Raw genomic sequence first — 71,546 nt, forward strand, 5'->3', positions numbered from 1 at the left:
CGTGCTTTATATGTAAGCAGCGAGACAGCCTTATCAGAAAGGCCACAAGCACAGAAGCCTGCAGCAGAACCCAATTTAGCAGACGTCTGCTCTATGCGTTTGTCCACTGAGGACTTTTCGTTTCCATCCTCGTGCTTTTGCAGAACCACCGAGCATGTGGAAAATGCTGGCCTTGCCCACTGCGGTGTTATGTCAGCTAATAAATACTTCAGAAAACGTAGCGTTCACTCACTGGAATATTACTTACTTACAAGTATCACTTCAGAATATGTTGGAGTTACCTGGCATCAGAAAACACTGGAATCACCCACTACAGCATCCCTTAAGGTAGTAAATATTACTTTAAAACACATTGGACTCATTCACTTACAATATTATTTGAGGCTTGTTGTCTTGACTACTGTCGACTGAGAGAATATATACATTTTTCCAGGTACTCGATGGAAACTTGCGGACTCTCTTGCCTTCTGATGTCCCACTCCAAACTCCAGAACTCCTCCCACCATGAATAGGTAGGCGCGCTGTCTAATGACATCTCTAAAATCCTGCTAAATTAATGGAAACCCATTGCCCAGACATCCTTTTTGGTATATCAGATACTGAGGGGAGACTTAGGTTCCTGACCCAGAACACTTAGTAAATGAATGTGGTGTCGTTTTTCTTTAGAAGGCTAACTAGGCTCTCTTGACCTCGCCAACACCCCATTTAGCACCAGAGAAAGCCCCATTAATGGTAAGAACCCGTGAGTTCCTGCTCTCAAGCTTGTGCTCCATCTGATCCTCCACAACTGTTTCTTGGATTCGTCCCTGTACGTAGAACACACAGCCCAGGAGGACATGGGTCCCCTTTCACATTTTCAGGCCTTGTTAGGGAAGTGTCTCTTCCCTCTTCCTCTCTGTCTTTCCACTCCTAAGTCACAGAAATGAAGTCTGTACAAACTTCACAGGTGACAAGCCCATCGTGGTTACCCTCTGAGCCTGGCATGTGCCTTTCTGATTGGTTCACCTGGTGTCATGTACCAGCCTTGGTATCCCTCCGCCTGAAACTTGGCCCTTCATCCACACATGCATCTGGGATGCCCTCCACATCTGGATCTGACACACTTCACACAAGCTCAAATTCCAAATGAGGGATCCGCTCAATATAAAGGAGAGAGAGAATATCGTATCAAAGCTTGAACCACTAACTTATGACATGATCTTAAGCCAGACGCGTTAAAGACACAGGGACAAAGCACATTATCAACAAAGACTTCTGCAGTCGACAGACTGATTTGCAACAAACAAACAAACAAACAAACAAACAAACAAACAAAACACACCGCCATCATCACACTGTTTGCCAGCTGCTGTTTCCTAAGCGGCAGTCCTGACTGCTTAGGTCAGGCTGAAAAGCTGACCAAACTTGTGTTTCTATTAACGAGGCACAGACAGCACTTCATACAGCATGAGGAGGCTTCCACTGCCTTTGAGGGTTTTCTTGTCTTCAGCTTTAAAGATATTTATTTATGTATTTAATGCATGTGAGTACACTGTTGCTGTCCTCAGACACACCAGTAGAGGGCATCAGATCCCATTACGAATGGTTGTGAGCCACCGTGTTGTTGCTTCACTACTGTGGAGCCTTGGAATGTCCCATGTTAAGTCAGACCACTCTACTGGAGTCATAAGTCTCCAAAGCTCTTGTCTGTTTCAGTCAGAGCAGCTGAGAGATGATGGGTCTGAATGAGACTTTAAAACTATTCCATCCTGTTCTAACCTTCAGACGGTGGACTCATGGACAAACACGTGGTTCTTGCTTTGTGCGACAATATCGTTACTCAGCCATAGCTAACTGCTGAGCCATCAGCAGCAGGTGCATCTCTCTGGTAGCTTGCACCGTTGGCTTGAAATGTACTGGAGGATGTCAGCAAACCTGCAGAAGGAACTCTGTAGTCTTCGGGAGAAATTTGCTTGTAGGGGTGTCAAGAGAGCGTTAGGAGAAGTGCCAAAGCCCAGGTTATAGTCAACAGAGGTGTGAGTGCAGTGGGTCCCTTGAAATAAAAACAAGAGGGCGCAGAGATCAGGCTCAGGGTCACTGAAGACCACCGAGCTTCCGGTACAAAGGTAGGACTTCCTGGTAGCAGCCAGAGGAAGCCTACTTGGGTTCCTGACACAAGAAAATGGAGGTAAAGGGAAGGGTGGACCACAAGAAAAACTCAATGGGCTGCAGCCTCAGGGGTCCTGCTCTGAAACAGTCTGGAGTGGACATACTTCAACTCCTTAACTGGAAAGTCAGCTAACCTGGGCCAGTGGATACCACCATTTCCATTTGTCTCTTAAAAAGTTGATATTTCATCTTGAGGAGATTAAGGAACAACACAATTGTCCCAAATTGAACAGCACTAGAAGCCATAAAAAATACCTCCCCCCCCCCCCCCCCAGGCACTGAGTTCTCTTCTTTTGAGCCCATACGGTGTGTGGTACAACACAGAGAAATAATTTTTAGCATATGAGGAGGATTTTCCTAGCGTCTCCCACAATCTAGTGTTTGAAAACAACCCTTGCCCTCACCGAATATATGAATGGCTAAACTATTGGTTTGCCTGAGATACAAAGCCCCCCGAAAGAAAATTGATTTCATTTTCTTTCTCTCTCGAAAGTCGACGAATCAGAGCGCACGTCCACCTTGCTGAACTGGAACTCCAAATGTGTGCTTAGGGGAAGTAGAGCTGACAGCCCAGAGACTTGAAGGTCCCATTAGCAGTCACCCACGCCCATTACCTTGTCTCTCTGGATTTCCTTCCATGACATGGCTCCAACACTCTTTGCAAAGAGAACTGACGGACGGAGTCTGAAATTTGCATGCAGATCCTTCTTGATAGTCAAAATGCTTCAAGATGTGCCTGGGAGGCCTGGGTGGTAGATGTACAGGGTACCGAGAGCCCGGGGAGTTTGGCCTCTTTTTGTTCCTCACTGTGGTGTGGTACCTGAAGGCAGCCCTGATGTCAGTGACCCCTCCCTCCTCTGAAGCAAGGTTCCCAACAAAGGCTGATGGAGCATTTGGATGCTGAGACTCTGGTGAGTGGAGTTAGGTAGAGTGTATAGCACACTGGGCTTGTCTGTCTTGTCCTGTGACTCACAGACGTCATCTCATGACTAAGAAAGAGAATAGTGGAGAGGCATTTGTTCATGGGTCATTTTGCCTTGTCACAGTCACACAGTGAGCTTGTCACCTCATCCTTTAGCATAGACTCTTTTTTTTTTTTAATGCAAGGTGAAGGTGTCAGAGGTTCAATGAATTTGGCTGTAAATTTTTTATTTCTCATCTGGAGTGGAAATTTCATGTTCCTTTCGAGCCCATGTGCCTGCGCCTGCGAAGGCTAGAAGGCCGCTCTGGATTCCTTGGAGCTGAAGTTCTGAGCTTGCAACATGGATGTTGGTTGTTGCACTCTGGTCCTCCTTGAAAGCAGTAAGGACTCTTAACTGGCTGAGCAGTCCCTCAAATGCAGTCTTTATCACTTATCATGCAGTGCAGATTTTTGCATTATATCTGCATATGTGAAATTACAAGTTATAGATAGATCCATTCAGATTGTGTGTTATTGTATGAGCTACTTTTCCGTTGCTGTGATAAAATAGCATGACCAATCACAACTTAAGGAAGAAAGGGTTTGTACTAGCTTACGGTTCCAGAGGGAAGGAGTCCAAAAAGGCAGGGAAATTATAGTGGCAGCTGCAGAAAGCAGAAAGATCACGTTTCATTCACATACAGGGTGGGGGGTGGGGAGAAAGAGAGAGGAAGAGAGGGAGAGAGATAGAGAAAGAGAGAGGAGGAGGAAGAGAGAGGGAGAGATAGAGAAAGAGAGGAGGAGAGAGAGAGGAAGAGAGGGAGAGGAAGAAAGAGTAAGAGAGAGGGAGAGACAGACAGAGAGAGAGAGAGGAGGAGTAGGAGAGGGAGAGGGAGAGAGAGAGAGAGAGAGAAAGAGAGAGAGAGGAAGAGAGGGAGAGAGGAAGGAAGAGAGGAAGAGAGGGAGAGGCAGACAGAGAAAGAGAAAGGAAGCGAGAGAGATAGGAGGGAGGAGGAAGGGAGGAAGGGAGGGGAAGAGAGAGAGAGAGAGAGAGAGAGAGAGAGAGAGAGAGAGAGAGAGAGAGAGAGAGAGAGATCTTGTCCAGTAAAGCAACTGGCAAGGACACAGCCGATAGCAACACCTAGAACTTATGCTCTAAAGATAACACTGCCCAAATGGTGAAGAATCCATCCTACCCTCTTACAGAGACCTGGCAAATAAGCCTGAAAATCTGCACATTCCACCATAAGCCAAAAGATCTCCAAGAAATGCAGAGCCAGGGCTTCCTGCTTCCCTGTCAGTGGCTCTCGTTCTGGGCATCTCATGAAGAACTGGTGTTGATTGGATGAAGCTACTCCAGCTAATCTGTTTGGTCTGTAAAGCCTCTATCCCTGAGTCTGTCTGGTCGTTCAGGCATACACACCACCAAGTGCCCATGTGCTTGGACAAGTCACCCAAGTGGAATTGCCCCATGAACTTGAAAGGAAATTTGTCAGGTCTCTTCCTTCTCTAGTCAAGACCACAGGTTTCCCTACTGTCAGGACAAGGCCACCACCTTGGAGCAGCAGGTCCGGTCTTTCCATGTGGAAAGTCAACCTGATCTGTTACCCACTCTACTCCCTGGAACATACTTGCTTCTGTGGCAGTGATTTGTCTCATGGCTGCGACAAAGTATCTGACAGGAAACAAACTTAAGAAAGGATTTCTGTCACCACTACTTAGGATACCAAACTACTGATGGTGTGGACTCCATCTCTTGATACACAGATACAGTGGCTTGAATGAGAAAAAAATCCCACACAGGCTACTGTGCCTGGACACTTGGTTCCCAGTTGTTGGCACTGTTTGGGGAAGTTAAGGTAGAGTCTTGCTGGGGTCTCTCTCTGTCTCTCTCTATGTGTGTGTTGTGTCTGTCTGTCTGTCTCCCTCCCTTCCTCTCCCTCCCTCTTCCTCTTTCTCTCTCTGTTTTCCCCCTTTCTCTCACTCTCTTTTTTGCTCTGTCCTCACTCCCTCTCCCTTTCTTCCTCTCTCTCTGTCTCTCTCTGTCTCTCTCTGTCTCTCTGTCTCTCTGTCTCTCTCTCTTCTCTCTCCTCTCACTCTCTCTTCCTCTCTCTATCCTTCTCCCCCTCTCCCTTTTTCTTCTCACCCCCCTCCCCATGAATATGAAGGCCAGTGGAAAGTCTTGAGTGTTGAAGGCCAATGACTACCCATGTGTTTTGAGACAAGGTCTTTCAATGACTCAGAGCTTGCCCAGTAGGTTATGGTCACTGAGCCCCAGGGACCCATGTTTGCCTTCCAGGGCTAGGGTTACAAGTACACACAACCACAAGCAGGTTGTTGGTTTTTCATGTGGGGCTCTTATTCAGCTCCTCATGCCTGCAAAACAGGTGCCAACTTCTCTATCTCCCCAGCCTTCTAGACGTTATTTTGATGAATTAACCAATAACTTAGGTTCTCAATGTGTCGAAACCTCTGGTTGGGCTGAAAAACAATCTCCGGAATGTTGCAAAGAATTGATACTGTGGCCTAAGACAACATTTTGAGACTCAAATCTCTGTATAGGGAGCTGACTTTGATTGAAGTGAGGTAGGTCTCACTGTCAAGCAGGGGAGGGGCTAATGATCAGAAGCTTTTTGCCTGTCTTAGAGACTCTCCCTTGAAGTGGGAATTTCTGGTGTCTTTGGAGACTCAGTTGTGTCATGTGATGTTTTTCTGGAAGCGGTCTTGTGAGGGGATGTTCTGCTGAAGCAGACACGTGAGGGGATGCTTCGCTGAAGCGGGCAGTTGTGCTCTCCTGGAAGTTGTCTGGTGGGAGGGTATTGGTCCACGTTCTCTTGGGATGTGAAATTCAGGGAGTTTGATTTTACTTATCCCACACTGTGGTACCTAGACACCATTGCTGGGGTGGGAAAGCGTAGTCTGAGATGTGAGAGAGCAGAAGCTGGTATTCCCTGGCTTTTGGGCCCCCAGTTGTTGCTGGAGAGCAGTGGGTGAAACTCTGGCGTTGGTTCACCCTGCTGATCTTCACTGACAATGCTATTGCACTGGTTTGCCTCCCTTTCTTCACTGATCTTGGCTTGTTGTGGCTTCCTAGAGACAAGTACACCAAAGTACTTCTGGTGGGGAGTCGCACGGTTTCTTCTGGATCGAGTTGCTGCTGCTGATTCCAGTGAAGATTGGAATTGCCCCAAAGAACTACTTCTAAACAGGTCCACATCACCCTTGTCCTTTTAGCCATCTCATCCCCTACCTTCGGTTGGTAGGCTGTAAGGGAAGTTGAAGCATTGAAGAGCCATAATTAAATTAGGTTTTGAAGAATCTAAGCTTACACTCTCTTTCCTAAAACAGGTGTGCAGAGCCTTCTAACATTTGTGAGTAGCATTCTTTGTGTCTGTCTCTGGTGTAAGTGCAGGTTATTTCTTAGGACCAAAATGATAACAATGGCAATGAAAACATCTGTCTGTCTGTCTGTCTGTCTGTCTGTCTGTCTGTCATCTGTCGATCTATGTTTTGGTTTGTGTTTATGTGTTTTGAATGAGGATTGTCCTTCATAGGCTTGGGTGTTTGAGCACGTGGTTCCCAGTAGGTGGCGCTGTTTGGGAAGGTTTAGGTAGTGCAGCCTTCTGCAGGACGCATGCCACTGGGGTCAGGCTTTAAAATTATGTAATCTCTCCCTGTTTCTAATTCATGATATACGTGCCCAGCTTCCTGTTGCCAGGCCTGCCCACTGTGACGGACTCATCCCTCTAGAACTGAAAGCCAAAATGTACCTTTTCTCCCATAAGTTGCTTCTGGTCATGGTGTTTTACTACAGCAACAGAAAACTAATAATGTATGTGTATGTGTGCGCACTGCTTGTGTGTCCACATGTGAAGGCCAGAGTTTGACTTTGGGTGTCTTCTCTCATTGGTTTCCATCTTATTTTGTCTTAAATACAGTCTTTCCACTAACCCGGGGGCTTCTTTCTAGTTTAAGCTAGACCAGTCAGCCAGCAAGGCCCTGGGGCCTCTTGTCTCTTCTCCTTTGACCTCAGTGCTGGGGTTCTAGGCATGTATTAGTTCACCCTTTACTTTACTTGAGTGTCGGGGATTTGAACTCAGAACCTAATGCTTTCACAGCAAGTCTCTTTCAGTGGACCCCTAATGATGGAAATTTAACTGAGAAAAAAAATATCCAGTTTTGTACCCTCAGAACTTGGTGGACATGAGAGTAACTATAAATACTGGATAGAGCTCTTTCCACTTTTCAAATAGCAAGCCCTTGGGAGATCCCCTTTGCAAGTGCTGAGTAGTACGGATCTCTTGAGTAGACAAGATAAAGCTGCCACCATGGCTCATCTGGGGGTATAGTACGGCTCTCATTTTCCTGCATTATTTACTGGATTTGGCTTAAAGGAGTTTATTATGTTAGTGTTTCCTTAGGTTCCTTATCCACCAGAAAATCCACAAGGGAGTAATGCCCCTGTGGTGGTTTGAATTTACTTGGCCCAGGGAGGGGTACTATTAGGGGGTGTAGCCTTTTGGAGGAGGTGTGCCACTGTGAGGGTGGGCTTTGAGACACTCCCCTCCTAACTGAGTGGGAGCCAGTCTTCTAGCAGCCTTCGGATGAAGATGTAGAACTTCAGCTCCTCCTGCACCATGACTGCCTGGACACTGCCATGCTTCTGCCTTGACGATAATGGGCTGAACTTCTCTGAACCTGTAAGCCAGCCCCAATTAAATGTTGACCTTTATAAGATTTGTCTTGGTCATGGTTCATAGCAGTAAAACCCTCACTAAGACAGATGTTGGCACCAGGGACTGGGGTAATGCTCTGATAGGCCTGAGCACGGTTTCGTTTGGAGAAATGTGGATTTGGGGACTTTGCAAAGCAGCAGAATGCTTTAAGTGGGTCTTAATGGGCCATACTGGTAGAAGTATGGAAGACAGTGTTCCTGAGTGTGTTTTGAACTGTGGGTCTAGCTCAAGAGGTTTCAGAGGAGAAAACCTAGAGATGTGTGTGGCCTAAAGATTGTTTCTGTGATATTTTGGTGAAGAATGTGACTGCGTTTTTCAGTTGTCAGAAGAGCCTGTCTGAGGAAAAGGAGAAGAGATTAGGATTTAATTACTTTGACAGAGGAAGCCTCAAAACAGCCTGGTATAAAGTCTGTTGTGCGGTCACTAAAGTTCACTCTTGTGAAGAGCATTTTAATGAAAAGTAGGAAGCCTAGAAAGGAAAAAAATGAAAAATGTTCGAGGAGTAAAGGGGCATCAGGAAGTGGAATGAAGCTAAATCCTGTGCTCAAGGAAATTAAATGGAATTAAGGAAGTGGTGACCACGGGGCAAGATCCCACCCAGCTGGACTTACGCTTTTGCAATTGAAGAAGGGATAGTCATATCTAAGAATTGTTATGACTTGGCCATTGTTTTCATTTGGTCTTTTAATCTGGAATGAGCTACAATCCAGAGATGGAGGGCACACCTGTGATCCAGATCTTGAAGCTGGAAGACACAGGCTTTCGATCCAGATCTCAAAGGATCGAGGCCATGAAAAGCTTAGGCCCAGGCAAGGTCGTACACACCTTGAATCCCAGGACACTGAGGCAAGCAGATCTCTGAGTTCAAGGTCAAATCTACAGAGCAAGATCCAGGACAGCCAAGCTTAGGCAGTGAAGGAGTTGGGAAACAGAAAGCTGATGATAATGTAATAGAACAGGGGGGCCACGTTCCAGCCCCAGCAAGCAGCAGAACTTGGCAGCTTCGGCCATGTGGCTCTGGCTTTAGAGTCAAGAATAGAAGGGACGACTGGGACAATTGATGCTGGTTAGCTGGAGCTAAGAAATTAGCAGTGATTAAGAAGAGACCAGCATCACTGAGGTGAAATTTTCTAAGGAGTGTATTCTGACAGCACAAAGAAGCTGTGTTCCAGAAATAAACAAGGTTGTGCCTCCGGCTGCAGCTGGACTTGGTAATGTGTAGGAGTCGCACGGATGATACTGGTTTGAAGGCATGAAGGGGTCATAGACAGCAGCTGAGAGAGGCCAGGGAAGTCAACTGGGGAAGGTGCAGCTTCAGTTGCCTAAGACTGAAGGGGTCATGAAGAGAAGTTGAGGCTTGGCACCATAAAGAGAGCCTATGAGAGGCTATCGGTGGAGCCTGTTGCAGTGGAAGACCCCAGAGTATTGGAGATGCTGGTACCATGCGATGATCACCAAGAACAGCAGCAGCACTGGAGTGGGTCGATCCGAGCTAAGAGTGCTACCGAGGGCAGAGCTGGACATGTGACCCGAGCCCTTTGGAGAAGACCAGATGATCGCGTGTGGATTCCAGACATTGGAACAAGAAGCCGTAAATTCAAAGTTGCCTTGGGGACCCCAAGGCGTTAAGAGATGCCAGAGCCGTGGGATACCTGCTGAAGAAAGAAAGATGCTAACACGGAATGGAACCAGCCAGGAGAAAGAATTGTGCTGCAGTTAACAAAGCAGGAAGAAGTTGGCCATCAGACATGGAGACACAGAGTTTGGAGTTTGCCCAGCTGGTCTTTGCTCTTGCTTTGGTTCAATACTTCCTGTCTGTGACATTTGGGATGGCAATGACATATCCTGTGATGCTGTGGGTAGGTGATCTGCTTTTCGATTTTGGTTTAATGAGGCATTACAGTCGAGAGATCGCATGAATCTCAGAAGAGACTTTGAACTTTGGACCTTTAATATTGTTGAGACTTATAGACTATGGGATTTTTGGAGTTGGACTAAATGTAGTCTGCATCATGCCATGCCTAGGTATGGCCCCCACAGACTCATGTGTTTGAACAATCCTATGGGGGTCCAGGGAGTGGAATGTGGTGATTTGAATATGTTTGGCTCAGGGAGTGGCACTATTTGGAGGTGTGGCCTTGGAGGAAGTGTGTCACGGTGGGCTGTGAGACCTTCCTCCTAGCTGCCTGGAAACGGTCTACTCCTGCCTTCCTTTGGATGAAGATGTAGAACTCTCAGCTCCTCCAGCACCGTGCCTGCCTGGACACTGCTGTGCTCCCACCTTGATGATAATGGACTGAGCCTCTGAACCTGTAAGCCAGCCCCGATTAAACGCTGTTCTTTATAAAAGGTGCCTAGGACACGATGTCTCCATAGCAGTAAAACCCTAACTACGACACCCTTATCCGTACAATAGTTCAACCCCGACCCCACTCACACCCGCCTTTCATAAGTGAAGGGACCAATCACAGCAGTCCCTCATGCAAATGAGAGTTGTCTGTGTTTGTTCCTGTCATAGCCCTTCTGCTAAGACAGAGGGGATGTGCTCATCTCCGGCCTCAGCATAAAGAGCTGCAAGGTGTCTTAGAGTTCCCCATGGGATGACATAGTTCTGCACAACGTTTTAGAACGGACGTGGGCTGGCACAGTATGTTCCAGAGCCAGAGTGTGTCAGCCGCAAGCAGCTATGGTTGGTATGCAGCTTCCTCAAGGTATACAGGGAACATTCGAAGCAGCCTGTGCTGGCATGAGGCTCATATGGCTGGGTGTTTGGCTGATATTCCTTCACTCAAGGGAGTTGGAGTGCCAGAAAGGACCTCAGGTTATCAACTAGGGAGCGAAATTGTCCCATCTCTCATCTTCGTTTAATTTTTAAAAAATCATTAAGAGAGATGTTTTCAATAAAGACCCACAACTAACGTCAATAGTGATTCAAGAGAGGCTGTGTGCTGGCTTTTTCATTAAACACGTACACATCAGGCCAAGTTCAGATCTCCAGCACCCACGTAAGAGGTTGGGCTGATGGCGTGATTGCCACCCCGGTGCAGAGGGCACAGTCACAAGCAGGTCTGTGGAGCTGGCTGGCCCACTAGTCTAGGTGGATAGGTGAGTTCTGCCTTCAGAGAGACCCTATCTCAAAAAATAGACGGAGCTGTGTGTGGTGGCTCATACCTTTAACCCCTGCACTAAGGAGGCAGAGGCAGGCAGATCTTTGGGAGTTCCGTGTCAACCTGGTCTACACAGTGAGTTCCAGGACAGCTTGGTCTACAGAGTGAGTTCCAGCATAGCCAAGGCTATGTAGAATCCTTTTCTCAAAACAAACAAACAAACAAACAAACAAACAAACCAAAAAACCAAAAAAGATGGAGAAGCTATTAAAAAAAAAACAACCAACATTGACTTCTGCATGCACACACGTATAGAATATACATCCTCCCACATGTGAACACATATGCACACATGCACACACATGCACATTCTTCCCCACTTGAAGAGTTATGCACACATGCACACACATACACACATATTCACATTCTCCCACACCTGAGCATATGTGCACAGATACATGTACATACACGTGCGCACGTGCACACACACACACACACCTCCTGCCTCAGTATCCCTGGGAGAGGTAGGTCCTTCTAATCTGTCTCAGAAATTTAGATTCTTTAAAACATTACTTATATTTTGGTATAGGTTCTTCCTTATAGTCTTAAGTGTGTTATGTTGGTTAGTTTTTCTGTTCGGAAACTAAATTGTGCTGACTTTTTGTTTTATACATTTTGTGAGGCAGGCTCTGCTGTCTTTATTTTACAGAGGGGGAAACTGAGACCCTGGGTGGGTAGCTCACACAGCTTACAACCTTTAAAGATGAGGCCTACTAGGAGGAAGTAGGTCGCTAGGGGGCGGGACTTGATGTTTGTAGCATAGCCCTACTTCCTGCCCTACCTGGATGTAGCCAATAGCATTGCTTTACTGAGGCTGTGATGAAATCCCATGACCAGAGGCAACTTGGGGAAGGGGACCTTTTTAGCTCAGCTCATGGTTTCGGAAGGCTCCAGTCCATGCTGGTGGGCACACCATGGCATCGAGGAGCCTGGCAGGAAGCTGGCAAGGGCATTCCGTCAGCATACTGGAAACAGAGACAGGGAGCTGGAAGTGGGGCCAGGATGTAAACCTTAAAGCCACACCCAGCGACTTACTTCCTTCGGCAAATGTCCATCTCCTAAAGGTTCCATAACCTTCCCTGAAGAGTGCCAGCAATTGAAGATCGAGTGTTCAGGTATGCGTGCGGGGCATTTTTCATTCAAACCATCACAGAAGCAGAGCCACAACTTTCCCCCCACCATGGATGGTGTTCCCCATACCTCTCCACCATGATTAGAGGGTTGTATCCTCTCCAACCGTGAGTCCCAATAAATCCTTCCTCCTTTAAATTGTTTGTATGGGGCATTTGGTCAGAGCAGCGAGAAAACTTATTAATATAAATACACTGTGTCTCGGATCGTGTCCTGGTTCTTGCTGGCTCCTGCTTCTCGTGAAACACCGGGCGGGTTAGAGATGAGGGGGCGGATGGATTGAGCATCGCAATCTCCCTCCGCCCACTTGTTTCCGCATCAGTTTCAATGGCCTCACTTTCTAGGATACAGGATCTGTGTCTGAGAGTAGACTTCAGTGGAGACCAGCTCTGATACTTCAGTGGCCTCCCGTTCATAAAGCTGCCTCGAAGTCAGAGATCTCACCAGGGAGAGAACACGGGCATGCGCCTTTGGACATTCCGACTGTGTGTTACTGCTGCATATCTCACAGCTCACAGATCCTTGCCATCTTCCTTCCCGCTGTGAGCTCACAGTTCTAGTTGTCTAGTCCCATGTTCTGTACTCTCCCTACTGGAGAAGGGAAGACAGACTCTCTGTCTTTTGTGGAATATAGCAGCAATTCTGACTAGGGCACTGGCCGAAAAGCCTAGTCCCCTATAAACTTTTTACAGTTCAGGAAAGTAAACACGTGGTTGAGGTCTTTGCATAGGCAGTGGCCGATAGTTCAGCTTGCTTTATGGGAATTTGAAAAAAAAAATGCTGGTAGCGCTAATACCTTTGGGAGCCATTTAAGGGGGCGTGATCCGGAATCCTCAGGGAGAGCTCCGTAACTTAGGAGGTTAAAAAGAGGAATTCTGTAGGAGCTGACTTCTCATTCTTGCTCAGAATCTGTCTGACTGGGTGATGTCATCATGCTTCCCCAGTTCAGGAATTCAGTTCCTATGTCGGCAGTCACAGAGTTTCCTAGCAACAAGGGCTTTTCCAAGTGAGGAGATAAGGGCCTGCATTGTATTAGGGTCGGGGAATCGATGTACTATTCCATTGAGCATCTCTCCAAGGCTCTACCGTGTGCTGTCAGGTGAGGAGAAAGCTGGATAACCACTTGATGGATGTGTACAAACGAACATGGTTGTGAGTGAGAGGGGTTCAGGGTCCCTTCCTAAGGTTTGCCGGCTAGCAGAGACCGTGGGAAGAGAGGGAATGACTGGGGTTCCCAGTTAGAGCCCTGGTGTGTGGAGAAGAAACAGGAACACCCACAACCATCTAGTAGGCGAATTCACAGCCAGTGCCGAGCCTCTGCAGTTCCCAAGTGAAGGTGTGGCTAGCAGATGGTGAGGAAGAGTTAGTCAGGGCTACGTGTGAACAGCCTTGGGACAGACGTGTAGAGATCAGAGTCCAGTCATTGGATGGGAGTGCCTGCTACAGATGAAGATGAGCTCAATCCTGGGGGTAGGAGAAGCAGGAAAGGGTGTGAAAGACACGGGTGGATTTCCATCATAGTTGCAGTCGCAAGGAAGGTACCTGGACTCTGAGAGTGACTGGAGAGGTCACAGTTGGGGTCCTGTGGGAGGCATTCATTGCAGCCTTACTGCTCCCCACAGTAAGGGATAGCTACACAGGGACACACAGACAGCAAAGGTCAGCATTCACGACCTTCTTGACAAACCAATTGTTGTTGTCACTAGAAGGTCACAGTATTGATAGGCTGAGGCTTCTTTGGCAAAGCAAAGTATGGGCCTGAGTGTAGGTTTCAGAGTAAACTGCTATACCTGTCAGGCGGTTGGAATACTTTTGGCATTGTGGGATCTTGAGAGGGAGTTCATTTCATTTTTATTTTTATATACTGTAGGTTGGCTTGCTGCTTATTGCACAGTTTTTGTTAGTTTTGATATCTGAAAAAACAATTCTCTAAAAAAATATATAATATATTAAGATTTATTTATTTTTTATGTGAATACACTGGTGCTCTCTTCAGACACACCAGAAGAGGGCATTGAATTCCATTACAGATGGTTGTGAGCCACCATGCAGTTGCTGGGAATTGAACTCAGGACCTCTGGAAGAGCAGTCGGTGCTCTAACCACTGAGCAATCTCTCCAGCCCCTGTTTATTGTATGGTTGTTTATTGCGTGTGTGTGCACACGTGTGCCCTGGTGTGTCTGTGAAGGCCAGAGGATAACTTGGGGGACTCAGTCCTTACCGTCAATCATATGGATCTCGGGGACTGAACTCAGGTTGTCAGGCTTGGCGGCAAGTACCCATGACTGCTGAGTCATCTTGCTGCCCCCTGAACCCCCAAGAGTTGTTGTTGCTTTTTAAATTTAAGGATTCACCATGAGTAACCCTAGCCATGTTTGCCTGGTGCTTACTTTACACCAGGCTCTGCTCCGAGTACTTTCCACGGATGAGGTGATGTCTTTCTCAGGGGAACTCAGACCTTGGAAGGAAGCTCAAGAAGGCTGGCAGGTGCCTGTGTTTGCAGAGCTGCTGTGTGGTACCTGGGGGCTGAGGCCAAGCCACCTGCTTTCGGAGTCTGTACTCTTAATCATTGTGGGACTCTGTGGCTTCCCTGGGACGCTGAAGCACAGAGGGGAGAAGACACTTGAGTTTTTAGAGCTGGTAGAAAGGGTTGCCTAACACCTACCTACATTTAGTGAATGAATATGAATGAATGAATGAACAAAAGGAGAAAGCTCTCCTTTGTCTCCAGGAGATGAAACAACTTGAATGTTTCGAAGGACAAAGCTGCTTCTTCACACTGAAGGTTGATGAATTGATAATAGGACGTCGGTGATCGGGTAGAGGTTGGAATGTTGCAAGTCCCTACCCAATTATCCTGAGTCATCTTTAGCTCTTACTAGACTCGGATAGCCTTCCTCTGTACCTGGCCCAACAGGGTTGTGGGCATTTGGGATGTACAAACAGAACACTAGTTTTGTTGTTGTTTCCTTTGAAAGGTATTAACTTAGCAGAGCACTAACTTCCACCAACCCAGAAGTTAGTGTCATCAGACACTAGCAGAGGTTTGCCCTACTTGGCTGTAAAGTGCGTCTCCTATGTGACTTAAGACTTTCTGTCCTATTACTACAAGAACGTCACAGTTCTGTGTCCATGTAGGAACACCGGGCGAGTGGGCTAACCTAGGTCTCTGTCCCCAGACCATGGTCACTTTTACTTGACTTTAGAATAATGATTTATTAACCTCTTTGAGGGGAGACCTCTGTTTGGCGGTTGTCATTATGAAGGGACTTGAGAGGCTTCCCCCAGTCTTGAAAGCAGGTGGCTTGACTTCCTCCTCACCTCTAGGAGATGCCGAAGAAGGAGGCGGCTCCTTTGGGAGATGCTATCTGCTGAGAAACCTGCCCTGTCTTCGAGATCCCCGGGAGCATGGAGGGTAGCCCAGGCTATCCTAACTCTTCTCCAGCGGCTATAATGGATATTTGTGGTGTTCAACGAGAACTACAGCCCCCAGGATCCACACTTTCCCGTGGCCCCTCCCACACTGACTCTGGGATTGGATGCTTAGTTTTCTTTAGCCAATGGGATGTCAGCCAGCCTGAAACTCGCAGGCCCTTGGTAAGTGCTTCCAGGATAGGCTTGTCTTAGAACCTGCCCATCAAGCTTGATGCCTAGATAATGTGGGGCACCGGAAGGAGGCGCTGAAGGAGTCTATTTTGGACATTTCTCCCGTTTCAACGGAACTCTCAAATGGAGGGCAGCCACCAAATGATCCCAGCTAAGCCACTCAGCGGAGTCCAATCTATTCACAGTTTCACGAGAAAGAAGAACCCATCTCTGTTTTGAGTCAATACATTCTGGGTGGCTTACTTGGCAGACACAAGTCTGGAACAGGATGGCCACGGTGAAAATCCAGGCTGAGCATCCAGGCTGAGCCAGACGTGAGGGCCTTCTCTGTTACTCTCCACAGTCTTGCCTTGGCCCAGGGTGTTTCAGTGAGCACAAAGCTCTCTCTTTTGACAAGGATGACGGGCCAGTGAACGTGGAGGAGCTTCCTGTGTGTTCAATGCTGGGGTTACAGGCACAAGCCTTCCGATGGGGACAGCAGGCTGGGGACCTTGAGCCCCTGAGCATCCTGTCCCTGGAGACCGGTTGCAACCTGGAGTGATGCAGGTGTGAACCAATGGCCAGCTACATACAACGTAAATGAGAGGTTACCTCCCACGGTTCCTCTATGATGCTAAGACCTTGACCTGAGAGCTGAATCTGGTGGCCTGCAGTGGGGAGTGGGGGCATGGGGGTGGGGGATAGGGTGGGGTGGGGCCTCAGGGGCCTGGGCATCCTCCTTTAAACAGTCACCTCCTGAAATTACTTCTAAGTGAGGAGTAATCTTGTCTCAAAACAATGTAGAAGGAGAGGACTGACACCCGAGGTTGTCCTCTGACATGAAAACCCACAGAGAGAGAGAGAGAGAGAGAGAGAGAGAGAGAGAGAGAGAGAGAGAGAGAGATTTAAAATAAAAACTCAGTATCCATTCTTTGCATCCCATCTATGAAGAGGTGAAGCACATCTTGTGCGTTTGTCTTATAAGCTCTGTCAGTACTCCGTCAACCAGGGTCTCTGCAGATCCTACATTCTCTCAGATCTAACACCCGGCTCTCTCCTGGCTTGTCGTGGGTGATCTGACTGGTGGCGTCTGCGTTTCCGGGAGAGCAAATGGAACAGGGAGAAGCTGGGACACAGAGAGTGGAGGATGCAAAAGGCACCACAGTCATGCCCCAGGGTCAGAATCCTGCCCCTTTTTCACAGCCCTCAGTCTCCCACAGGAATCCCTAGAGCAAAGAATTGCTTTCCGGGAGGGCTGCGTGCAGGGGCCCTGGCCTGTTTCCTCTTGGGCCACCATAAGGAGTCTGCACGCCCTTCTTAGAGTCTTACTTGTGTTTCTATCACGTTGGGCTTGGCACGGAGAGAGATGCATGAAGCTAACCTCCGGCTGCTTGGGGTAGAATTCAGTGGGCTGAGCTGTCAAAACATTTCAGGGCTGCGTGACCGCGTGCTGTCTGTCTTAGGGTGGCTTTAAGGAAAGGAAAGACCTTGGGGCTCAGCATTCTCTTAGCTGGTTAGTGCTGATGTCTTGGGGGAGGAGACTTGAACCCGGGGAGGAAAAAGCAGACAGGGAGAAAGAACAGTGTCAGCTGGGCCGTGGTAGCTGTCAGGAGGGAGGAATCCCTCACGTGGGTAATCCACGAGGCCCTGAGAGCAAAGAAAGATAGCACCACAGAGAAGAGTGTGGTGCAGTGCGGATGGAGCACTGATGTGGAAGGTGTCTGACCATCCCCGTCTCCTCAGGGCTGCCCTGGTGCATATGGACCTGATCCTGGTGGAGTGAAAGCTTGCATCGCTCTGGGTAAAAGTTACCGTGCTAGGTGGTGGAATCTTGGTTGTTGCAGATTCCGAAAGAAAGGAGAGCAAGAAACTGGCCCTTCAAATGTGACTTAAGAGCAGCGGTGCTAATGGGCAATGCGTCTCCCCACAGCAGGACAGGATGAGGCCGATTCAGAAATGAGGCTCCAGCAGCTGATGCCTGGGGCAGGGTGGCAGTTGGAGAGTGTGTGTGTGTGTGTGTGTGTGTGTGTGTGTGTGTGTGTGTGTGTAGGGGGACTCGGGCAGAGGGATAAGCATCTAGTGGGCTGAGCTGTCAAAACATTTCAGGGCTGTGCAGACCATGTGCTTCTGCAGAGAAAATTCCATAATTATGCTATGAAATGTGCTGTATTTTTTTTTCTACAAACCCCGAACTTCAGACCCACATAAAAGCCCCCAAAGTCATTTGACATGCACAGGCGAGCAGACAAGCTGTCTGACCTCTCATTGCAGAAGCTTCACAGGCATTCGATTTCGTATTTCATCGATTCCCCCCGAGTCCCTGAGGAATAAACGGAATAAGAGGCAGAGTCCACATGGCAGAAGAGACTGGTCAGGGGCCAGTGGATGAGAGTGTGGCGATTCAAATGGATTCGGGAGCCTTCGGTTCCTGTCCACTGTCTGGGCTCGCCCTGGGCTCCACACTGTGGGCTCAACCCTGAGATTTCCTTCTCCTTCGTGACGAGGCTTTGGCCATGTGAAACTGTGACCCTAATATCATTTCTTCTCCTCCCTCTTCCTCCGCTTCCTCCTCTTCCTCCTCTTCCTCCTCTTCCTCCTCTTCCTCCTCCTCTTTCTCCTCCATTTCCTCCTCCTCCTTAAATGAGTCTTTGTGGTTGGGTACATTTCTTTTTATTAAATAAATAAACAGTAACAATAAATAAATGAACAAACAAATAATTTTATGTGTAAGTGTTTTGCCTACATGTTTGTCTGTGTACACATGCTTGTCTGGTGCCCTTGGAGGTCAGAAGAGGGCACGGGATCCCCTAGAACTGGAGTCCTAGGTGCTTATGAGCTGATATGCAGGTGCTGGGAATCAAACCCTGGCCTTCTGGAAGGGAAGTCTTAACCTCTGAGCTGTCTCTTTAGTCTCTTACCCTGACATTTTCATACAGCAGAACTGTTCTGGTTTCCCTGAAGACTGACTGCCCATGAGTGGGGCTGGGGGATGGGAGGGTAGTAGTAAGTTCCAGAAGGAATTCTTGGGTAGCGTTGGGGTGAAGGAGCTCATGGGGTAAGGTCAGAGCATTCTAAGGCAGTGTGATGGTTTGAATAAAAATGGCTTCCACGGTCCACAGGGAGTGGCACTGTTAGGAGGTGTGGCCTTGTAGTGGAGGATGGGTTTTGAGGTTTCAGAACCTCAAGCCAGGCCTGATTGCTCACAGCCACTTCCTGCTGCCTGTGGATCCAGATGTAGAACTCTCAGCTTCTCTTCCAGCTCTATGTCTGCCTGCATGCCGCCATGCTTCCCACCATGACAATGGATTAAGCCTAGGGTTTTGTTGCTGTGAAGAGACACCATGACCATGACAACTCGTATAAAGAAAAGCATTTAGTTGAGGCTGGCTTACAGTTAAGAGGTTTAATTCATTATTGCCATGATGGTGGGAAGTGTGGTGGCTCGCAGGCAGACTTGGTGCTGGAGAAGCCAAGAGCTCTACATTTTGACCTGAAGGCAGCCAGCAGACTGTCTTCTGCAGGCGGGCATGGAAAAAACTCTGGTTTCACACAGGGTGGAGCTTAAGCATAGGAAAACTCAGAGCCCACCCTCACAGAGACACACTTCCTCCAACAAGGCCACACCTACTCCAAATAAGGCCACACCTTCTAATTAGTGCCCCTCCCTGTGGGCCAAGCATTCAAACGCATGACTCTATGGAGGCCAAACCTATTCAAACCACCAGGGATCTACCAGCGGATTAAGATCTTTTGTGAACTGCCAGCCAATGGTTGGTTAAGATACAGTGCCCCCACAGGAGCCGGAAAACCTCCTAGGACAATTTCACAGACATCATCCGCTTGAAATTGGGGATGATGAACCCCAAGGGTCTTCCTCCCTTGGTCTGGCTCTAGGGTGTGATGCCGGCAATGAGCACTTCTGAAGGATTGCTAGGTGGGTGGGTTTTCACTGTATTGTTTAGGCACCTGCCCCTCTCTTTAAGCCTTCTGACAGCCTGTGAATGCCTGATATAAAACCAAAACCTGATCCAAAACCAAGGGCAGGCAGGGTCTCCAGTCCTGCCAGTTGTCTGAGGGAGGGTCAGATCTGCCCAGACATCCTCCTGTTTGTGAGTCAGTCCTGATCCCTGGCTGTGGGGATGCAGCTGGTGTGAAAGACTGAGGGGGTCCCAACCCTGGTAATGAGATCAACCAGACGCTTGCCAGAGCGTGAGGCAGAGCAAGCTGGTGAGTCAAGGAAGGGCTGTGGCCTCTGAGGGAAGGCAGAGCTTTTAGGACTGAGGGAGGACATTTGTTGGGTGCATTAGGAGGCTTCTATCGTGTTCAAAAATGAATCTGGCACTGACCGGAAAGAGGCAGACTGTGTAGACATATGACTATAGTCCATTCTCTAATGACACACAATCTGGACAGGGGATGGGTCCGTAAAGTGCTTGCCAGGCAAGCCTAAGGGCCTGACTCTGGTCCCCAGAATGCATGGAAGGATGCTGGCAATCAGACATTGGAGTCTCCCTTTGGAACAACTTGAAGAATTAGGCAGAGTTAGCACAGTAATTGGTTACAGGTAAAAGCCGGAGCCAGGAGCGTGGAAACCATTTGTTTTCCTAAGCAGGTGAAGCACCTCAGATACAACTCCCACCTCGGTCAGCACACCTCTCCCTGGCCCTGGCAACGTCGCTGTACCTGTGGAGTCTCCTCCAGCAGGGGCTTCAGGCTGCAGTTAACAGGCATCATTTTGTCAAGGCTGAGCTCTGTTCTTGCCCCCAGCACTGTCTTAAATCACAGACTGCTTATGTCACCGGCAGCAAATGCACCTCTCCCAGTGCATTTTAGAAGAATTCAAATCATCATTGTGTCTTTTAAGGGGAAACCCTTTCTGTCTAGAGGGGGCGGGGAGGGCTATTCATCGCTGAGACACTGAGCAAAGGTTTCTGGAGAACTGGCTTACAAGCCTTCTCAAAGTCTTAGGTTCAAGGAGCCATCCTCCCATTGTCCCAGGTAAAGGCTTCTGTGGAGCCTCAACGTGCACCAGCCTTTAACGTCCAGGCCATTTGAAGTGACCCAAAGGGAGATCCACTGAGGAACAACTCAGGCTAGAAGTTCTGTTCCAAATGGACACCTCCAGGTTCCTGTTGCTCTGAGGGTTTTGGGGTGCAGACTGAGGACGAAGACGACCTCGAAGACGATCCATTTCCCAGCCTTCATTGTCTCAAAGTCAGAGCAAGGGGATTCTTGAATGGAGCAGCAGCAAAGGATGGAGAGAAGCGCCATAGGAAGGAGCCTGTGGTTGCCCTGGTGATTAGGGCCTGTCCCCCACCCCCACCCCCAACACCCTCACCTCTGCCAGGGTGCTGACAGTTGCTCCAAGGACAGCTGATGGATGTGGTGCAAAGTCAGAGTAGGATCAACTGTCCCGGGTGGCTCAGAAGGGGTGCCCAGCTTGCAGGACTTGAAGTACAAGCAAGTCCTCACCCTCCATGGGGCAGAGGAAAAGCAGAGGTAAGCTTGCCCCTGTGTCTGCCTCATAATCCTGGTCCTTTGGTCTCGATGGGTTGGGGCCCAGGCAGAGCAGAGGCTGAAACAAAGGCCAGATTTGTGTGGCCTCTGTATTGTGCTTCCTCCCTCCCTCCCTTCCTCTGTTGTTTGTACTTTGTAGGGTAGGTCCCTGTAGTAGCTGATTCCTGGCTGTCAGCTTGAACTGCAATCCAGAATTGGAAGGCTCACCTGTGATCCTGAGTATCTGACCTGGACCTTGGCATGGAGATCTTGAGGCATAGTGGCTATGAAACCCAGGAGACTGAGGCAAGGAGATCTCTGAGTTCATATTGGACAAAGCAAGTCCCAGGTCCAGGCGTGGTAGCACACACCTTTAATCTGGGCCACACTTTCTACATAAGGACGTTGGAAGAAGGAAGACTCTTCTTTGCCTGCTTGCCTTGTGGGACTGAGCAACTGCCAGATCCTTGGACTTTCACTCACAGCTGCCCATTAGTTACTGCAGACGAAGCAGAGTTACCGTGATCCGAGAAACTCCATGAGGACTAAGAGAACGACTTCTATGCGTGTTCGTTGAACAGGAAGCAAAGATATCCGAACGGAAAGTTTTAAACAAATACCATCCACCTGACTTTGACCCATCGAAGATCCCGAAACTCAAGCTACCCCAGGACTGGCAGTATGTGGTGCGGCTGATTGCCCCCTTCAACATGAGGTGTAAGACATGTGGAGAATACATCTACAAGGGGAAGAAGTTCAATGCACGAAAGGAAATAGTGCGGGATGAGGCACACCTGAGCCTGCCGATCTTCCCATTCTACAGCAAGAGCACGTGCTGATTGGCCGAGATCACCTTCAAGACAGACCCAGAGAACACGGACTATACCGTGGAGCACGGAGCCAGCCACTCGCAACTTCCAGGCCGCGAAGCTTCTGGAGGAGGAGGAGAAGCGTGTGCAGAAGGAGCGAGAGAGTGAGGAACTGAACACCCCCCACGAAGGTCCTAGAGAACCGTACAAAGGGCTCTAAACTGGAGATGGACGTGCTGGAAGGCCTGAACCAGCAGCAGATGCCCGTGGACTTCCGAGGCCATGCTGTTGCAACACCGCCTGTCTCAGGAGCAGTGGCAACAGCAGCAAGAGGAAGATGGGCGTGAGACAGTGGCCTTACTGTAAGAGGGTCGCCATCGAAGGCTTCTGGAGCACCCGGACCCAGAGGATGAGGCTCCACCTTCCCGACCATAGGCAGCTGCCAGACCCAACACAACAGCCATCCTTGATGAGGTACCAAAGACCAAGAGGAAGGCGGAGGCTGTGTGCAACAAGGCACAGTTGGCAGGCTTGGTTGTACCGAAGAAGGTAAAGACGTAAGCCAATGGGGGCTCAGAGCAGGTCCCGGAGCCCACCGCTGGTGCCCATGAGAGCAGGAAGGCGGCCAGACCTACACCCAGCCCTACGCCTCCTCCCGGAGCCAGCTGGGTGTATGTGGGGACAGCCAGGACAGTGACGGCTGAGCATCAGTGATGCCCACCATGGCATCATAGACCCAAGTAATGAGGAGGAGGTGGAATCAAACACCTTCAGCAAAGGCCTCTGGACCAATTCCACCATGGGTCCTGGCAGGGTGTGGAGAAGCAATGTCCCAGGCACCTCAGGACAGACAGCCTGGTCCACTCTTTCAGCTCTTGAGTTTCGTGGAGCTTCTTGGCCTTAATCTTCCTGCCACAGATTTGAACACTGTCTGACCTGGGAAAGGGGATAATGGATTGAACTTCTGAACCTGTAAGGCAGCCCCAGTTAAATGTTATCCTTATAAAAGTTGCCTTGTGGTTGGGGACTTAGCTCAGTGGTAGAGCGCTTGCCTAGCAGACACAAGGCCCTGGGTTCGGTCCCCAGCTCCGAGAAAAAGAAAAAGAAAAAAAAAAAAAGAGTTGCCTTGGTCATGGTGTCTGTTCACAGCAGTAAAACCCTAAGACAGCTGCCCCACTCCGCCAAAAAACAAACAAACAAACAAACAAACAAAACAAAAAAAACAACAGAAAAAACAAACCCACAGTCTCACATTGTAGTTGTAGTTGGTGTAAAACTCACTATAGCTTAGGTTGTCTTTGTACTTACAGCAATCCTCTTGCCTCAGCCTCCTGGGTGCTGGGATTATAGATATGAGTCAGTCCTGGTTTGCCCAATTTCTCTTCGGCAAGTTTTCAACCTTCCCTGGCTGGACTGTGGTGGAATGAGATCTGGTGGCCCAGTGGCTTGCTGAGCTCTTGGCTTACCTCCAAGCCTCAGACTCACACCTAGATGTTTGTGTCAAGGAGGACCTTCCTTTCCAGCAATCCCTACATGCTTTCCAAGGGCCAGGGGTGGGGGGAGCCTCTGTCTCCGGTGTCCTTCCTCCCCAGGACTGTCCATATTCAGGCACCTTACCCGCCTTTCTCCTGCCTCCTGCAATCCCAGAGTACCTCTGCGCCATCTTAGAAGTAAGCATCTTGGGGAGGCTGGCCCGACCAGCAGGGTGAATATCCTTGCTCCAGTTTCTTGTGTATGCTTCTAAGAATTTAATACACAGCTATATAAAAATATAAATATACTTTTAAATTTCCTCTGGCTTTTGAAAATAGGACACTAGAGTAATATATTTTTTCTGTTTATTAATAATGTACCATTAAAAAAAAAAACAGTGCTATAAAACGTCACACTTACATTTGTAATCCAGCAACTCTTGCTATTTGAAATAATGCTGCAGTAGATTATCCTGAACTGAGAAGGTGAGCCTGACTCCATGACAGGCTTCAAATTGGCAGTTAAGAAGAGTTAACTGGGCAATTCCTGACAAGTCCAGGCCCCAGAAGCTGCCCTGCCACTTGGCCTGAGGCAAGGACAATGGGTCAGCAGCAGTTTCCAGGCCTCCCCAGTAGCAGTTTCCAGACCTCCCCAGCGACAGTTTCTAGACCTCCCCAGCAACAGTTTCTAGACCTCCCCAGCAACAGTTTCTAGACCTCCCCAGCAACAGTTTCCAGACCTCCCCAGCAAGTTTCCAGCCCCCACCCTACCCCTGTGATGGAATGACCATAGAGATGTACCCAATAGTTTCACATAGAGGTCATCTACCCAGGAATTCCTTAATGTGCTCTAAATCAGCACTGCAAACTCACTTGGGTGTGTCTCTATCTTGGTAATGGGGAGGCCCCAGCGTGCTGGACTTCCGAAGAATAAACCACTCTCTTCGTTCACATGTATTTGATCCTGGGCTGTCATTCTTTGGTAGGTCATGGACCCTTACAAACATGTGCCATTTGGAATGAGGAGGTCCCAGTTACTGAGTCAAATGGTAACTCTGCTCATAACTTAGATTTTATTTTTATTTATTTATTTATTTATTTATTTATTTATTTATTTATTTTTTGGTGCTTTCTTCAGTTTTTCCCAATGTTGTCAGTGACTAGAAGCACCCTCAAGGACAAGCAGATAGACAGGAAGCAAAGGAAGGAAGGAGTCCCACTTCCTCCCCTGCCTCCTGTCTCACAGCCTCTGTTGTCGCCCCCTACAGGCAGAGCACAACAGAAGCCCATGGCAAAGCTTAGGTTTGTCTAGAAGGGTCCAAATAGAAGAGGGGAGGGTGGGGAGATTGGTCAGTAGGCAAAAGCGTTTGCTGGACAAGTGAAGAAATGCCATTCATGCCTATTTCACAGATAGGAAGACCTGAGGTGTCAGTGGCTTACCTGGGTTACCTGAATATTGAGTTTTACCTTAGTCTTTTTGCCATACTGTTGATTTTAATAGCAGTTTTTTTCTTGAATACCCCTCTTCATTATATCTTGTTTTCTCATTTGCCAACATAAGATACCCTACATTATAATATATTCTTTTACGATATACTTTTGATGACTTGCCAATTAATTTTCTCTCTGTGTTTCCAAAGGAGCAGTATATATTTAGGATAATGCCCCCCCCCCCCATTACAGTAAACTATTTTTCTAGAATTTCTTGCTTGAGGGTCTGGGCAGATGGTCTTATCAGTAAAGTACTTGTCTTGTAACCTCAAGAACCAAGTTCAACTTCATAAAACATGGTAGCACAGATTAGTAATCACTAGGAAGACAAAGACTGGCAGATGCCTGGACTTCCTGGGCAGCCTGGCTAGCCAAGAATTAGCAATTCCCGGGCTTTGTGAGATCTCGTCTCAAATATAAAGTTGATTGGAGCCAAGGCGATGGCTCAGTGGGTGAAGTGTTGTGTAAGTATGGGGACCTGGGCTTGAATCTCCAGAGCCCATGTGAAACCTGTCTAGAAGCTCAGGGCTCCTATGCAGAGATAGGAGGCAGAGACAAGGGAATCTGAGAAAGCACGAGGATCAGCTAGCCTGGTGTGCATTACAGCAAACCAGAGAGAAGCCCTGTCTCAGACAAAGTGGGAGAGAGGACTGAGACCTGAGACTGTCCTGTCTTCCACACGTGCAGAATGACAATGCACATCCAAATTCAAACACACGCACGCATGCACGCATGCACGCACGCACTGGCAGAGTTTCGAGCTGGTAGCAATTCCTTCCTTCTCCTGCCCATCATGGGACCCATGTCTCATCAGATCATCATGGATGCTAGTTTTGTTATTTAAAATATCCTGGCTGACTCGCCTCCCCCAATCTGTGAAAGGCTGGACTTTGCCCCGCAGAAATTTTGTGTGTCAGAGTCCCTAAGTCTGTGGTCCTAAGACCTGTTTGCTGTTGTTTAGAATCTCTCTTTGAATCTCTTTTGTATTGGTAATGAAACCAGTACTGACAGCCAACGCCCCTTCTGGCGTCGACCGGAGACCCCAACGCTCCACACCATCAGGTGCCGGTGAGCGAAAGTCTCCCTAAATATGGCTGCCATATTCCTTGGGTTCTTTTTTACATTGTTTTCCTCTAATGTAAGACAAAATAAATTACTGTTTTAGGGGTGTAGATCCACACAAGATCCTTTTCTACGGCAAAGGAGAAGAAAATAAAAGAGAAAAGAAGGAAATGGTCTAATCCCCTTATAAACTTTAAAGGACTGCTCAAGTGAGGGAGAACAGAGAGGCCAGCCTCTGAGAAGAATCCCTCCCTCCTCCCCCTCCTCCCTCCCTCCCCCGGCAGTCACTCAAATTTTTCTCCTCAGGACCTGGAATGTAGCTTAAGGGGTGGGGGTGGGGGTGGGGATGGAATCAGAGAAAAAGCAGAAAACTTTAGAAGCAAGCGGCTTCTAAAGGAATCCAGACCAGGGAATGCTGAACTCCGTCGCCCTAGGCAGTCCAGATGTGGGTAGCTACAGCAATGGGTGTCCCAGGGGCCCTGACTTCATGCCTCAGACTCCTGCTGTTGGCATCACAGACAACAAAGCCGGTAGCGGGTTTGTTGGCCCATGTGGTGGTGTTAACATTTGCCAGCTGGGAAGTAGGCGGTCTGGTGGCATGTGGGGGACAGGTTTCCCTGACTTCTCCATGGACTGCTTGGTTCATCAGTGACTCACGTGACTCTGGACTTTTACCAGAGGCCTACGGGGGTCAGTGGCCTAGGCAGTGAGCACCAGGAGGCCATATGGCAGAGTAGGGATGAGCGTACCCTCGGAGGCCCTGCCCTAACACTGAGCCAACCATCTGGAAGCAACCCAGCTATCTGCCAGTAGCTTCTAGGAAAGGGTGTTGACAAGACATTCCTTCTAGTACTATCCTTGGCTCAACAGACAACAAAGCACAGTGGTCAAAAAAAAAAAAAAAAAAAAACCTTCAGGCCACATCACATACTATTCAGACCTCCAGCAAATTATTTAAGCATTCAAAAAAAAATCTCACTTTCCTCCCTTGTAAAATCAGTATGTTTCCTAAGTCATTGCAGATGGTGGTCATCTTGGTTAATGGTGATTTCTTTCTCCAGTTTGGACTGTAACTCAGTGGTATAGCGTTTATCATTCATGGGCTGGTCCCTGGGTTCAATTCCCCAGCACGCACAAAGCAAGTTAATACGATACTTGGATCAGGGGACGTTGGTATGGTTCAGTCAATAAGGTACAGGCCTTGTAAGCTTGGACACCTGAGTGTACATTCCCAGCACTCAGGCAGAGAGGCAGGCACGGTGCCACGCACCAGACATGGTACAATCTGCTGGTAAGCTGGGCTTGCCAAATTCCTCAACTCAGTGGGAAATCCTGTGTCAAAAAATATGGGGATAGGGGAAAGGCTGAGGAAGATAAAGAGATCAACCTTTGACCTCTGCATGCATGCACACAGACACAAACACAGCCATGTACCGTGTACCATGCACCATACACACCCATGTACCACATGTGCCAGGCACACCATCATAAAATACAGATTGGATTTCTTTTCAACGTTACCCTTCTTGGCTTTCTCTGAGAGAAAATAAATACTGTCTTTGTCAGCATATCTATCCAGCGGTTGTCTTCAAAACATCGCTGCATATCCACAATCCCAACATTTCTCTGGACCTGTGCTATTTTCTCTCTGATCTAAGCCCCCATCAACTGGTGCCTATGAGTTTCTGTCTCCTTGGTCTCCTGCATCCTGCTACTTGCACAGCAACCAGATATCCTCGGTTATATTAACTATAATGTTAGGTCCCCTTCATCACATGCTCCAAGGACATCATCACCTCAGCCTGTGAGGAGTGAGCCATCTGTGTGAGTGAGCCATCCTCTCCCCAGGTCAAACCTTCTTAGGACATTAGCCCAAGTCGACTTCCCAATGACTGTACAAGAGGCTTTGGGTCAACCTCTCAGCTAATATTGAACCTTCAAAATTGGTAAGTGCTCCCGGGGAAAATTATTACAAAACACTCAACAAATAAACAGATTTTGTTTTTGGTGTCTTACCTGACAATTACCTCCAAATACAGATTTGTAACCAATGCTTCAGTGTAACCAAGGCCTTGATGGTAGCAGGTCTAACAAACCAGGCTTAACCGCCTGTCCCAGTGCGCCATGCTAACAAGGAAATGCATCGTTAACTCATACGTGATCAACTCGCTTGGAAGAAGAATAAAGAAAGGCAATCTAATAATCTTGAATTCATCCTTAGTGGTGATGTGAGTTTTAAGTGGGGGAATAATTGGGACCAGGGCAAGAGGTATTAAGTGGTCCTTGTCAAGCTGTGGTCCCATCCTTTATGGTCTTAGCCATAGTAATGTAGGGTGAATTATTACTTTACTCATATTGTCCTTCTGAGGGAACCAATGTGGTTCCTGCAAGATGATCTGTTCCACGGTGTAGCCACTCACCATATATGATTGCTCTCATTCGAGGCAGGGTGGTTTGTCCTGCAGGATTTGATGCTTCTGGACTCTAATGTAACTACAAGTGTGAGGTAGTGACTTATTTTTGTGCCTTCAGCCTTGAAGGGAGATGAGGCAGGTGAGGTGGACAGACACTCCTTGGAGATAACCATGCAGAACCAAGCAGAGGGTTGTGCCAAAGTCAAGGAGATTGCACAGAGGAAAGGCTCTTTTGGACAAGTGACATTGTCCTAGAGTTTGTTACGAGAGTGGCTTTGAATGTCAAAAGTAGGTAGCAGTTAAAAAGACATCGGAGGCTGTGTTCCAGATGTTCCAGGAGTCTTGGATAGTCTGCATGAGGCTTGATGAGGAACTTAGTGGGAAATCATGAACATGTTCTTGGAAGCAGATAAAGGGAATCCTGGAGTGCATCGGTAGAAAGTTTAGCCTTAGGCTCACCTGAAGTTCTATGGAAAGACAGAGTCCCCAAAGAGCTACCTGAGCTTGCGAGCTGAACGCGCTCAGAGCTACCCCCGGCTCTTCATTCCTATACCAGAATGCACCAGGAGGGACACAAGGCCAAGGAAAAACCATTAAACAAACAAAGAAGCCGAACTTGCTGATTTAGGCATTTCTCTACATCTGCAGATGCCAGATGACGGTGACATGACAATGACATTAAGCTCTTGCTAGGAAGAGGTGCTTCAAAATGAAACTGAGGGTGTGCAAACCAGAGAAAGACCCAATGGAGAGACTTGGAGAGCTATTCAGTTGGACAAAAGGTGATGAAATGTTTGAGAGTGAGTCTCGTGGGTCTCACAACCATACAACAGGGTGCCTGAGAAGTGTTGCTTAGTGTCCCTCATTGCAGAAGCCCAAGACAGATGAAGATTTATCTCAAGGACATCTGGGCATAGCTTTTGTCTAGTGGACAAGATGACAATGACACTCCTAGGAAAACCACACGGTCCTAAAGATGACAATATGACACAGATACTTTTAGCTTGAGCTGAAAGGGACAGAGACAGGACAGAATGATCAAGAAGTAAAACAAAACAGAGCAGGACTCATAGTCTCACAGCCTGACAGAAATGACATCGTTCTATGGAGACATTTGTGTCTCTCAGTCTATCAGTCTATAAAAGAGTAGAACCCCAAAGAAATGGAAATTTTCCCCAGGAATCTTACACAGACATTTTCCAGAAGTCTCAGAAAGGTCTTTCATACAGTTCTAATGACTGTCAGACTGTCTCACATGAGGGGACTGAACCTCAGAAAATAATGGATCAATGGTGGGAGAGACCACACCTGACCAGGACTGCTTGGGGGTGCATAACCAGAGGACAGACTCTGAAAACCAGCCTCAAAGATGTCCCCTTATTCATAGCCCCCTCACTGAGAAATGACAAGATGTTCTATTTACCTCTCACGCAAGCTGCAGGACCTCTGACTGAAGCAGAGACACGTGCTTAGTCTCTGTGATGGACGTGTCACCTGTTCTTGTCATTTCAAACTCCAGACTCCCTGTGAGGGGAAATGAGGCTATGGGTTTCAGTCTTCTTCCCCTTCCCATTCCTCACTGGGAACCTTGTCGTCACAGATCTGCCTCTAAGAAACGCAACTGAAAACATCCATTAACTATAAAGTGGTGCTTTTTTTTTTTAAAGTATGTTTATTGGTTGATTTTGATCTCATTTTGGTGTACTGTGTTCACATTATTCCTCCCCCCGCAACTCTTCCCCATGCCTCCTTTCGAATTCACAGTCTCTTTTCTTTTTGTTATTATTGTTGCATCTGTAAATAGAACTGTCTGGGTCCATTTAGTGATAGTTTTATATCCATGATTTAGGACTGATCACTTAATGTTGAATAACCAACTAAGGGGCTTATCCCTTAGACAGAGCAATTCTCCCTCTCTTAACAGTCATAACTGTGTGTGTCTCTTCATCCAGGGGTAGACACTAGTTCCATGCTCACTGTCATGTCAACTGCTGGTCTCATTGTTATAATATTGTTTAGGCAACCATATGGAGATCTCATGGTTGCAGCGTCCCTGTTATATATAGAGAGACAGTCTCACCGCAGATGCCCTGGCTCTCTGCTTCTTACCATCTTCCCACCGTCTCTCCTATAATGTGTCCTGAGCCTTAGGTGCACAGTTTGTGTTGTAGATGGATCAGCTGGAACCGGGTACCCCATGCTCAGTTGCTCTCTGCAATTTTGCTGTAATGACCTCTGTCTGCTGCAGAAAGAAGTTTCTTTGGTTCCACTCAGTGGACCGGATCGGGCACAGAATGAGCCCCTCAGTTAGCCTGGATGTGGTCCGTGTGGGAGAAAGTCAGGTGTGATTAACCAGGATGGCTGACATGGGCTGTGATTCCTTGCCCTTCCTAAGACACGCTCGTTTCAGGCTGGCCAAGACAGATCATATGCCTTTATTTCAACTCAGGAGTTCATAGCTGAGGGAACACACATGGCTTCCACTTATCCTTTTGTGGGACTGAGTAAAGGTCACCGAATTTCTCGGCTCATGGTCCGTTTCTACCCCAGCCTGGGCAAGCCCTTCTCTCTCTCTGATTCCTCCCCTCCTCTTCTCTCTGCTGCGCTTTCAGTTGGAACCGATTCTTGTGTGTCAGACGAACACATCCTTCAGTTGATTGAACTCTTGTAAAGTCTGACGTGCTTTCTGTATATGCGCCTTGAATTCACGTACATTGAAATCTGCTATCATGTCCGTTCTGTTTCATATTTTTATGCAGTGCTGTGTTTTGAGAGACAGCCACGTGATTCCATGAGCCCGTAGCCCATTGCTCCCTGGTGGGGTGCGATATCTTTACTATAATGCAGTTTTAATGGAATAGGTCGGTCAACGTTATTTCTTTATAGTTTATCCTCTCCTTTCTTCAAAGCATTCTGTCTCTGCTCTGAGAGCACAGTGGCATCTGTCTCCACTGCGCTCTCAAAGATGTCAAGTTGTCATTTACTAGTGTTTAATGTATTGAAGTTGGTGGTTTTGTTTTCAAGGAGGGGGGATATGAGGGGCAAGGATCTTATGTTATTTTTACCCCAGCACAGACAAACAAATACATCAACCCTGGGAGGCATGCTCTGTTCTAGGCTCGTCGTGCGGTCCCTCTGGTCTTGTTGCTCCCTCATTGTGACTGTACTGTGTCGCTCTAATTTGACAGTTTGGATGTTTAGTGGGAAATGCCCCTCCTCCTTGACCCCTTTCCTCAGACGATCTTGGCCTTTTGTTCTTGCATCTAAATTTTAGAGTCAGCTTATTCTAAAATTCATCTCTGAATCAGAGTGGGGCTGAGATGAGACATCTAATAAGAATATAGTGCATCGATGGGAAAATACTGACACCTCTACACCATGGATATCCAAGCACTTGTATTCCAGTTAATTGGGCCTGATAAGTTAATCATGTCTCTTTGTATCTCCCTCTATCTGATTGTAATGTTATCTACAGAGGACTCAGAACTCTGGCAGATTTATGTCTAGGATGTGTGTTGTTTGTTCTGTAAGTGGCATTTAAGAACTGAACTGTGCAGCTCCTGGTGTATAAAAAGGGAGTTGCCTCTTATTCTTTGAAATCCGTTGCATTAATGGTAAAACGTGACTAATTTGGATTATTTGGGGCTTTCAGTAGAAAGCCAAAACCATTTGCAAATAATGAAAAACAGTGTTTCTGCTTAACCCTGACCCCGTATTTCTCTTCTTGACCATGGGAGATGAACAGGGTAGCAGTGACCAGCCATGGGAGCTGTGTATCCACAGGTTTTGGGTTCCAAGGACGACATCTACTTCAGAGCAGCTTCTAGACACTCTATCAGAATCAGGGACATTCTCGTTCTGCAAATACCTTTTGCCTTCTCAATTTAGAATGTTTAAAATCTTGTCACTTTTTTGCCTTTTTTTAAAATTTTGAACCTATCTGTTGTTGTTGTTTGACAGTTCTGTATATTTGTTTGACAAGTTTTGGTCATCTCCCTTCTCCCATGCCTGGCCCTGACTCCCTCTCTTATCCCCATCTCCCCTTGGGCATCTTTCTTCTCAAGCCTCTCTCTTGCTTTCCTATGGTTTTGTGTGTGGTCCACTGAGTTCACTATGAGTGACTTGTGTAAGCTTGGATGGGAGATTACAGCCTGAAGCAAAGGGCAGCTTGTCTCTGGCTATACCACTGAAGAACAACTTGCCACCCCAACCCCACCCCAGCAACATTTAATTGCCAGTAGTCCCTCTGAGAGAGCTGGGGCCTACCCTGGTGGACTTTAAGTAATCTGTTGCTTTGAGAAGCAATGAAACGACCGTAATGGGTTTTCTTCTCTATTTGGTTAATAGGATCATGTGACTAAGAGTTTCCCACTTGATAGGAATGTGTTGTGTTTTTAAGGTTGTTGCTAATGAGAAATCTGTGATAGTTTGAATCGAAATGGCCCCCCATAGACTCATGGGTGTGAATGTTTTACCCATAGGGAGTGTCTTAGTTAAGGTCTTATTGCTGTGAACAGACACCATGACCACTGTAAGTTTTATAAAGGACAATAATTAACTGGGGCTGGCTTACAGGATCAGAGGTTCAGTCCATTATCATCAAGGCGGGAGCATGGCAGCATCCAGGCAGGCATGGTGTAGGAGGAGCTGAGTTCTACATCTTCACCTGAAGGAAGCCAGGAACAGACTGAGCACCCTCAGGCAGCTAGGAGGAGGGTCTCCAAGCCCATCCCACAGTGACACACTTCCTCCAACAAGGCCACACCTTCTAAGAGTGCCACTCCCTGGGCCAAGCGTATGCAAACCGTCATGACTGTGTCTGCCTGGACGCTGCCAGGCTTCCCGTTATGTTGATAATGGACTGAACCCCTGAAACTGTAAGCCAGCCCCAATGAAATGCTTTTCTCTATAAGAGTTGTTGTGGTCATGGTGTCTCTTCACAGCAGTAGAAACCATGAGACAGTATACATTGTTGTTCAGACTCTAGGATTTATGCTTAGCAATGAGGCCGGCCTAGACTTCTCTCCCTTGGGCTGTCCTATTCAACTTCGGTGCCTGTCTGGCTTTTCATTGTTTTCCTATTGCTGTGCAGGCACCGAGATCAAGGTGTCAGGCAGTAGCTAAGAGTTCACATTTCCATCCACAAGCGGAAGGCAGAGAGAGAGAGAAAGAGAGAGAGAGAGAGAGAGAGAGAGAGAGAACTTCTGCAATCTCAAAGCCCATCCCTAGTGACACATCTCCTCTGGCTGGGGACTAAGTGATCAAATATATGAATATATGTTGTTGGACCCTCCTGGACTCTGTCAGTGTTTGCTCCCTGCTGAGCCTTGCTGATGGCGTGTGAAAGCCTTTGTTCCCCTGAAGGAACATCCTGGCCTTCCTGTCCCACCACAGGGTGTGCTAACACCTGAACACTAGATCTTTTGATCTTCATTCTCCCTGCTGAGAATGTAAATTTGTTTCTCCATTGTGCTTCTACTCAGTGGTTGGGGTATATATTCTGTGTACCCAGTAAAAGCTTTGGCATTCATTTTCTTGAAACATGAGTGACCCGAATCTGTGTGTTTCTTTTGAAATCTCACAGGCCTGCGCCCTGTTCTCAGTGTCCTGACGATGCAGGCATCGTCACATGTGATCATTTTCATTCAAACCACCTCAGTGACTTCTTTTGTCTCCTTGGAGAGAAGCAAATACTCCCTTTTCACCCCATTTCTTGGTTTATACTAGAATTCTCAACTGTTTAACACCCCCCCCTGTGTGTGTGTGTGTGTGTGTGTGTCTTCCCCCATCCCATGTAGCCCAGGCTATCCTCAATCTCTTTATGTCACTGAGGATGGCCCTCTGTGTCTATCTCCTGGATGCTGGGATCATTGGCACTTGCCACCATGTCCGCTGCTCTAAAGCCCTCCTGCCCCCGGGTGGTGGGGTTTCCTGTTAATATCTGACCCATGCTATAGCTTAGTAATTGTGTCATGCTCTGTGCTTGTGGAACTTGTGGAAGCCGTGCTTTCCTTAGAATCTACCATTTTCATTTCTCTCTGATCTGAAGTGTGTCACTATAAGGTTGTCCATGACATCATTCTCTGCTCTGTCTCGACTGTGGACATTCCCCTTTCTTCCCTACCTTCTCCATGGCTCTCACAGCTTTCCCTATACAAAGGACTAGCTTTTCTCTCTAAGTCTAGTAACTAATGTCTGCCTTTCGTCTCATTATTTCCTTCCTTCTCCTTTTTTTGGGCTTACTATTTTTCAACTTAAAATAATTTAACTACTGCTTCAATCTCCCAAGTGCTGGGACACGTTGAGTGTGTCGCGGAGCATAGCTTCTTTTTTAACTTTTTTTTTTTTCATAGTGTACTTACTGATGTTTGTGTAACCAACCAAAATGGGAATTTTAACATGTGCACACACGCACATGTGAAGATCAGGAGCTGACACTGACTGTTTCCCTCAGCCATGTTTCACTTTTCACCTTGTCTTTTGAGACAGGGTCTCTTTCTGAACCTGTCATTCACTGATTGGCTCATTGCTGGCTAGCTAGCAGGCTTCTGGAACCCGCATGCAACCCCGCCCCCACCATGTTGCAGTCACAGGACCATGTGACCATGCCATCCTTCTGTGTAAGTTCTGAGGATCCAAACACTGTCGTGTGCTTTACCGTCCGAGCCCTCTCCTCTGACCTCTAGCTTTTTAAGCTGAATGGCTGTCCCATTTGTTTCAATAATTTCTCATTTTCTGAAGTAAACATGCAAAGCCCTCCAGACCCTCCAATTGCCTCTCAGCTGTCCCCCACGAGGTCTGACCTAGAGCTGCCTGTCTGGACACACTCATCTCCTCTCTGTTCCAAATCACTTGGCACACATCTCCCTACCGAACTGTGGAAGAAGCATTGCCTGCACTTGGGGGAACTCATGCTGCGCTCCCTTTAAATAGTGCTGGCGATGTTTTGCTGTGGTTGGACCAGTTCACACCCTCTCCGGCAACCCTCGTCTGCTCACACCTGAGCAAGACCAGGTAAGCCTGGAAGGCAATGGTATATCTCCCAGCTCCTTTCACTCTTCAAGATGAACAGGAGAGAGTGCCCAAGCCCCAGACCCACCACACAGCCAACTGCCAGCCTGTGTCAGGGTGTGTGAAGACGGGGAAGGAAGAACGGTCTCTGCTATGCCTGCGGCTGCTACTGAAGAACTTCGAGTCCTCTGCAACAAACCGGGTGTCCTCCCCTAGCCTTGATCGTGGAGGACAGGGACAGAGCTAGCTGGGCCTCTAGGCCTCTTTCCCTTGTCTTGTGATCCCCAAACCCTGAAGCGCTCTCTGTCTCTCCCATCCCACAGTGCCCCTCAGATATTAATGATCCTAAACTATGGCCCCTTATGTTCCCACCCTCCCAACCTGCTCAGGCTCGTCCGCCCGATGACAACACAGATGTGCATGCCACTTGAGGCCCCACTAGCAGGGGACCGTAGCATGACCGGGTGGCCCTTAGGGGCAGCTTCTTGGAAGATATTTTAAAGACAGAGCCCACACCCAGAGCTCAGCGTCTTGTGATCTTAATTTGTGGCTTTGTCTGATGGGACCTGCTTCCCTTTGCAGTGACCTCGGGCTGTTTATTTGGGGAGAGGATATTCCCGGCCTTTCATGTCTGAGTGATTTCCTCCTGCGAGTTAGTTGCCTGTGAGGTCTTCAGTAGACCCCGGCTCCAAGCAGGAGGGGCGGGCTCTTTTGGGAAGCAAGCCCGCCCAAGGGATAAGGAGTCCCACGGGTTCTGTCTTGAAGCTGTCCATGGGGACCGTCTCAGCCATGGCGGTGGGCAACCTCTCTGGATCTGGTTGAGAGCCTCAGCAGATCTCTTTGGACTTGGGCTAATAAGATTTTTTTTTCCTTTCAAAGGAACTTTCCATTGTTTGTTTAAAAAGTGAAATGAGCAATTTTTCCAACCGCAGGGGCAACGCTGGAAGAGGTTGTAATTTCTAGGATCCAAGTCAGAACTTAAAAACCCGAAGAAGAAAACGGAGGGGGAAAGCCTTCCAATTAAAACAGGTCTCTTTATTTCCCCCTCCGGGCTCTCTTTGGTCAGTCTTCATGGAGGGGCATCAGCAGGATCTTTCTGGTTTTTTCCTTCTGCCCCAACCTCTAATGAGCGAATTCTTCCATTCTTCGTTAACAATAATGAGATACCTACAGCTAATTAGACACCAGAGGCTGCGTAGGATACGGAGATGCAGGTAAAAGTTTCAGGGCTGCCCAATCTAGTCCATATCTACTGTGCCACCCACTGACCACCAACAAGCCCTCGAACACAGCATGGCGCCTGCCCCAGGAACACGCAGCCCAGCCGAGAGACAGCCAGGGAATCACTACCCCTTACAACCTGCTAAGGGAGAGAGAGGGTCGGACGGGGTGCACAGTCAACCCCCGGAACTGTTGCGGAACAGCTGTTTGCCTGCCTTCCTTCCTCCCGGAATCAAACGGCGGGTACACAAGGTAGGGTACTACGGTGAGGAAGATGGAACCCTTGTTCTGGGGACCGTGGACGTTGGCAGGAGTCTCTTGCAAGTCTGGATGCAGGATGACAGACTAAGAATTGTGGGGTGACCTTGTCACAGGCTCTAAAGGAGCAGGGGGAAAAAAGGATTTCAGACTAGAAGCGCCCTCTGAAATAAAATCCCAGGAGAAGATTCCACGAAGCCTGGGGCAGCCCTGGGGCAGAGCGCTTTGAGATGGAGGAGAGTCATCTGTGTGGTAAAGAGGGCAACTTGGGAGGGGGACGAGGTCACCAGTCACTGTTCAGATCTCAGAGACGGTGCCGCCTAAGCACTCTGGTTCATTACCAGTCCTGATTCTACCTGCCAGAGCTTGCAACCCTTGGCTGGAAGGTTTATGAGAGCTGGCTTATTCTCTGGTGTCTTGGCGCTTTCCTTCATGTTCCTGATTGGAACCAGGGAGGCTGTAAGTGCAAACGCTTTTTTTTTCTTTCCTTTTTTTTTGTACCTTGGAGTAAATTATACCTGCGTTCCTGGAGAAGGCTGTGGTGAAAGTGTCTCTTGTTTCCAGTGGCTGTACTCTCCCCTCAGGAGACCCGAATTCCAAGCCGACACTATTATAAAGTTGATGAATGTGTGCCAATCCAATCTGCAATCACCCTTCTCTCTCCTCTCCTTTCTGCAGGGGGAAAGGAAGCTGGAGTTTTTAATAAGGTAATAGCGCCTCTTTTATATTTTCCTTTCATAAATTATAAGAATTGAGAGCAGAATGCGGCAGCAGCTTGGCACGGCGGGAAGGTCGTTGAGCTGGACCGGAGTGTAAATTGGTGCAAGCACTTTCAGAGAGCAAATTGGCAATGTCTAGTAAAGCTGCAGCCTAGCGGCTCCCGTTCCCCCGGCCAGCTTGCCAGAGATGCTAGAAGACACAGCAGTGTTGTCAAAGACAGCATATGCTGGGGGGTGGGTGGGCGGAATGAACTTATTGATGGGGAAACAGGGAGGCTGTGTCCCCCAAACCCTTCAGGGCTGTGACAGTCAAAACCGTGGAAAGAAAAGCAGCCACCGGTAAAGAGAAATGAATCATGACATCTGAGACGTCGCAGTGAATGAACCAACCTTGCACTTACTACCAGGGCACAGCCTCAAGAGTGCAATAGCAACTTGCTGGACCTGGATGGCACAATGGTATTTACGTCCAGTTTGAAAAGCCATGAGATGACTCCACACACTGTTTCTGGATGCACACATGCACTGTAACCGTGCAAAGCTATGAGGAGGGCTCAGTGGGTAAAGGTGATTGCTTTTAAGCCTGATGCAAGTTTAAACCCAGGACTCACATGGTGGAAGGGGAGAAACCCACTTTCAAGAGCTGTCCTCTGATCTCTACACTCATACGTGTACACATGTGTGCACACATGCGTGTGTGTGTGCGCGTGCACACACACACACACACACTAAAAATATAAATAAAATATGTAGACAAATATGGGTGGTGTTGGAGAGATGTGGCTAGGAGCCCCTGCTCGCTCCCCCAGAAGTGCATAGCTTGGATTTCAGCACCCACCCCACACTCACAGCTGCTGGTAACTCAAGCTCAGGGAGATCTACTGCCCTCTTCTGGTCTCCATGGTCATCTGCACACACACACACACACACACACACACACACACACACACACACAAACACACATTTTTTAAGAATGCTTTTTTATGTAGAGATACCAAACTCGCAGTGGCAGTCCTCCCAAAGGTTATGCAGAGACATTCACAGAGGCCTGGGAGATTTGGGGAATATCCAACTGGGTCTCATATTTTATTTAACAGAAGTATGAACAGTGCCTCACAAACTGAGAAGCAAAATATAGCAGCTGATATCTGCAAAATGCTGGAGTCTGTTTGAGCCCAGCATGCTGGCCCAGGACAAGTCTGCAATCCCAGCCCTGGGGAGTGAAAGTTGCAGAGGCAGGAGTTTACCTTGGTACACTGTACATTTGGGGCTAGCCTGGGCTCTATGAGAGCCTGCCTCAAACAAACGCGTGAACATACCAGGCTAAAAAGCAGAGTGTGGATTATTATTATGTTTTCCAGTGTTCAGGGTCCCTGGTTGTGCTTCAGCCCTGTCACCGTGTGACTTTGTGCACGTCATACTCGATTTGTTTCTCGGTTTCCTTCTCTTCGAGATGCGAGATTTGCATCTCAGGGTGACTATGAATGCAACCCAAAGGATGAATATGTACATGGCAAGGTCACGTACCTCTGGTCACCCAGGGTCACTCTGTGGTTGGGAGAGCTAGAAAGTAGCTTTGAGGTGACAGAGAAGGAAGCTTGGGGGTGTTACAGAATATTTGATCACACTGTGAACCCTGAGATTGTGTTATTTACTGGAAAACCCGTTTGTTTCCCCACTTCAGTTATAGTGCGGTTCAGTCTAAGCACACACCTTTAATCCAAGAGCTTCCTGCTTGAATGTTGTAAACAGGATTAAATAAAGTCAACCGTAGGCCAGAGCAAGCCACCAGTTGACAGGGAAAGAACATAGGATTATTAAGAAAAACCATAGAGAGTAAGAGAGGGTCGGGAGGATGGAGAGAGAGACACACAGGAAGTAGAAAGGCGGGACAGTCAGAAGGAGTTTTTTTTTGAGACAGTGTGTGAGAGGGTCATTGCTGCTGGGACATCAGCTGAAGAGGAAGTCAGCCAGGTGCTTTCTCTGCTCCTCTGACCGAGCAGGTTTTTCACCCCAGCATCTTGTTCCCACGTCTTCATTGGTAAAATCAAACGAGTGAAATTTTGTTTAAAAACACGGGGATGAGGGGTTGGGGATTTAGCTCAGTGGTAGAGCGCTTGCCTAGCAAGCGCAAGGCCCTGGGTTCGGTCCCCAGCTCCGAAAAAAAAGAAAAAACAAAAACAAAAAAAACCCCACGGGGATGACGATGTTATAAACTTTCTGAAGACATGTGCAACGAGGTTGGGGAAAGGCACAAAAGAATAGAACACCCTGGCAAAGGGGCCTGCCTGTCATCCCTCTCAAGTCTGCAAAACAGGTCTCCGTGGAGCATGGGGGTGCGCGGCTCTCTCCTTCTGTGTATCGGACCATCGACAGTTTGCTCACTGATGAGGACATTCGAAAGAGAGTCTGTAGTTTTCTGAAGGAGGGGCTTCATGATAACCGGGGTGATGGTGCCTGTGAATGAGCCATCTGCTGAGCCAAGGCATTCTGGTTTTGTCCTCAATAAAGTCCTCTGCGTCCTCTTCCTTCCTATAAACTGCGTTTTCTATGGGAACAGAGGCCCCTTTTTAGCTATGCATACATGCGAATTTTAATCATTATGTATTTCTGAATTCCCGATTCTGTGGTAGGTGTTGAGGGCTACAAAAGTCTCACTCTTATGGTTTATTTTCTGCTGGGACGTGGCAGGAAAAAAACAGATCAATTATTTAGTAAGAGGGTTTAAAATGCGGTAAAGCGAGGGAGTGAGTCCAACGGGGATGCAGGAAGTCCTCTCTGAGGACTCGAGGAACCAATGACAGGGAGGCGCTGTGCTCTGAGGGTGGCGAGTTCATGAGATGATTTCCGGAGCTCAGCCCACCGGTGTCGGGCTGGGAGGCAGCAGAAATGATGCAGAGGGAAAGAGGGTGCGTGTGTGCTGATGTATCGGTGTGGAGTTGGGAGCAGGGCCGTCTGCAGATGAGTCCTTACGTTCTACAATACTGTATTTTTGAGATATAATGATATCATTTCCTCCCATCCTTTTCTCCCTCCAGCCATCCCATGTCACTGTCTTTGCTGTCTCTCAAACCCATGGGCTCTTTTAACCGTTGTTATATATCTATGTGCATAATACACACACTCATATGTATATTCCTAAATATAACCTGCTCCGTCTGCACGGTGTGAGGTTTAAGTGTATTTCTAGACTGACCATTTGGTATCGGATATCCAACTGGTGTGCTCTTCCCTGGGGGAGACTGGTTCTCCCACTCTCAGCATTCCTTAGCCGCCTGTAGGTCTTTGTGTAGAGTCGAGACCTCATGGTCTTTCCATCGTCCACTCTGTCACGTTCATTGTTGTTGTCCTTGTTCACAGCATGTTTATGTGGTCGTGCTGGTGAGGCTTTCAGGGTGTAGCTTCTTATTCTACTAGACGGCAAAGCCTCAGAGCAAAGTCATTGATCTTTTGGCCCTTAGTCTTTCTGACCCCTTTCGGCCATGTTCCCAAGCCTTGGGTTCAGGAGTTGTTTTATGGATGTATCCATTGGGACTGGGTTCTGCAACTCTGCATTTGATTGGTTGTGGTATTCTGTAATAATCTCTGTTTTAAAAAAAAAAAGATGTCTTCTTGATGAGGGGTGAAGGCTATACTTGTCTGTAGGTGTAAGGACAAACATTTGCAGTGTAGTTAGGGATTATGCTGCCTTAGTAAAGTAGTGGTGGAAAGTTCTTCTCTAACATCTATGACTTTATTAGCCCTGGGTAGGTGGCTACCAGGTTTCCAGCATCACTCATGGCTTCCCTCTTCTTGACTGGCTCTAAGTCCAACTAAAGAACTAATGGTTACTGCCAGGAAATGTGTGCCATCACTGCACCTTGAGGGTTATGCCATGCTGGTCATTGTTATTGTCGACAGTTGTCAGAGCTGGGTAAGGCTGTGGATTGCTTCCCTCTTTGGAATCTTGGGTGGTACCTTCAGGTACCATGAGAGCTAGTCGTCAGGGAAGGAGCATTCAGGTCTGGGCACTGCGTCGGAAGTACATGGGTTCTTCATCAATAGGGACTTACCTTCCACCTCTGGAGGGAAACCAAGGGCAACAGCAATAGTCTGTAATGTTTGGGGAGTCTCTTGGATAGCCATGACTAACAACTCAACAGAGGGCTTCTCATGCCTAGTATCGGGGTTTTCGTTAGCTTCTCTTTGGCTCTTGGAGCGAGCATTGTCAGCCCAGGCAGCCTTACATTTTGAGTTCCAACACTTGGGTGAAGGTTGGAGTTTTCATTTACTGCACTTGGGAGGAAAAGGATATGGCAGAAGATGAGGTTGTCTTCTGGCCACGTGGTGTTTGGATTGGATGTAGAAATGAAGCTGCTGTGGAAACAACTGGACTCATCAGTGTGACACTGTTGACGTCAGGATTTGTAGATGTCCCGTTGAGAGTCCCGGTAGGAAAGACCTAGAACTACGTTTCAATATTAAATGCTTGCTTGGAGGAAGGAGAGCAGCAGAAGAGCTGGAAGAGCGTGTGGGAAAGCCAGTCGAGGGTGATGTCACAGGACTGGAGCATGAGGGGAGAGGCAGGCCAGCTGTGCCCAGTGCTGCCGTGAAGCTGAAGGAAGAGGCAGGGTGACAGCCATAGTTAGCGGCGGTGACTTCAACAAGCACGGAGGAAGCTTCTGGAAATGGGATCCAGAGTAGGTGGAATTAGAGCACTCGTCCCATAATCCTCAGGGAGGAGGCCACATGGCTCTACCTTGCCACATTTGGAGGCACAAGAGCATCCTCCATTTGAGCCAAGCTGACTGGTCAGTGTCTCTGAGGCTGCTTTGTGCTGAATATCAGCGGGCAGGGATACTCGTTACTTCTTCATTACTGTAACGAAATATCCAATAAGCACAAGTTAAGGAAGGAAGAAAGAAATGGTTTGTTTTGGCTCAGCTTGAGAACAGAGCCCACAGTAGCAGCGGAGGCATGGCGACAGAAGCTTTAGGTGGCCGGTCACATTTCATCTGCAGTCTGGTAACAGAGAGAGGAGAACACTGCGCTCAGCTTGGTCTCTTTCATTGTCTGAGATCTGAGCCTATGGAGTGGTGCCGCCCATGGTCAGGGTGGGCAGTCCTCCCCAATCAAGCCAGATCTACAACGCCTTTCCTTGGCATGCCCAGAGACTTGTCTCCTAGGTGATTCTAGGGTCTGTCCTATTGGTAACCAATAGTAGCCATAGCAACCACTGCCTTCATACTTCCTATGTAAAGGCAGGTGCTGGGGTCAGGGTTGGGCACTCTCTTTCACGCTGCTTCCTGTTCTGTGTTCTGCTTCTGCTTCTGGTATGCATGTTGGGGTGGGGGCATGGGGGGGACATATGGTTGTCCCATGTTTCTGCAGTGGATGGAGTATCTTGAAGTATCACTCTAGCTGTGGCAATCACCAGGATGTGTGTGCCACTGCGGTAATTGATAATTTCTTTCCAATTCTCTTCTTTTATTAGGGAGGGTGAGACAGGTGGACTCCCAGGCTTGCAGGCCAGCCAGTCTAGCCTATTCAGGTAGCAAAGAGACCTTGTCTCACAAACCAAAGTGGGAAATGCCTCAGGAATGTCACCTAAGGTTGTCTTCTGGCTGACCCATGTATGTGTGCATACACACATGCCCACCCACGGAATGCCACACACGTATACACACATATACACTAAAAAAATGGCAAAACATAATTACACATTTAATAGTGGGTTTCCAGACCTGGGCTTTTCCTCATCTGAGGAAGCACAAAGAGCCTGCCTCTGCCCTGTGCTGTTTGCTCCTGAGGACCTGGCAGACTAGACTCTCAGTGACAGGAAGAGAAAAGCTCACCTGATAACCTGTCTTGTATGAGCTCAGAGAAATGGCAGGGTTGCCATGACTCCTTCAGAGCCTTAGGAGCCATATCTGGGGTCAGAGGTTCCACAGCTTTGGAGTCTGAAAACAATTCAGAGTTTCAGAGAAAAGAGAGCTCCCAGGTAAGTCTACTAAGAGCTGCCATTTTATCCCTTCCTAGAACAAATGCTGATTCCTCTAGGCGGTTCCGTCTGCTTTTATAAGCTCAGAACCAACAGCAAAGGGAAGCCTTGTTCCAGGTTTGGTGTTGGCACCAATTTATGACATGCATATAGGCCTATACCACAAGCCTGTAGAGTTCACCATGGAGCACGTCTCGGCTTCTCAATAAGTGTCAAAAACTTCACCATCTTCTGGTATTTGCTTAACTGGTCATGACAGAGTAGACAGAAGTTACTGTGTGTTTGTGCGTCCCTCCCTCCCTCTCTCTCTCTCTCTCTCTCTCTCTCTCTCTCTCTCTTCCTCTGTGTGTGTGTGTGTGTGTGTGTGTGTGTGTGTGTGTGTGTTTGTATGGGAGTACATGCTTGTGCGGATGCACATGTATGTGTACATGGAGATCAAAGGGCAATCTTGGTGTCATTTCTCAGACACTATCTACTCTTACTGAACAGGATTTCTTGCAGGCCTGGAACCTGTTAGGTAGACTAGGTTGTCCCTCCAACAATGGCAAAACATAATTAGACATTTAATAGTGGGTTTCCAGACCTGGGCTTTTCCTCATCTGAGGAAGCACAAAGAGCCTGCCTCTGCCCTGTGCTGTTTGCTCCTGAGGACCTGGCAGACTAGACCCTCAGTGACAGGAAGAGAAAAGCTCACCTGAAAACCTGTCTTGTATGAGCTCAGAGAAATGGCAGGGTTGCCATGACTCCTTCAGAGTTGTCCCCGAGGACTCCTGCACCCCCACCTTTCCAGTAATAGTATTATGAGGTGTGCCTATGTGCAGTGTGCTGGGCATTCGACTCAGATCCTCGGGCCCGCAAGACAAGCAGTTTACCCAACGAGCTATGTGCACAGTTCCAGGGGAACTGTTCTTAACCATGGACCGCTGCTTCTAAACAAGTCCCACTTCTGTCTAGAACCCATGGAACTCTGTCTGTCTCCATGGCTCCATCTGTGTGGCCTTAACCACACCCACACCCCACATTCCCGTCCATAAAATAGGAGCAGCCACACCGGTCTGCTGAGGCTGCAGCAAAGATCGAATGAACCGTAAATTCATATGCATATTTTATATGTATGAGCTTAAGTCGTTTTAAACACCCATTCCTTCCCTTTTTCCACTACAGAAGGATTTAGCCCATTTTCTGGTTTCCCTCACCATTCTGTCATTGTAGCGTAGTGACAGGAGACAGAACCGGGAACGTTTAATTCTTTGCATCTTAACACAACAAGGAAAAGCATTTTCCTCTGGCTTGGGAGAGAGCAAAAAGGGAATGATGAATGTAAACTGTCGGGGTTTAATTATAACGTATAATTATATATTTATGACATATTAATGCTGTTGTTACTTTTATGTTGCCCTAGAGAGGTATAAATGACCTAATTCTCTTTCCATTCTTTTCCTGGTTGGAGTTTTTGCCGGGTTGACTTCTCAGCTCATTTTTTGTCTTGTAAAACATCTCAGGTGATGAAACCCTCGAGTCGGGTGAACCACCTGAGGAAATTCGGGGCCTTCTGTGGAAAACAAGCGGTTGCTAGGGCGGCTAGGGACTATATTTGTTTAACATCCGTATTCCTGCCTCGTGGAGCCCAGCGGAGTGTTATTTCCACTGGGCCCGAGCCAGCGCCTCGTTCCTCCCTGCTGTGTCCAGCCTCGAACATTTCTCTGCGATTATGTTTCGCCCGAGGATTAGCAAAGTGCAGAGGGGGAAAAAAAACCTGAGAAGGTGCTTGGCGCCGGGCTCGGTGCTGTGTTCGCACAATCTGCCACCGAACCAGGTTGATTGGTGAGCAGGCCAGGGGCTCAAAGAGAGCAGGCTAGCTCTTCATTTTGGGGCTCGGGAACTATCAAGGTCCAGGCTTGTGTGTTTCTAAGCCCCAGGCAAACGCCAAATCAACAAGTGGTTCTCATGCCTCACCGAGCTGCCAGAGAGCCTGGGACCAGGGCGTGAGAAGCGTGATTCCCCTTTCAGGACCAGCAAGGCCTGTTACTTGGACCATTTTTAATAAGTCTCGAAGGTGCATTTCCCACCGCCCCCCCCCACAAGGAGAGACATTACCTCAGCTGCTAGAAGCAGAAGACAATTATATCGAGTCCAGGTTGATAAAACTGTCTTACCTAAGCCCAGCTTTGGAAAGAAAAGAATGGACAAGGGGAAGTTCTGAGTCAGTTTTGCTCTGTCCGACACCATGCTAGGGACTTCAGCCTGGAGCCTGGCTGTGTGTAGCCAGGGGTGAGGCACTGGCTCCAGGCAACTTTGAAGCTGGTCACTGCTTCCGTTCTATCTGGCCCTTTCTTCCTCCAATTCAGTAAACCCTTGCAGAGGGCTTTTCTCAAGAGAGGGTCTTTAGCCAGGGTTGGCCTAGACTTTGAATTTACCTAGTATCGAAGAATAATACAGACTTCTGGTGCTTCTGGCTACACTTCCTAAATTAAGGAAGAGACATCATGCCCAGTTTATGCAGTGGTGGGGATTGATATTTTTCTTCCTGTACTCATTCGTCCATTCACTCATTCATTCATTCACTCATTCATTTGTTCATTTTGTGTTTGTGTGTGCATTGCCACGAACGCCAAGTTCAGAGGACAAATTGCAGGAGTTGATTCTCTCACTCTGCCATGCAGATTCCGGGGTGTGAATCCAGGTCATCAACCATGGCAGCAGCAGCAGCAGGCATTGTCTCCCGTTGAGTCATTTTACAGGCCACCCCAGACCTACATGGTCCTGTGAGGCCAGAGGGAAGCCACACTTTAGCAGGCAGGGAGAAGCCACGGAGCTGCTAAGGAAGCAGCAACTGTAGGGTCAAGTTTCTTGAGAAGAACTCCAGGCTGCTGGTTGCCTTGATAGTCTCGAGGGTGTGAGGCCCCCATCTGGTTTTGTAAAAACTGGCTGAGGGAACCCAAACAACCTTAGATGTCTGGAAGCCACTGGGAGGAGGGAGACACGGATCCAAAGCTCAAGTCCCTAAGATTGGGTTACAGACCTGAGGCTGAGGTGGGACCCTGCAAGGAGAGACAGAAAGTCGGAGATGGGGCTCTGTGGGGGAACAAGGGCCCAAGGGTGTCAGTCAACAGCGTATACTTGACCTCAGGGTGTGTGTGTGTGTGTGTGTGGTGTGTGTGTGTGTGTGTGTGTGTGTGTGGTGTGTGTGTGTGGTGTGTGGTGTGTGGTGTGTGTGTGTGTGGTGTGTGTGTGGTGTGTGGTGTGTGTGTGTGTGTGTGTGTGGTGTGTGTGGTGTGTGTGGTGTGTGGTGTGTGTGTGTGTGTGTGTGGTGTGTGTGGTGTGTGTGGTGTGTGTGTGGTGTATGTGTGTGTGTGTGTGTGTGGTGTGTGTGTGTGTGTGTGTGTGTGTGTGTGTGGTGTTTTAACACTGTGCCAAAGGAGATGGGCTAGCAAGAAGTGGGGACCCCGCTCCGTTAGGATCAGTTGGAGACCCACCCCTGCCACTACCACAAAGTACTCTCTCCCTCTTCTGGGAAAAACTACTTTTATTAATTTTTTGAGATTTTCATAGTGCATAGAATACATTTTGGTCACATCCACTCTCACTCCTCCCCCTAACGCCTCTCAGATCTACTGTACTCCCTCCTCTCCCTTCATATCTCCCCCTGCTTCCCCTCCCTGCCCGCTCATTCTAATTTGTGTTGCCTATACAGTCACGGGTGTGGGGTCATCGCTAGAACATGGGTGATCAACACAGGGCCACACACTTAGGGAAAACTGGCTCCCTTCCCCCAGAGGCTTTCAGGAACCAAGAGCTCCTCAGGGCGGGGTGGGGCTCATGAGTTCTTCCCCATTCATAAGGGAATGCCGACCCTCCTGGTCCCCTGCAGCTGTCTGCTGTGGGTTCCAGAGAGCATCGGCTTGTCATTTCAGGCACAGTCTGTCTCACTCACAGCAAAAGCATCTTAAAGGGCCAACATCAGCCCCAGGGGATCACCCAAGCACAGAACTCTGGAAATGGCCGTGAACTCAGTGCCAGAAGACCCTGCTCATGATCTGATGCTATTTTATTACTAACTCTGGGGCAGTGTTGGGAAAGCAAGTGGGATTTGAATATTGTGAAAAGTAACAGAAGAGTTATTAATAGTGTCCTTGTGGCTAATTTACATCAGCTTTCTTACCTCTTAACTCTGGGAAGGCCCCCTGGTTTGGACTGTACCAATGTGGCAGAAGTGACATTATATCTGAGGGGGTCTGCTGTGCCTTCCCTCACTTCCAGTTCTCCCGGTGAAATCTTGCCAGGTTTTTACAAACAAGCCCAGGTTTAACAAACACAACAGCCACCCTCAGCCAGACAGCGCTACATGAACTCTAAACTGATGAGCCTGTCCAAGGCCAGTAGGTCTCTGCGCTCACCCAAAGGGTGATCCACTTGGCACTTTGAGCGACAGAGTCTTGGATGGCTGTTAAGTGGTAACAGCTAATTGGCACAGATTTGGCAGAGGAATTTGGCAAAGATCAATCAGAATCAACCGTAAAGGGTAAAGTCATGGCTTATGCTTAGGTTATGGCAACAGCATATATAATCAGGCACAATGAGGAATGCAGGGAGTCTCGACCCTTAACCAGGCTTTTACAGCAGGAAGATGGGACAGTGCAGCTAACTAGAATGCTGGTTATTCTTTAGGAATATGTCTTAGGTTATGGCTTGGAATTCAGAACGACACTGTATTAGTGCATGAGGGTTACTTTCTAATAGGAAAGCAGTGTTTGTTTGAGGTTTAAAAACTGTAATTTATTGCAACAATAAGTTAATTTCCCCCCACTTTGGTGCCTGGGACATCACTGCCTCATAGGTCAGATAATCACAAAGTTTCAAAGATTCATTCAGCTTTCTCATTATGTTTGTACGGACATTTCCCCCACAGTGACAGGCTTGCCAAAACAATGTTAAAAACAGGCCTGGCAATATTTTTCCCATTTGTAGGCAGACATGAATGGTTAACTGTGTGATTGTCCTACAGGCGCACAGAGCTTTTGAATTAGGCAAAGTAATAGACAGTATATTTGCCAAAATAATTTTTTTCCCCAATGAAGCAGAAATCAAGTTTTGGGTTTGGATTACCTCTGGATAGCAAAACCTGTTAGCTACTTCATTTTCTTACAAGGAAATGTTTGTTTTATCAGTACATCACATAATAGGGGATAAAAATATATGTGGTCAAAAATTTTTCAAAAGCAATTATATTACGCTATTTTTACTCACATCAACTTAGGGGGTAAATCCTTAAGATCCATACATCTGAGCTCTAGCTCTTGAAGTCTAGAATTATTTCAAAGACAATCAGCATGCTATCCTGGCCTAGACCCGCCCAGCTTGGGAAAGGGACACACAGTGTTTGGTTAGGTAGTTGACTGTGATCAGAGAGGTTCCCCCATACTCTCTTCACACATATGCATGCAGAAGAAACATCTACAGTTTGACAGCCTTGTCTGTAGCAAATGATACTATGAGCTCAAATGCAGCCATGAGGATTGAGTCTATGTAGCACCAGAAAGTAACTTTAGGAAGGTGTCCTTAGTGTGTCCTGATAGAAATCAGTGCCAACAACAATTCCGCTGCTGCCCCTGGTCTGTCTGTGTGACTCTCTGGGCCATTGTTGGGTCCTCTGGCCCTTTTGGAGAAACATAATTTGACTTCTAAACATTTGTAGAATGAGACAGCAGTATTTCCTTTGTTCCTTGCTCTACTTAAAAATAGAGCCTTTCTGTCTCTGTCTCTGTCTGTCTCTCTCTTTCTCTCTCTCTCTCTCTACCTCTATTTCTCTTTGTCTCTCTCTGTCTCTGTCTGTCTCTATCTCTGTTTTTCTCTGTGTGTGTGTGTGTATGTGTGTGTGTGCATGTGTGTGCGTGTGCACACTCATAGACATGAACGAAATGCCCACAGAGACCAGAGGAGGGCATTAGATCCACCAGAGCTGGAGTCACAGATGGTTGTGAGGCCAGCCTATGCAGGGACGAACTCAGGCCCTCAGGAAGAGCAAAGGAATGCTCCTTATCGATGAGCTATCTCTCCAGCCCTGTCCCCCATTCTAGTTCTACTCTTCTTGTTAATAGCTGGAACTGGCCAACAGAAGATAAAGAATTGATAGCTTTATACACACTCCCTGAGTTACCTACCTTCCCCAGAACTTTTTAACCTGTAGAAGTACATCACTCACCAGACATTTTCCTCTGGAGGTTGAGGCAGTCAGGTAGATGGGGATTAAGTCTCTATTTCCCCCAGGCCTGAAAAACTATCTTGACCCAAATGCTTAAGTCATGGGTTTCATGTAGACACAGCTTAACTGAGTCATTAAGAATTTTATTGGCTAAAGTAAGCATATATTTTTCCTAGTAGACGTCATGACATAACTGTAATAAAAATGTAATATCCAAGTAATCACTGTAATGTAATTACAGTTTGGTCATAAAGTAAGATTAGAGGTCTGAGATGGCCGTTTGCAGTGTGTGCATGCTAATGTCTGACTGCCGTCTGCGCTCGCCCGGTTCATCACAGAACCAGGTGGCCAGGAGCCCAGCTGAGCCAGCATTATCTGGGTACCCTGTTTAGTCCATCCGCCCTCTCTGACTCTGTCATCTGCCTGCCTTAGGTGCCTAAGCACCGTGGCCACTAAACCATGCTCCAGTTTTATCCAGACAAGGAGAGTGGATGTAAGGATGGCCTGTGCTTTCCCGGAGGAGGGGCTGGAGTGCCATGGATTCTGCAGCTGTTACTTCTTTCTCCACAGGGTTACAGCCCTCAGTCATCTTCTGACTGAAGTACCTAGCTTCATGTCTCTTTGTGCTTGCACTGTGCTACAACATTAGCCTATTCTAGCTTTTGGAGGAACAAAAATTCCCCAACAACAACAACAACCACCCTGTTTTATGCATTAGACCAAAATGTTACATGAAAAAAAATCAAAGAGGTTGCTGTCATTGGAAACAGTCTTTGGACTATAGTAAATAATAAGACTCTACTGTCTGTTGTTTCCTGGTAGAATGGATCACAAAAAGGTAAAATAGGAGAAAAACAAACAAACAAAACAACAGCAACAACAAAAAACCCATTTGAGTCCAAATAAGGAAGACAGTGGATGGGGTATGTTTATCCAGCTTTACTTTCTACAATGTCATTTTCTCATTGTTAACAAGGCTTGAAACACATTAAATGGAAAATTCTAGAAGAGAGACTTCCTAAGTTTAAAGAGCATACAATTCTGAGTATCATGAATCTCAAGACTCCCTCCCTTCCCCCCGCCCCCAGCCGGACAGGACTCGTTATGCACCATCACTTTTCCCATGTGACCATGCTGATGGATACCTGCTCCTTGGCCACCCAGTAGCTGTCTGGATTGTCAACTCCACTGTCAGGGTCACAGGTGTGTACTCTGTGATGGCGATTTTATGACAGCGTGCTGTCGTCGTTCTGTTTTATCATGTCACCCACCTCTCACTGTGCCTAATTTAGAAATTAACTAAGTCTCAATGTGCGTCCCACTTTTGCTTGAGTGGTGCTAAAACACCGTATAGTAAATCTAACTTAGGAGAAAGGGTTTGCTAATCCTACAATTCCGGGTCACAGTCTGTCAGTTTTAGGAAACTCAAGGCAGGAACTTAAAGCTGCTGGTGGAAGGCAGAGAGAGATGGATGTGTGCGTGGCTACTGCTTGGCTCACTTTCTTAACTCTTACAAAATCCGGGACCCCAGAAGGGACTGTTCCCTTATTCAGCATGGGTCACCTCAACGCACTTAACCCAGTTAAGAAAAGTTCCTCACAGGTATGCCCAGAGACTAACCTCATCTGGTAATCCCTCACTGGACAAGGTGTGGAGCTGGCAAAAAATAAAAGCAACAATGCCAGCATTTCTGTGCAGGGAAGAGCACTTAGCCAGGGGATATATGGGGGAGGCTTTATGCACACGGAAGACCACTGATGCCGACCTGATGTGTGGGATCAGGGAAAGGATCAGCTTTTGCATAGGCTGATCTGCCTCTTACTTGGCGTCTACTCTTGGGCTGCTGAAGAAATGTTATTTTTTTTTCCCTAAACTTCATTCTCATTAATCTTGTGTTAAGAGGGGTCTAACCCTGTTGGGCACACAGGTCGTTTCAGTTCCAATTAGCATATATTTCGGGAGGTGTTGAGTAGGTGAAGGGAAGGGAGCCCCAACATCTTTAAACCGCTGACCTTGAGGGACTTGTAGGAAGGGTGTCTCTGACATGCACATAATACAACTGACGTTGAGAAAGCTCTAGTAAATGGGAAGTTATGGTTGGCTCTAATGATTTATGCTAAACAGAATAAACCATGATGGAGACATAAAGTATTACTAAGCTCACACTTCGCTCACTCAATACGGATGAAATTCAATCTTTTTACGTGGGAAGTAGACATTTAGAGTCTCTATAGGAAATTGGGTGTGTGCTGTCTACTGCATGCTGTGGGGACCCTGGTTAGGACCTGAAACACCCTGAGTTCCCAGGTCAAAGCTGACCTTGTGATCTCCCCATGTAAAGAGCACCTGACCAGAACACTCCTGCTCCTGAGAAGCCTGGCAAGAAGGTCCGAGATAGTCTTCAGGAGCCAAACCGGTCCATCGACTGACATCAGCAGTCTGGCTGCCTACACCGAGAGCAGCTTATTTTGGGAGCAGATGGGTCACCTCCTATACCTGTGACGAGGACAGACACAGGAACTGTTGAATTGGCTTCGTTTTCTCCGACAGGCACAGAGAAATCAAACCTGTGTTTACCAACTGGAAAAGCACAGAGTTGGCAGAGAAGGGGGGAGGATGAGGATGGGGGGAAGGGGAGGGGCTATTTTCAAGCTCCTGAAAACATATAACATGAAGTTTCAAAGCTATAATTAAAAACTATTTTTAAAAAGTTTTGATTGGGCTTCCTTCAAAAACAAGGCGCTGGGGGCTAAAATAAACTCCTGACAGTTCTCACTTATACTCATGGTTTCCTCTTAATCCATATTCTTTAAGTGCCCCCTTTAGCAAGATCAACAGTGAGCAATGTATCTTTTGTGTGTGTGTGTGTGTGTGTGAGAGTGTGTGTGTGTGAGTGTGTGTGAGTGTGTGTCGTGAGCAATGTATCTTCAGGCCACCAAGTAGCTGATGAGTGCTTCAGCTTAGAGGATGGGGAATCCAAGGCCCAAAGATAAAGCTACCACACAGCTATCTGGGGTAGGAACAGGACATATGGCTGGATTGAATTTGTGTGTGTGCCTGTGTGCACTGTGCATTCGTGTATGTGTGTGTGTGTGTGTGTGTGTATCCGTGTGCACATGCATGTGCTTTTGTGTAAAAGTCAGAGGTTGACATCAGTAACTTTCTCAATTTTCCCCACTTTGTTTTGAGACAGTTTCTCTCACTGAACCCAATGCTTGCCAACTTGATACTGGCTGGCCAGTGATTTCCACAAATCTACCTGACTCCCTTCCATCCCAATTAGTGTATCATGATTAGATTTTATATGCGTGCTGGGAATCCACACTCAGATCCTCATACTTGCACAGAAGACTCATAACCAAGTGAGCAGTCTCCCCAGTTCCTTGAATTTTGTAGTGTTAGCTCCAAGGAGGACCCAGACCTTGTAAAGTAGCCAGCCCCACTGCCATGTTGGTAGAGCTGACCTAGACGTTCACCCAAGCGTCACTGGGAGCATCAACATCACTGCGTTCCTGCCTCTATTTGTATCAGGGGCTTCACCTGAAGAATAACATCACCTGCAGGGCAAACTGAAAAAGGCGGTGGGATCTAGAGGAATCGAGAATACATGAGTGGAAAAAAAGGATAATTTATTCCTGACCAGCATAATTCAAAATATTAAAAAAAACAAGAATAATTCATAATATTTAAAAACCTGTCAGGGTTGTCTGAGGTCAATTAAACTTTAATGATCCAGATTTCATAAGAACATCAACATTCAGACAGGGAACAATCCAAGAGGAGAATGGGCAAAGGCCGTGATTAAGCAATTCAGAAAGGAACCATGGACTCTGGGCCAATGAACACACAAGACATGGTCTACTTTGGTGGTACTCAGAAAATACAAACGAATGCAGTGGGCAGGCTCCTCCACTGAACTGGAAATGATCAAAAGGCTAACAACATCAAGAACTGGTAAAGGCACAGAGGGGCTGGTTTCCAAGCATTACTTATTAACATGCAGAGTCATAAGATCTGAAGAGAGCTGCTTGGATACCTGAGATACGGCACTTCCAAACCCAGGAATTACAGTTCCAAACCCAGAGGAACGTTTCTAGTTCATCTGCCAGCGTGACAAACATGACAAAAAGCAACTTAGTGGAGTAAAGGGTTTGTTTCAGCTTATAGGTCATAGTTCAAGTTGAGAGAAGTCAAGGTAGGAACTCAAAGCAAGAACTTGAAGGGATGCCTGCTTGCTGTTTCACCCAGCATTGCCTCTGACCAAGAAATGAATTTACAGCCAAAGAAAAGCAGCATGAAGTGTGGAGGAAGCCTGATTGCTAGCCAAGGACTGGCTGCTTATCCTTAACTAGCTTTCTCATATAGTCCAGGACCACCTGTATAGAGAATGGTGTTGCCCACAGTGGGCTGGGCCCTCTGTTATTAACAGTTAAGACAACCCCTCACAGACTTGTCCAAAGGCCAATCTGATCAACCCAATCCCTCACTGGAGACTCTCTTTGCAGCTGACTCTAGGCTGTTTCAGGTTGATAGTTAAAGCTAATTTGGACAGGAAGTAGAGATTTCTACAGCCCATGCTGCAAATCAAAGATGGTTGCAAACACTGCTGTTCGTCTCGTCTATAGCTTCTTCATTTCTATTCTCCTTAATCTGGATTGGTTTATGATTAGCTCTCTGTTTGCAAAATATAGCAGAAGAGAGGTTGTAGGGCACCTAAGACATGTCTAAGGAAGCATGGCAGTTTCTGTTTCCTATTCTTGGAAGGCAATTGAATTTGAAGTCAGTCATTTTGAGCTTACTATACCAAGTGGAAGCAAAGCTTGACATAGCAAGGAAAAAGGCCATGTTGAGGGAGCCACCAAGTTGCCACTTAAATAAGGACAGCCTTTTTGGAACTTTTTTGGCCCACCTAGGATGTCTGCTAGTTGAGTCATTACCCAATGAAGGCAAGTGGAGCAGAACTATAGTCAAAGCCTATAGGAATCCTGACTTCAGAATTATGAGATGTAGTGAATTACGTGTTAACTCACTAACTTCTGGGCAACTTGGGGAGGAAAGGGTTTATTTGGCTTACATTTCCATATTGCTGTTTATCACCAAAGGAAACCAGGACAGGAAGTCAAACAACAGGAATTTGGAGGTGGGAGTGGATACAGAAGTCATGGAGGAGTACTGCTTACTGGCTTGCTTCTCGTGGTTTGCTCAGCTTGCTTTCTTATAGGACCAGGGACCACCAATTAAGGAAATGGCACCACCCACAATGGCCTAGTCCCTCCCCAATCAATCATTAATTAAGAACATGCCTTAGAGCTGGATTTTATGGAGGCATCTTCTTAATTGAGATAACTAATCTGTGTGTCAAGCGAACAGAAGACTAGCCAGCACACCAAGGGAGTCAGAAGAGGGTACTAGGGACCCTGAATCTGGAGCTATAGACAGCTGTAAACCCCTGGACATGGATGCTGGGAACTGAACTCAGCAAGTCTCCTTAATTGCTGAGCCATCTCTCCAGCCCTGGGATGGTTTCTTAATCAGGAAAAAGATACTCCCTGTAAAAGACAACTAAAGTGTAAATAGGCAGGTTTACCCCCGCCCCCCAGACAAGGAAAACCATGGTATCTAAGTATTTATGGAAGGCATAGGCAATATGGGTTGGCTGGGGGCCTTCTTCTTCATGAAAATTCAGCCTATTTACTTAGGTGTGCAACAATTTACATTTTTGATTTTCTCCCCCTTCCCATTTCTTTCCTGTTAACATGAGTTAATTAATAATAACTAGTCATGTGTGTCATTACTGGTTACGGGGTACTACAGGGGGAGTGAAACTCAGAGAAAAGATAAGTAGAGTTTTTCATTGTTTTATATTTATTGAAAACTGTAGTCAATATACAATTCCCATACCACCTAAACCATTCTTTGCGATTCCTGTTTTCACTGTATCAGCAACTTTCAATGGAACCATGTGGCTATCACTTATTTGTACTGATTCAACCAACATGGATGCTTGTATTGCCTAATATCAGCTTTGCTTAGATCTTGGTAACTTTTCTCCAATTTCTTTCTTCCACTCCTGAGTCACACTCGGGACACCACATCACACTTGTGCTGTGTTTCTTTAGGTTCTTCTTGGCTCTGCAGTTCCTTAGACTCTCTCTCCATCTTTCTTCCTTTAGTGTTTATTTGTATGAGTTCAGGTGTGTACAGGTCACGACACACGGGTGAAGGCCAGAGAATGAGTTCAGGCACTGAGCCTCTCTTTCCACCTCCTGCATTGTTTGTCGATGTATGTGTCAGGAAAATGGGCCAGCAAGTCCATGTCACATCCCTCTTCTATGCTGTAGGAACACTGAGACTGTAGATGTGTGCCACTGACCCCAGTTTTCCATGGGTTCTGGGGATACAAACTCAGATCCCCGTAATGACACCAGTGCTCTCTCCATTGAGTAAAGGGTTTAATTCGGATTACAGATGTAATTCGTCTTCGGGAGAAGTCCGCACCCAAAGCAGCAACTTGAAGGGAGGCCTGCTTGCTATTGTACCTAGCTAGCATTGCCTCTGATCAAGGAACTCATTTCACAGCCAAAGAAGTATGGCATAAATCATGGAGGAACACCGCTTGTTGGCCAAGGGCTGCTTTATCCTCATTTGGCTTTCTTATATGTCCACACAAAGATCTGTCAGATATCCTCAGCTATCACGACTTTCTTCCCAATAACAAAAAACCAGAAGCAATCTGACCGTCTGCTAATTAGTGAACAGAAAACCAAGCAGCAAGGTATCCGGATGATGGAATCTTCACTGTCCAAAGCAAGGTGCTGCCAATACAAAGACAGGGGGCAGAGCCCCAAAAGCATTGTGCTAACTGTAAGAAGTCTGAGGTCTTGAACGCCAACCTCACATGGAATCGACGTATGTTTTCTGTGCCATTCTGGAAATGATAAAAAAAAACCCACTGGGACAGAAAACAGGAGCAGTTGCCAGGAGTGAGCGACAGGATGGCAGATCAATTACAAAGGGGCCCGAGAGAAGGCTTTAGGAATCTCTCTCTTGATTGTGGCAGTGATTGCACAACTGTGTTCATTTGTTGAACGCCATGGAATGTACTTCTCATCTGAAAGTGTTTACTGGCATGTGTAAACTCTACCACTTTGAACTGATTTTTTCCCAGAATGTATTCTTGATGTCCCATCGAAAAAACTCCGCAGCCTGTGACTTGGCAGATGCTGGCCTGACATCGTTATAAAATGAAAAGGGGACTAAGCAGCGAGATAGAGTATGGCTGTGAACTCTGATGTGACATTGTTGGAAACCCAGCCACATCATAATTACTTGCACTGGCCTTATTTCTTGTTGCTGGGTACGAAATGTGAATTATGAAGCATCGAAATTGTAAAAGTTTCCTTCATTAATCTAAATTTCTATGAAGTTTTTCAATTTTACATGTGTGCATATCTGCCTCTCTGTATGCACCATGGGCGTGCAGGTTCCTGAGGATCCCCCAGAACAGGAGTTTAAGGTGACTGTGGATCTGATGTGGATGCCTGGGAACTGAAGCTGTGTCTTTTGCAAGAACTGCAAATGCTCTTAAGTGCAGAGCCCTCTGTCCATCCCCTCGATGTAAAACTTAAAACAAAAAAGCATGTAATGAATATTGTGCATGTGTGTGTTACACATTCATGAGTATGTTCACTCACATGTATGGAAGTTAGAGGGCAAGTGTTGGGAGTCTGTTCCCCTCTCTTTTCAGGGTCTGGGGATTGAACACAGATTGTCAGACTTTTGTGACACGTGGTTTTGTCTACCAAACCATCTGGATTCCAAAACATAAAAGATTTTTTAAAAAAAAGTCATCTTGAAAAATATAGTTGAAGAAGGTCGGGGGACTTGGGGGAGCTGAGGCAGAACGGTGATAGATTTGCAGGGCTTTGCAGAAGTAAGTAATAAATATTCTCTCATTTGCTTAGCAAATGCTGACCGGACACTGACTATGGTGCCAGGTACAGTTCTGTGTAGCAGATACAGTGACAGACAAAGCGGAATTTGGCTGCTGAATGCAGAGTCTTCATTCTACATGAAGGAGACTGGAAAATGGTGAAAATGGTTTGCTAAAAGATGGTAAGGGTTAGTTTAGTGTGCAGAAGGAACCGGGATGAGGAATGTGGCATCCAGAGGTTGGCATTTCAGTATTTTAAAGGGGGGCCAGAGAGGTCTTTTAGAAGATGTGTTCCTTGGTCTAAAACTTGAACTGAGGAAGCCATGAGGGAGCTTTTCAGGGCGAATGCTTTCAAACCACGAAGACTCGTGGCGTGCTAACATCATCTGGTTTGTTGAGATTCATTTTGCTTCCCAATAATGATGTAAGAATGCCATTGACTAGTATAACTGGTTATGACAGATCATAAAAATGATTTATAGAATAAATATAATCTTCATTTCAACTGAACAAGGAAAACTGAGACTCATCAGGAAGAAAACCACACACCTCAATGTATTTTTACCCTGTCCCTCTCCTCTCTCCCCCGCTGCCCTTCCACTTCCACTGTCTGTGATTCTGGGAAGCTGTTAGTCATAAAATTTTAGTATCATAAGCTGGGAAAAGGGGGTTAGAAAATTCAGGAGGAAATAGCCTGCTCATATGAAAACAATAATCACATAATATTTATTGTCTGGGATTGAAGTGTTTCAAACATGCAAAGTAATAAAATATCAGGAAAAGCAAAACTTCCTAAAGTTAAAAATGTCATAAATTTCTTCCAAAATAAGACCTGAAAAAAGTTCAGGTGATACTTTATGTCAATAGAAAAAGAAATTACTCTTGTGTCTAAATTAAGGTAGTCCAAAGCTTTTGGAGGACAAACACTGGTCAGTATGACTGGAGAGCTGAGGAGACACTGGCAGGCACCACAGAGACTTAATATGGTTCAGTTTGCTTGTGTATTGGGGAACCATTTATTAAGGAATTGCTTGGCTCATGTTTTCTCAGACACAGCCATATACAGCCCAGGGTTGCCTCGAATGCATACAGTGTGTTCGGAATTGGAGGTGCCCACTCGCCGGAAGACAACCTAGGGTGTTCTTGCTTCCCACCATATACAAAGCAGGGAATATTGTTTGCCACTGTGTACACCAGGCTAGCTGGCCCACATGCTTTGGAGATTCTGTGTGTCTCCCTATTCCTGTAGAAGCTCAGGGAGCACAGATATATTACTACATCTGGCTTTAAAATATATTATATTTTTATGTGTGAGAATTTTGCCTGCATATATATTTGTGCGTCCCATGCATGCCTGATACCCATGGAGGTCAGAAGAGGGCTTTGACTAGAGTTACGGATGGTGGGGCGCCACCATGAATGTTCAGCAACTTGAGTTTTTAATGGGGGGGTGGGTTCCAGGGGGATTCAAACCCAAGCCATCAGGTTTGCTGATTGAACACTTTTCTACTGATCCCGCTCAACTTACATCTGCAGTCTTTACTTAGCCTCTGGAGTGCGGGGGTCTGGGGCATGTACCACCACACCATGGGACCTGGAGGCTTTAGCATTAGTTACATACTGTTACCAATGAGGTGATCACCCACCTCACAATGACCTTTAAATAAATGTATATTACACAAAGCACAATGGTACATATGGCTTTATTTAAAATAAGATGATCTGTCTGGACAAAACACGTTTTTATTTACTCTATAGAGACGTTGATCTAAGTGGTACTATGACTCGGATTCTACAATTCCACAAGTCATTTTGTGTCCTGGACTTTTAGTTTAGAGCAATACTCCATATTGTTTGGCTTACATAGGTACTAGAGAGTTTTTGAATGAATGAATGAATGAATGAATGAATGAAGACCTTTAATAGAAAGTTACTCTTTAATGGGAAACTGTTGCTTCAGGTCTCAAAAAATTTTCATTTTAAGCTCTACGTTTGAATATTTAGTTAAGTTCAGTGGACATGGTCTATCACTGTTAGTAATTGAAATCGTATCCTAAAATGTTCATTGTCTTTATAGTAAATTATCGGGAGAAGTGAGACACTTCCTAAGGTGCACCATCTACAAAAGAAGAATGTCTTCACCATGTGCAATTCTTCTTTAAGCATGTACAGATTCAGATAGTTCCCCAGCCTGCAGCAGTGCTAATGTGCGTGGGGCTGTCTATGAAGTCCTTACCCTCAGCAAACAAGATTCAAGTTACAGGGACCTACTCACTGGATTGGTTGTCCTACTCTTCACCCAATAAGGGGAAGAGAAATTTATTCAATTATTTGAAGGGAGAGTTGTGTGCATCTCAAGGCAGGTTGAGGTCCTAGGTTGCTAACGGGCTGTTTAGTGAATGTCCAGGGAGACACATGCACATGGTACAAGAAGGTCAGAGTCCTAGGCTGCCAAGTGCATTATTAGAAGAGGGGTTTATGTACACAAGCCAAGTGGAGTCCCAGGTCACTACACTATTTCCTATGCTAACATGCCTAGGCTTGAGGAAGACATACCATGAATGTGTGCCCCAATACTCCATGGGCCTAGGGTCCACGACTAAAAAGAAGGAAAAAGAGGAATCCAGCTGAGAACTAGCATTCATCTACCTGCTTTCTGACTTTGGACAGTGTGACCAGCTGCTTTACAATGCTGTCACCATGCATTCTGGACATGACTGGGAACTAAGATAATTCCTTCTTTCCTTAAGTTGTTTTCTCAGGTGCTGTGCTATAGAAGCGAGACAGTAAGGAGGCCAAGGCATGTTGTTCTCTGATGCCTTGTCTTTGTCTTTAAGAAAAAAGAAGTGTGATTCTGCAGTTCATGAGATTTCCAGCAAGTAAGTTAAGCAAGCAGTAACAGTAGATTAAGCAAATCTTTTTTCAAAGGCTTCTAAGCTCAGTGTAAGCGAACCTCTATCAGCCAACAACAGATGTTTATTAAATGTATAATCTGTGCACGTGGGGATAAAAGAGAAGTGTTAGTTTAAGATTTACCCACAAGAAATTAGTTATGGGGGGCAGGCTAAAGGCACGTGATGAGATAACTGGGAACACTATCCAGAAGGCCTGGGAAGAGACAGTTTGTGGAAACAGAAGATGCCATTGCCAAGCCTGGGATGAAATAAGGGAAGAGCTAGGAAGGAGAGCAGGGCATCGGTTGACAACCCAGGAAAGAAGAGACAGGAAGAATTCCCTGCTCTTCCTCTATACACATGGAGAACTTTTGAAACTTCACTCACCCCCACACCGAGTGTAGAAGAGAGGCTAACATGGCCCCCTAAACCTCAGAATGCTGGCTGCCACAAGACTGTGGATCCATTTCACCTTTCTGAGACTTTTTTTTTTTAAATTTCTGGCTAGCATACACAGTGATGGGGTTCAGTAGAGCATATTCTCTCATAGGTACTGTTGTGCTTGCTTGTATTTGCTCCCTCCATTTTTTATGGATACGCATGTGCATGTATTTTGTATGTAAGAGGTGACATTTAATCTCTATGCCCATCACCCTAGCTTGCCCTCCCCTTTCTCTTTAGACTACTCTTTCCTTTATAGTACCTCTTGTACTCCCTGTCTATATCTGTCCATGTACTTAGAGAAAACTCGCTATTTTGAACATGGCTTATTTTGCTTATGATGAATGTTTCCACTCATTTTCCTGCAAACGACAGAACTTCACTATCCTCACTGCTTAGTGGATGGGTGTATATGATGGTCCCATAGCTTGGCTTTTGTGAATAATGCAACAGGAAGCATGGCGGTGCAAGCTTCTCCATGGTAGGCTGACTTGTTTCATTTGGGATCTTACCAGAAGCTGTACAGCTAGGCTATGTTGTGGTTTCATTTTAGGCTTTTCTTTTTCTTTTTAGATCTCTATATTGACTTCCAGAATGAGGCCCAGAACTTTCTACTGCCCTTTGTGTGTGGCTACAGCTACTTGGCTGTAGTTTACAGTTGTCTCCTAACTCCTTGGTGTGGCACTGCCCCCACACTCAGGTCTTCTGTCTCCGGCCCCTCAGTCTTGGCATATTCCTGTGGTATCATGAATGTGGATATTGACAGCCATGCAGATCCTGCTCATGCTATGCTAAACTGCTTAGAGGTAGTGGGGCTCCTTGACTCTTTACAGGTCCTGTGGAGGCATCGCAAGCCAAACATTGCTGCTGTTTGGGGACTTCCTGGGTGTGTGACCCACATACAGGCCAGTGGGGAGTGACACGTGGTCAGTGAACACACAGGAGGCTGACTCTTGAAAATGAGGTGGCTGGAGGAAGCCAGTCAAAGGCCTCTTTGCAGCATGGGTATCTACACATCATATGCATGCTTGTTGTCTGTGGAGGCCAGAAGAGGGCACTGAACATCCTGGAACTGGAGTAACAGACGGCGGTGAGACCGTGTGGGTGCTGGGAAATGAACCCAGTTCCTCTGGAGATCAGCTGCTGTTAAGCCCTGAGCCACTTCTCCAGCCCCTGGGGTTGAATTTTAAAAGTTGCTAAGCGTAGATGAAAGCTGAAAAAAATTGTAATGCAGATTGCATGCAGCCACTTCCTTTCCATTTTCCTGTTTATCACTGTGCATTAAATCCTTCAAACATGCAAACTTGCCAGACTAAGAGAAGCTAGGCCCATCACAACTATAATTAAGGAACAAATACTTCACAACCACTTCATGCATGTTCTGAGCATTGCCATCTGAACTCTGGAATCGACCCCTGCCTGCATGTGAACAACACAGAGCTTATTCTGGGACTTGGATCATTTGTGTGAAAGCATACAATAGTAGCCTCTACAATCAGTCTTCTGGACACAGCCAGCATTTAGAGGAGGTTTTGTCACAGTTTATGTGAGGATCCTCTGTCTCTGTGGCATGCTTATTCATGCACATGTATATATGTGCAGGTATGTGTGCCTGGGGGGGCGTGGATGTCCGAGGACGGCCCTGGGCCTACTGCTCTGCCATTCTCTGCCTTCTTTGGCTGGCAGTAGACGAAGCTCAGGATTCTTCCCGTCTCCACCCTTCACTCCTGGTTACTGGAGCGACAGGCAGTATCCACCTGACTTTTTCTGAAGGTGTTGGGAGATCTGAATTTAGGTCCTCTTGCTTGCCTAGCAAGGTCTCACCCATTGAGCCAATGCCTCAGCACCCATGCCCCTACTTCTGCTGGACTCTTAATAGATATTACACTATTCATAATATTTACCCTAAGGTTTACAACACTAGAAAGGAACTGACATTCTATATAATTACATTATGGTATACATTTTGTTTTGTATTGCTTACATAACGCATAGATAAAGACTGTTTTGAGCTGTAATGCAATTTTCTTGTAATCAAGTATGTCTGGTATGAGAAAGGTTTTTTTTCTTCATTGTGCTCTCAGAAGTTTCTAGTATATTCCATACTGTTTTAGCAGTGGGATCAAAGCACTGGGTACGAATGTCAGTTCCATTTTAGATTACTCTTTGCAAAGGACTTACCTTGCCAAGTTCCTGAGTCTCCTTTCCTGCCTGAGGGCCACATTGTGTGCACTTCACAGAATATGACGGACCTTCGAAGAGGGGCTCACAAAGCACTGATCACAGGGGCTTGCTCTGATTATTGTGCTGCACTGATGAATCTGCTGGCATAGTATTTTCAGATTTTAATGTTTTTATTATTTATGTGTTTGTGTGCATCTGCGTGAGCATATTTGTAGGTGTGCATCGTTAGGAGTGTGTGCACATGTGTGTTTGGGTGTCTACGGAGGCCAGAAGAGGGCACAGGATTGCTTGCAGCTGGAGTTCCAGGCATCTGAGAGCTACCTCACTGGGGTCCTCCTGATAAACAGGACATTTATTTCCAGGCCCCACGTACCGTTGCTTGTGCTAGCAAGTAGACACGTGCAACAATGCCTTAGTCCTTTTCACTCCTCCTCTTATGTCTTTTCCTACTTTTTACTTCTCAGTGTCATTATGAATAGTGATGCTATTTTACTTCTTAGTGTCACCGAGAATAGTGACGCTGGGCATTTTGGAGCAGGGTAGGGAGCATGAACACAGGCTCTCCTCAGAGCCACAGCAGTTCATATGTGGTGTTCTTGTTCCCTTGTACAAACTGACCATTTTAAATTATGCTTCCATTCCAACATTTCCAGGACAGCTCGAGTGCTTGATATTTTGATTCATACTTTAAATCCTTGCCCTGCCCCCATGGTATTGTTGTCCCACTCCCAACACTTGAGACTCACTTTAAGAGATACACCCTTTTTGATATTTGTGTTTCCCAGGGCTTCCGGCCCTGTTTAACCATGGAATCGACACCCACCTTCCACAGCACGGCTTTGTTGCTTAGGCTTCGCTGGATGCCCTTGTAGAGAGAGCCTTTGCTTTAGTGAACACAACTGCAGGGAGCTGCTGGAGTCCTTGCTCCTACCCACTGAGCTTGGACTCCAAACAAGATAGAACATTGCTGGGGAGCCGGACTCAAGGAGGGGTGCTGCTTGGACACACCCCATTCACTGCCCTTATACTATTTGTAGAAGTGTTTATGTACTATGAAATGCTCAGCCAGCGCATACAGGAAACCGTAAAAGATTTTATGGGACGTATACACGGTTGATGGGAGAACTTAAGTGTGACCTGGGAAGGTTCTCTCTGAGTTGCAGGAGGCGGGTGAGAATGCACATGCTCCGTGCTGATTTACTGTCTCGTAAGGGGTCATATGAGGCTGAAAGTGATGCCTCATTTGGGCCTTATATTGAAAAAAATTCGTAAGTTTGGACTTTACAATTTCTAGACAAATAAATTTGTTTTCTTTCAGAGCACAGATCTCCAGTTATGTTTACTCACCTTCCGTGTGGTAAAACGTTGAATTTGGTTGGTTTACTATTTTTTAAAAACAAAGAACAGAGAGTATCACAGGAGCTATACACACTGCTTGAAAATATTTGCACTTCTGATGGTTTTTAAATAAAAACCTAAAACTGGAACTGTCATGGGTGGGGGCACACCTTTTAGACATGACCCCAAAGGGCATTTCCAGAAAGTCACACTTCTGAGTTCAGGCAGTAAGAGGTGGTTTCTGCTTTCTTTACCCTTACCTGTGGGACAACAGCAATTGTCCAGAAGGGAAGCTATTCGCTATCTGTGGGTTTATTTTGACCTCTAAAATACAAAGGATCAACAAACAACAACAACAACAACGCCCACCCAGGAAGTCTGTGTGTTCCTACCTGATTCAGAGTCGAGCTCCTTGCTCAGAGAGCGTTTATTGGAACGGTCCTTCAAAGATGTCACTGTTATGACTCCACATTTATACTTTAGCTGCGTGTATAATTAGTGTCATTAAGAAATAAGTCCGTTGTTGTACACGATTAAGTATGAGAGCCCTGGCGTGTCTTGCTAAATTCTCGTAAATCTAGGGTGGTGAAGCGTGCACTTAGGCTGAGGGATCACAGATTCTCACGCATGGTCTCTTCCTGCCCTTACTGCGTGATCCAGGACGGTTATGTTGCCTGTCTAGGCGAGGTTCATTTGCATCTGTCAAGTGTGTGACAATTCCCAATGGCCCTCCCGGTGCCTTCTGTACCGTGATAATACGTGACACTTTAATCTGAGTTTACGGAAGTATCATTTGTGAGACTTTTTTCTTCTGTCACATTTTATCTATATCACTGTCCATAAAATTTTGACTTCCTTCAAATTTAGTCTTGTTTAAAGGGTTAGGGAGAGAGCCGATGTGAAGGAGAGAGAAAGAATTGAAGTGTTAATACTGGGTGAGTACGGGCCCCTCTTGCCCGCTCAGGACAGACACAAAAGACCTTGTTTCTCTCCACCTTCAGCTTTCTGGCGGATGAAGAAAAGCGAAAGTGATTATGTGAGCTCACTGGGCAAAAGCAGATTTTATAAATAATTGCCTGTCAGACGGTCCAAGATAGACAAACACACGGCAGGACCAACACAAACACAGAGCTGTCGTGTTCCTGAGAGAAATGTGCGCCGAGTCTTCCTTCCCTGGGACTACGAGGAGAGTAGGTAGGATAACATGAAGGGGAAGAACAAAACCTTGCATTTTGTGCCTTGTGCAATTTTCAAATATATAATGTGGGGCAGAGAAGAGTTTTCAACAGGAAAAATCAGCCCCTGAAAATTTTAGATCTTCTGTAAGCCTGGCAGATGGAAACCGAATACAGTAAGTGCTGCCATTTCCAGAGCAAGGATGTTTACTGCAGGGTTATAATTTTCCATGATTAGGGACGCCAAGGGGACTCAGAGAGGCGATAAAAAGAAAAAGCGTAATCATACTTTTCGATAGGCACCGGTGGGACATCAAAACCCTTCAGCAAAGTTTGATATTAAATATCTGCAATTTTTCTGTAACATGCACATCCTTTTTCCTGAAAATGGTTACTACACATCAGGTAAACCACAGTGGTGAACAGCATGGGACAGCAGGGCACAGCAGGGTATAGCTCACTGAGGCTCAGAACGGTTTGTTCACACAGAAAACTTCTGCTCGTTTCTCTCTCTTACAGAACACTTAGAGAATTAAAGACATAACTTCCTCCTTTACGATTCATATTTAACAGGAATTGTACCGTTGCATCTGCTGTATTTTTATTTGTTCCCAAGAGTTACACGTCCTCATTTACTAGAGAAAACACAGATGCCAGAGGGCAGCTCGGCAGCTCCCAGCAAGCAGCACATCCACTGGAGTCCCCGTCAGGGGGAGAACTCTGGAGGGATTAGGATCCTCATGCCCCAATGTTTAACTGTGCTATGAAAGCCCATGGAAGCTGTGTGTGTGCGCGCGTGCGTGTGTGAAGACGATCTCTTCAGTGACTGAGGTGATGGGAGAGGAGGGAAACAGGTGGCTTGTCCTACCAGGAGAATCTCTGATGCGTGTATGTTTATAAAGTAACCATGTTTCTAAAACACACACAGAGACAATCAACAGTGTTGGAGAGCACAGTTGGTGGGTCAGTGGGAAGGGTACACTGACTCATTTCAGTTTTGTCTCTTTTGTCCCAAATCTGAATCATAAAAATGCATCATATAAAATGCAGACTAAACACTGAGGAAAAAAGCGCACAACACCGCTTTTAAGATTTATGAGCTGAGGGCAGCAAATCCATGCCAAATTCAAAATTCAAAATTGTGTGTTGTGCATTCTTGTCCACCTACACAGCATCCCCAACATCCTGCCATTAATTAGGCAAGGGCCCATTCAGTAAACAAGGCTGAGGAGCTGGGGCGAGCTGCAGTCAGGCGGGTGAGAGTCAGAAACAAAGCAGACCACTCCCGAGGGCAGGAGAAGGTAAAATCTTATTTCATTTTCAGTCAGGACAGAGAAGAATGGCCTCGGTGAGCCACTCCCTCTTCAAGGCAGGCACAGCCATGGTCCCCTCAGCAGGCCAGGAAAGCCGTCCCACTCCTTCGGTAGGCACTCTGTCAAAGACAAAGAAATCTGCAATGAATTATCACATCAAGTCGAACAAGGAGAGGAGGCAGAGGCTTTCTTCCTGTTTTGTAGACTGCTGGCTACAAGCTAATAGGGCGCTTAATATGAATATTTCTGGTGGCACAGCTATAGCGACCATTCTGTCTATTAAAGTCAATGTGGTTAACAAGTGGTTAGGGAGTCTATTTTGGGGAAGTGGGTGATATGCAAATAAGGCATCCCATTTTGTCCTGTTAATGGATTGGGGTTGGTTCGGCCAAGGAAGATGTGCTGGGTCTGTTTGTCCTTTGGAAACATGTGTTCCCGATTCACTGTGCTCGGCAGTCTGTTCTAACTAAGCATTGTAATAGTCTATAAATTACTGACTCATTACTGTCTTCCCAGGCCTAATTTATAGTCTGGAGTGGAAAGCTGTGGGAACAGACACTAGCGAGGCCCTTCCTCCTCTCGGCAGGATGTCGATCTCAGAGGCACGCTGCACAGTCCTGATGGTATGGAAAGTCCCATCTGTAGACGCACAGGGAGGCAGATGTGAAGATGATCACGGCAGGTAAACTGTTGCTTTCAAAACCGGACACTGGTTGAAGTAACAACAATGTATTCCAGCTAAAGAAAGCAACACCCACCCTTCATCTCCTGCTATTTTGGAGAGGGAAGGCCTGGCCGAGGGTAGCCTTTCTTGACTGTGTGAAGTCTTACTTGTGACAAAGCGAATCATGGCTAAAAGCCAGGACTGAGAATGAAAGTCCCTCCCTGACATCATTTACATGGCAACAGTCACATTCATACTTTTAATTCACGCCTTCAGTTTTTTGATGTATTTTTAGAAAAATGTAAAAATGTTAAAAAACGAAACAACTCCTATTAGGACCTCCTGCTCCTCTCAAGCCAGCAACCCCAGGGCTAGTCTGGAGCCTGTCACATCCAGCCATCTTGGAGGGCAGTCACAGAGGCAGAGAACAAGACAGCTGAGTGCGGGTACCTGTGCATGGCTGAGCTGCATAAGAACCAGGATGAGAGTTAAATTCTGAAAATCAGCAAGGAGCCAAGAAAAGAAGGAAGCAAGATGTACCTTCAATCCCCTCCAGTGCAGGGATGGGAACAGGGGACCAGAAAGTGCTGGCAACTCTCGGTACAGCTCTGGCCCAAGAAGGAGCTCATAAAATGAGTCTCTAACCTGTCCCCAAACCTAACCTGCCACAGCGGCATAATGCCAGACGACATTGTACCTCGGGGCCAGGAGCCAGGCCCTGATACCATAAGAGGACTTGGGATGCTGTGTCCTTTATTGGGTGGAAGACAGTCCTTCCAGGTCTTATGGCTTCAGGGGCCACAGCCAGTGACAGTCACAAGTCTGAGCCCATGTTTGCTTGATTCATGGCACCCAGTTGAGGTCTTCCTTTCAACCAACAGCATTGGGACTGAGGCTGCTGCTGCAAACTTCTGGCTTTGTCTGCACCTGCCCATCGCATTTAGGAAGGTTCGAGCTCACTGCATAGCTCCAGGGATGCAGCTGCCTGCAGCCCAGCCTCTAGCACTTCTGTGTATGCACAGATGAGACTAGGGCAGTATGCTTTCCCAGCCTGCAGCCTGCTCCTAGCTACCACGGGCAGCTCACATGCATGTCTTGCAGGCATCGAGCTGTGGCTATCAATGTTTCCAGTCTTGTCTCTAGCTGAGCATTCTCCATGATGCAACCTGAGGACGAGCCCATCTATGTCTTATGCTTTAGTAGGACAGACACTAAGGCCACATATCTTAGACTACTGTGCTCAGCCTATGGGCTCTAGTGAACGTCTCCGTCATGTCTTGTGCCCCCAGACATGTAGATACATGAGCTATGAGCCCAAATGCTACCTGCACATCCATGGGAGACCTGGACAATTTTTTCCACAGCCCATGGACTTGGGGCCATAGCTGGTGACAAAACCTGTGATGTTATGTATGTCCTTTGGAACCAGGAGGTGGTCCATGGCTCTGTGAAACTGGACAACAGAGCTATTAGTTACATTCCCCAAATCACGCAGGGCCTAAGGTAGGTCTCGTTTGTGTTGTACACTCTTTTTTTTTTTTTTTTTTTTTTTTGGAGCTGAGGACCGAACCCAGGGCCTTGCACTTGCTAGGCAAGCACTCTACCACTGAGCTAAATCCCCAACCCCGTGTTGTACACTCTTGAGCCCATCGATGCCAGCGTTACCTATAGTTATCCTATGGGACTTGGGGAAACTCACAAGCTGTGGCATCTCCCACACCCATCCTGAGAGTCCGTCATATACTATGACTTGGGGACTCTGGAAATTGACATCCCAAACATTGATGTCTCTTGTGATTCCCCCAGGTATATATTCCATACCATTACAGTTATGCCAATGGCCACCACAAGCCCTGGTACTAGACATGCTTGATTCTGCAAGGTCTGAAGACACACACCATTGGAAGCCTAAGTTTATTGCTATGCCTTACAACCATGTTCATGAAATGTTTTATGAACAATTACAGTTTAGACTATGGATGACAGCAAAGACAAAGACATGACAGATGTTTTGAGCTCCGCTGTGACCAGACTCATAGCTCTTGTTATAAACAACCACCCAAGTGCCAACCTAACCAGCATCTGAGAGCCTGTTTAAATGAGAAACAGCAAAACTGAATTTCAAAACTTCCTAGGACAGCTATTTCATAAAACCTGGAGAGGCAAATGTGAAGCCAGATGCACAGACATCAGTGTACAGTGCTGATAACATGACAGGACGCAGGGTTCCTCACAACAGACTTCAGTTCACAGGAAATCTACAACAAGCAGCTACAATATTCAAATTTAATGGCCCTACGTAAACTCATGAGAAAATGAATACTGATAAATACTATGAATGAGAAATTCACAAAGGCACAGAAATTATGAAAGAGAATTGCTGGAAAATTTGGAGCTAAAATTTTAATCAGTGAAATTAAAGCTAGAATAGAAAACTTACATAAAAGAATAAGCAGGAGAAAGATTTCTAACTCTAGAATTAACTTAGCTCAAAAAAATGAAGCAAAACAGATGGAGAAAGCCCACAGAACTTATAGAGCACGCTTATGTGAACTATGTATTGCACTATGAACTATGTACTATGAACTATGAAGTATGAACTCTAGTGCAGGAGTTTCATAAAGTGAGAAGCATGGTAAACCATGAAAGTCCATCACTGGGGAATAGCTAGAAAGGACCCAAATCTTCAAGGAGATATGGTCATTCACATGTAAGAAGCTCAAAGGACCCTAACTTGCATTTAAAGAAAACAGATTTTCAGTCAAAACTTGTATCGGGCAGAAGGATGAAAGTTCACAACCAAGAGAAACCTGACATTCAGCAGAGAAAAGCGTCAAGCCATTTTAAAGGGAAACCCACTAACACTTGCAGCAGAACTGTTGTAGCTCAGAAGAGGGTAGGGTGCCATATGTAAAACATGGAGGGAAAAATAGGAACCCTGCCAAACTAAGAATATTATACCCACCAAAATTATCCGCAGAAATGGAAACTTTAAGAATTCACCATTATCAGATCAGCCTTACAAGAAACCCTGAAGGATAGACGATAACAAAGGGGCTATAACTACCACATGAACCTAGTAATATTCGAGGCTGGAGAGACAGCTCAGTGATTAAGGGTTCTCTGCTCTCTTATAGGACCTGCATTCACTTCCCAGCATCCATGTCAGGCAGCTCACAACAACCTTTAATTCCAGCCCTAGGGATCTGATGCCCTTTTCTGGCCTCCAAGAGAACTGCATGCACATAGAAGAGAGAATCAAACCAGTGCGACAGAATCCACCCAACCATACATAACCAGACAGAGGTTAGAAAAGAACAATTTATAACTCCCCAAACCCAGAGGACAACCAGAAATAAATAAATAAATAAATAAATAAATAAATAAAAGGAGAAATTTCATGCTGACTAATACTATTCATGATGACAAATGGGTTAAGTTCACCAAAAGTCACGGAATAATGAATGGATTAAAGAATACCAGAGCCAACTCTACACTGCCCACAGGAAATTCACTTCACTGTTAGAGGAAGACTTGGGGAAAGATATACCAAAACTATGAGACAACTTGGCAAGAGGTGCTATATCACTAGAACAAAGCAGACTTTAAATAAAAAAAATACTGCTAAAAGTTAAAAAAGGTCCTTATATATTGGTAAAAGGATCAATTCAGCCAGAATTGTCCATTTAAATACATTTGTACCTAATCTGGCATTCCTCAAGTATATAAGGGAAATATTAATTATAAAGGAAGAGATAGACTCTAGTACAATACTAGCTGAGGAATCCCCCAGTCCACCTT

General features: G+C 46.7%; 1 protein-coding gene, 2 long non-coding RNA genes and 1 pseudogene across 19 annotated transcripts in view; 3 read left to right on the forward strand and 1 right to left on the reverse strand.

Annotated features, from left to right (window-relative positions):
* Window positions 1-13,008: 13,008 nt before the first annotated feature.
* Window positions 13,009-18,386, forward strand: LOC120094635 (uncharacterized). The gene is made up of 3 exons (XR_005489037.2): window positions 13,009-13,182; window positions 15,411-15,680; window positions 17,940-18,386. It is a non-coding gene; the product is annotated as an uncharacterized LOC120094635 (long non-coding RNA).
* Window positions 18,387-21,145: 2,759 nt separating this feature from the next.
* Window positions 21,146-22,677, forward strand: Yju2-ps1 (YJU2 splicing factor, pseudogene 1; annotated as a pseudogene).
* Window positions 22,678-65,371: 42,694 nt separating this feature from the next.
* Window positions 65,372-71,546, forward strand: part of LOC134480559 (uncharacterized) — an 8,587-nt gene continuing 2,412 nt past the window's right edge. Inside the window, exons 1-2 of the long non-coding RNA XR_010054949.1 lie at window positions 65,372-65,787; window positions 67,598-67,763. This is a non-coding gene — a long non-coding RNA (uncharacterized LOC134480559). The remainder of the gene's footprint in view (window positions 65,788-67,597; window positions 67,764-71,546) is intronic.
* Supt3h (SPT3 homolog, SAGA and STAGA complex component) overlaps window positions 66,101-71,546 on the reverse strand; it is a 328,341-nt gene continuing 322,895 nt past the window's right edge. For 8 of the 17 annotated variants that reach the window (XM_008766906.4, XM_063267745.1, XM_039084829.2 and 5 more), the window contains one exon: window positions 66,101-67,219. In XM_008766906.4, the coding sequence (XP_008765128.2) occupies window positions 67,133-67,219 (87 nt within the window). In that variant the 3' untranslated portion in view covers window positions 66,101-67,132. The remainder of the gene's footprint in view (window positions 67,220-71,546) is intronic. The other 9 variants (XM_063267750.1, XM_039084827.2, XM_063267749.1 and 6 more) reach the window with 2 other exon arrangements.

The sequence above is a fragment of the Rattus norvegicus genome, chromosome 9, assembly GCF_036323735.1.
Source record: "Rattus norvegicus strain BN/NHsdMcwi chromosome 9, GRCr8, whole genome shotgun sequence".
Lineage (NCBI taxonomy): Eukaryota > Metazoa > Chordata > Mammalia > Rodentia > Muridae > Rattus > Rattus norvegicus.